A 72089-nucleotide genomic window follows, 5' to 3' on the forward strand; every position below is an offset into this window, starting at 1 on the left:
TCTCTTTATTTGATCTTAATTCTCTTTACTTTTGCTATTTTAGTTTGTTAGTTTAGTTTAAACAAATCAAAGCCCCCAATTTGTGACCGTAGACAGACTAAATGACGAGTAGATGGTGACCGCCTCCTTGTGGATACGATACCCGACTAACCTCAACTGCATTAGTTAGAGCCAGTTAGGTTTATTTTTGATAGGGTTGCGACAGCAGTGTCAGTCATCTCCCACCGCAAGAGTCAAACGCCCTTTTTGACATCTGTAATAGCCCCAGCTGTACACAAGAATGGTCTTCCCAATATAATCGGGGTCCGTGCATCCTCAACTATGTTTAAGACAATAAAATCTACTGGAATAAAGAACTTGCCTAGCTTAACAGGCACGTCTTCTAGGATGCCTAAGGGTCGTCTAACCGATCTATCAGCCATCTGGAGAGTGATATTAGTCATTTTAAGGTGAGTCATATTAAGTTTCTTGCAAACAAAGTAAGACATAACACTGACACGGGCTCCTAGATCACAAAGTGCTTTTTCTATCACTTCATTTACTATTATACAGGTAATAGAAAAACTACCCGGGTCTTTCAATTTGGGTGGAGCCTTATTAAGAATCAAATTACTAGACTCTTCCATGAAAGCAATAGTCTCAAACTCACTAAGCTCTCTCTTACGCGTCAAAATATCTTTCATAAATTTCGCGTAAGAAGGTACCTGGGTAATTATCTCGGTAAAAGGAACGATCATCTGAAGGTTCTTGACCACTTCCACGAACTTACCTAAATGTCGCTCAACCTTATCATACTTCAGTCGTCCCGGATAAGGGATTCTGTTGACAATGAGCGGGTCTGCGACTTTCTCTTTACCTTTGTCTAAACTTGGCATCTCCGCAGCAGAGGAAGATGATCCACCATCGTGTTTAGACCTCAAAACAGCGTCTTCGCCATTGCGTGCGTTCGATCGAGTAACCTTACCACTCGATCAATCACTTTGCTCATGGGATCTAGTCGATCGAGGGGCACAACCTGCTCGATCGAACTCATCATTTTAGGGGGTGTTCGATCGAGCACTTTCAGAGGGAGAACCTGCTCGATCAGATCGCAAGAAGGTGATCGATTTGCTGATTCATTTGCTCGGATGCAAATTGTGTGAATTGATCTTTCAACTTCTGTATAGAATTCTCATTGTCTTGCACATTGTTCTAGAATTGAAGTGCCAAAGATAGCACCAAGGATTTCAACTCTACTATCTCTGTATTTGTAGAAGAATAATTATCTTGCTGCGGTATTGAATTAGTAGGACTAGAAATACTTGATATGGCTACATCTTCATATAATTTGGAGAACGAAATTCCTTGCTTATACTATTGGTAAGCATGGACCCGCTCTACTTCTGCCATACAAGTAATAGGATCATGTCCTTCCGCGCCACATCTACCATAAAACACCTCTTGCTCAATCATAGCATGGACCTACTGTTGATCACCCAAAATTGGCGGACTCTCTAACTTGTCACACCTAGCATTAAGAACTTCTAATTCAGCTACAAGGGATTCACCATCTGTCCCGCTCACTCGCCTACCTCCTCTGGGATTCCGATGCTCAGCTACATGAATGGCCATGTATTCAATAAGATGCCATCCCATATTGTCTTCAATATTTTTCTGAAATCTTCCTTTAGCTGCAACATCCAATACGGCTCTTTGATCGTCATACAATCCATTGTAAAATTGGTTGCAAAGGAACCATTGTTGAAAGCCATGATGAGGTACAGAGCGAACTAGCTTCTTGAACCTAGTCCAAGCTTCACTCAAATCTTCAGTAGCCAATTGTGTGAAATTGGTGATTTGGCCTCTTAATGCGTTGGTGCGCTGTGGAGGAAAGTACCTTTTGTAAAAGGCTAATGCTAGTAAATTCCAGTCAGTCACACCAGCAGCTTCTCTATCCAAATATCTTAACCAATCCCGGGCGTCATCATGTAAAGAAAAAGGCAATACAATTTCTTTGACCCTATCTTGTGTCACCCCAGCAACTAAAGGAATGGCGGAGCAGTAATCGGTGAACAACTCCATATGCTTGCCCGGATCCTCACCAGCTACTCCCTTGAAAAGATTCTTCTCAACTAACTGAATGTAAGATGGATGAATTCCAAAGGTATCAGCATTTGTAGTAGGAAGTAGGAAAACCTTGAGTAAGGAATCTACAGTAGGTTCCGAGTGACTAGCGATGTTGGGCATTTTAGCAAATGAAATTGTAAGAATAGCAGATCTTTCAATGCCCTCTTTTAGGACGGATCACCTGCAAAACAACTATAGCACTAGAGAAAAAAAAATGAGAACTGTCTCAAGGAATAAATTCCTTGAGACTAGAGGCAAACTTAATATAAAGCAAACAAAATAACACCGTCTGTCCGGCAACGGCACCAAATTTGACACGGCTGTCGCAACCCTAGCAAAAATAAAACCAACCGGTCTCTATAAAATATAGTAGAGGTAGTCAGGTATCATATCCACAGGGAGATGGGAATTTTGTATGCTAATTAAGTCTGCCTAGGTAACCGTTTCTTAGGGGTTGATTGTTTGATTCTAAACTACAAAAATCAAGAGAAAAGGAACAATAAAGAAGCAAGCAATAAGTTCTATTGAAATTACCAGAAAGAGAGAAACAGCTAGGACATTCGGTTCACCATGGTTTTCTATAGATCCAATATAGGGTTAAAGGTCGGCATAAACTCGGTCTGCAGGGTAATGAAAAGGTCCTTTCGGTCCGCTTTTCGCCTTAAAACATTACTAACTTAGCTTCCGCCCTCATTATAATGTCCTAGTGTTCACTGTATGTCTTACCCCTCCCAATCTTCCAATCTAGGTCAAGGTGTATCAAATCAACTAGCTAAATGCGTCGACTCAAGCAGCTAATTACTATTAATTGCGGTGATTGACACGTCTGTCGCGTACCTGTCAAAAATAAAACCTAACGGTCTCAACTAAAAATGTAGTAGAGGCAGTCGAGTATCGAATCCTCAGGGAGGTAATGCAACTACAGCTATCTATTTCTAATCCTATGGTAACAATTGGTGTTGATTAAATTTTTGGTTCTAAACTACGGAGTAAAAGGAAGAGAAATAAAGAGAAGAGCAGATAAGCAGGAAAATGATTTAAAACTATCAATAGGAGGGGGACATGTCGGGAACTCGGTTCACTACGGTAGTACAACAACTAACAGTAAATGACTCAGACGAACTAATGCGAGACGGATATTAGAAGGTCCTTTCGATCCACTTCCCACCCTAAAATACCACTAACTTAACTTTCGTCCTCATTAGGGTAGTCTACTGTTTATAGCAGGCCTATTTAGTCCAATCTTTCGATCCAGGATTAATTGTAGCCAGATTAATGGGTGACATAGAAGCGTGCACTCAACTAGGTCGAGAATTACAGTTATATTGCTATAGTGACAGAGTCTCTTATGTCAATTCGTCTAATTCATTCACTGCGTCGTCATTATTCTACCGCAGATCCCCTAATCCCAACATGAAAGGGTTTAGCTACTCATATTATTAATGGAACTAGCAGCAAACAAGATTCCAGCAGAAGACATGACGAAATAACAATAAAATGCAATAATAGAAATTAGGGCAGAAAGAATGATAACAATAACAAGAAAATAATGCAACAAAAGGTTAATTATTATTAAGAGAAGAAGGAGATTACAATCTAAGCGATTCCGGCGTAAAGAACAACCGAGTCCGAGTGAAATAATCCCAAAATGCAAGCAACAGTAGAAGGAGAAAAAGTAACGTAGGAAGGTAGCAGTAGTTCTAATGTGAAAGACAGTAAAAGAGATAGTAAAGGGAATAGTCAGAATGAATGACTAATAACCTAGTAAAACATCGGTTAAATAGCCAAAACCCCTAAGTGTTTATGCGGAAATATAAAACACGGACTGATTAAAGCCCAATATGTCGAAAACCTCTCGATCGAGTAGGCAAAACCACTCGATCGACCAATGTCTCAGCAGAAGTCTCTCGATCGAGCAACAGTCAACTCGATCGAGGACTTGGTCATGTGCATCCTACTCGATCGAGGAAGGAACCTCTCGATCGAGCCTCAGAGAGCCTAGGAACCCTTCGATCGACCACCAAACAGCTCGATAGACCACTTGGATCTTCAATTCAGCTCACGTCTTCACCCAAATGCCTCGTAATGCGTGCCACGATTCTTCCAAGTGCGGTACTCTACTCTGGGACAACTCCGTCTCCTCTAAATGCATGCAAAAAGGACGAAAAGGAGCATGGTTCCACCACTTTCGCGATCATTCCTATAAAAAGGACAAAGTACACCAAAGTAGCCAATTCGGGGCAAAATACTATAAAAATAGTAGAGAAATGCATAGAAATACGTGCTGAAATAGGCCAAAAAGACCATACATTAGGCACGTATCAAATCTCCCCAAACCAAACCTTTACTCGCCCTCGAGTAAACTCAAAACAAAACTAATGGAACGGAAATGATAACTCAGAGCTAGCTTAACTTGTCTACTTGAACCAATTTAATGCAACAGAAATCAATAGTTAAAGCTAGGCAGTCAATATGCAAACGGATTATAAGCTGTTCAGAAATAAAGCTGACCTATCGACCTTGCAAGACCAACAAAACCGGATTCTCACGTGGTCACTCTTCTCTCATGAAGCAAAGGGCAAATGTAATATGTAAAAGAGAGAAGAAAAGATAGTCACTCGCCTAACTGCGACCTACATAGCATGCATGCAACAAAAATGAAAGACAATTCAAGTACTAATGCACATACTCCAACCAAATAATGTCCGTCACAAATGAGGATTTGCAATTAATATGGGAATAGTGAGGTTCGGGTGAGAAAAGGCAAAACAAGTTATGGAAATGTGGAGGTAAAAGCGTCAAGCTAGTTCCTAACAGACCATAATAAACCATCCGGATCTCAAACCGATCGAAAGACTAACACAAAAAGCCCTTCACTTGGCACAAAACTCACTAAATCGAAAGCACAATCTCCTCAAAAATATAGAATAAGAGTGGAGGAGCTAGACGGTCACAAAGTTCCCTTTTTTAAACACCGTCTGAGACAACTAACTGGAACAACCAACCCTCTTGTCGATTGTACGTCTTCAAACATCTTCTCAACTCTGACAAGAGGGTCCAACTTTTCACAATTTTTTCTTTCTTTTCTTTTTCTTCTTTTTGTACGTGAATCTCATCATGTTTTTTTTATTTTGCTTTTTTTTTTCTTTTTTCTTCTTTTCTTTCACGTTTCTCTGTTTTTTTTTCAATACCTTTTTTTTCTTCCTTCCTTAATACAAACACCAACTCCAAACAGGAATTACGGACCAAACTGCAATGGAAAACATACCACAAAAGGACAGACTAACTAGCTTGACTAGGCAGGCTCAGTTTGGAATGTGGCTAATGGGTTAAAAAGGCAAGTTTTGGTCAATGTGGAGCTAAATGGGTGAAAGATGTAAAGAAGAAGGGAAATTGCAAGACCCTCCCTGCATGTGACACCAACCGCAGACCCGAATATGTGCATTTGACGAGAAATTGAATGTCATAAATGTGCAAAAGAGACAAACATGCTATGCAAGGAGTACTACTCTCAAAATTCCTAATGAACTGGTCATGAATGTCACCAGTTATAGCTCTAAAACTCAGAATTTTTAAGTAGTTTGCCAATTTATCAGGTCAAGTCTAAACAGTCAGCTATTATTTGAACAGAAATTCGTAGACTATGCGTATTGACAAAGCTAAAAACCATCAATAAAGTGCAAGGCTCAAGTAGTATGACAAGTTATAGTGCAATTTCATCACGGGAATCTACCGTTCCGATTCAACCTATATGCAAAATTAAACTTGAATATTTTTGAGTTTTTTGAAATTTTCTAATTTTTTTTTTTGGATTTTTGATTATTTGAAAATAAACAACAAATGCAAACTGAAAAATTAAACGTGAATGCAAAACAAATGCAGATGCAGACTCAAAAGGATGCAATACCCTCCCCAAACCACAACGGACAACGCCCTCGTTGTCCTCCAGCATACACCAGCAGAAAAATGGGGGATGGGAGTATACAACCAATAAAATAAAAATAAAGGAGACGAAATAAAAAGAGTAAGAGAACATACAAAACACGAACTTCCCCAAACCAGCCAGAAAACTAGGGAAGTGAGTAGACCAGTAGCTACTCGTCGTCGGCACCGCCGTCTCTCAGGTACTCCGACTCAACAAAAACGGTCTCCCCAAACCAGCAACAAACAAGGGGGAGACTCAGTCGTCATCTCCAGGCTGATCCTCCGGACCGGGTACGAACGGAGGGTCACTCTCCTCCTCTCTGGAAGCTCGCTGTGCCGCCCTGCTCGCTCAGAATCGCACCTCTCGTGCTACATTGTCTCCTCCACCTCCTCCTCTGAGTCAGAAGAAAGTGGAGGGTACCCGTCCGCTGGGTATCGGTAGAAGGAAGGATGCGGCCACCCCTCTGGAATCGGTCGCCGGGCTCGGATATGGAACTCGTAGAGCGGGAATACAGCCAAAGCCATATCCCGTCTCATCTCAGTAATGTACCTGCACATATCCGAAAGCACGGCATCACGACGACCTTGGTCCATGACCTCGGGCGCCTCTAAGACAGGAGGGCAGACAAAATTGGCCGGAAAAACCGAACCAGAAGGAGGTGGAGTGAGTGAAGGTGGAGGTGTAGGCTGTGTGGGTGTAGGCTGAGGCGTGGGTGTAGGCTGAGGCGTGGGTGTCAGTCCAGCCTGGGCCTGGGTCGGAGCCTGAGAGCTAGAGGATGCTCCGGCCTCCCGCTTCCTCTTCCTAGAAGAGGAAGGAGGGGTGAAGGTAAGGTGGTAGGTAGGTGGAGGTGGCCTCGCTCCCTCAGCAGCAGATGAGAGCGGTAAAAGTGGGGGAAGGGTAGAGCACGGCAAGGTAACAGACGTGGAACCATAGATCTTCCACGTCCTCGCACTCCCCTTCGCCTTTGGGAACCAGGTCAAGTCAGCCATGGCATCCAGGTCAAGGTGAGCCATCTCATCAGGTGAAGTGAGTGAAGGGTCAGTGGGGTAAAGGTGGCGGGCTATCCGAGTAACTAGCCCGCCGCAGACAATAGCGGTCTTGACCCGAGTCCCAATTCCGTTCCAATGCTGAGCTACCAGATAGGCAATGTTTAGAACAAACGGGGTAACATAGTCAATGTTGAGGTACCCCGCGAGAATCGCTAGCTCAGTGTTGGTCACGTTATTGGACTCAGGGCGCCCAAAAATAGTCTCTCCTAACAGACGCAAGTAGTAACGGGGCGCAGGTAAGTGAACATGGGCTCCCTTTCGTGAGGGGAAGGGAGTGTGAGTAAGCGCAGCCCAAAGTGGCTGAAGGAGGTCTCGAGGTGGGGCGGTGGGACCGTCACTAACTAGGCCTAAAACTTGGCCAAACTTGGCCAAAGTCCAGTGGTGCGACTCATTGCGGAGTCGAAAGGAAATGCAGGAACTGGAGTGGTCAGCATCATAAGACTCGGTGTCAAAGGAATAGGAGCTAAAGAATTCGTACGTAAGGGTACGAATGGTAGCCTCCTGCATGGTAATCAAACCCGACATACCCGTCCCGTTCAACAAACTACAGACCTCCTCGTAAATGCCTAAGGTCTCTAGGTCAGTCCGCGCAAGGAAACGGGTGGAGGAGAGGGGGCAACGAAGTAAGGCGGCTAACCGTTTCCGGTGAGCCTCGAAGTGAAACGTCACCGTGGGCATCTTCGGTAGAGGTGTGAGAGTGCCCTCTCTCGTAACAACAGACCTCGAAGGGCCGGAAGTGATGGCTAATCGGCTAGCTCGCTGGTGTGGTCTCGGTGGCAGATACCAGTCGCTGGAACGGGGCCCGAATCCGCAGTCCAAAGAGAGAGAAGGGCCTAGGAGTAGTGGTCGGTGAAGCTCGAACCGAGCTCCCCGAGTGAGCCGGCTGCGGCGTACACCGTCCCCGCAGCTGAGACAAGTAGAACTGGTGTGCGGTGGTGACCGAGGCGAGCTAGTGGCAACAAAGGGGACCACCGACTCGCTCACGACGAGCCGGAGGACGATCGGTAGAAGGCAAAGAACTCGCGTCCATCCTGCAAAGTATCAAAGGGCACAAATAAGAGAAGATGCTGCTAACCGTGGCTAAAACAAACGCTAACCAACATGTGACAGCAAAAAGGATGGCCCTATTGGTCGAAACAATCGACGTACAGCAATCAAGACCAAACAATTCCTCAAAAATTTCGAAAAGCAAAGAAGTGAGTGGTGATAATATGATAAAGCAAAGATCGCAAAAGGGCTAATACAAACATGAAAACCGAAATGGTGGCATGTATGACTCTGGGCAGTCGAGAATAATCACTCACAACATGCGAGATTCCTATCAATTCACAAAGATATATAAAGGCGATAGGGGACGGTAACGGCGTCAACAACAAATAAGTTAAGTAAGCATGGATCAAGTTAAGCAAGCAAGGCAACGTAAAACCGACTGACAGTCGACACATTCGACTTACAGGGACCCTAGTCGCGGAAATCGCGCGAAATTCGAATTTTAACATGCAAAAACAGTGAGGAATTGCGAAAATATCATCATCAAGCTAATCAAAGGCAAATAAACACAATTTAATCGAATAAATTCGACTAGACAAGGAATTTTCGAACCCTAATTCAATCACCTCAAAGAAATTTGAATTGAATGAAGAAAATATGCAAAGAGTGTGAAAGAAAACACTTACTTGATGATGAGGATTCTATAGAAGCAATTAAACTTCAAATAATCAAGCAACAAAGGCGGATTTTCGATTGAAAAACCGCAAACCCTAATTCCCTTTGAAAACCGCGAAAACGAACACACAAGAAGGGGAAAATAAGGGGCTATTGAAGAATTAGGTGCTAGTAATAGAATGTAGGTGGTGGATTTGATAATTTTGGGCAAAAATTGGGGATTTGGGGGAAATGGGAATCGCAATTAAGGAGGGTTTAGGGGAAATTAGGGATAAAACAAATAGAAATGAAAAACTGAAATAAGGAGTTAAGTATAGAAAAAACTCCCGTCCACTGTTCATTTCACTCGATCGAGTGATTTTAAGTCACTCGATCGAGGACTTTCGCTGTTCCCCTTGCTCGATCGAGTAAGGAACCTTTCGATCGACCATTTCCCTTGTGGCCTTTCTCGATCGAATAGCTAGCAAGCTCGATCGAACCAACTTCTACTCGATCGAGTACAAAAGGTACTCGATCGAGGATTTCCTCGTGTAGGTTTCTTTGAATTTCGTCCTTTCTTCCTTGAATTGCGTGCATCTTCCCCAAACCTGCGTAAAACATAACCAAACACATCCCAAAATACCAAAGACGCAGAAAACACAGTCCATATTCTCAGTCTAAGCTAAAGAAATGTCTAAACTAATTGTCCTAATTAAAAACGTAAAAAATAAATTCAAAAGAAATTCAAACGAATATCTATTACACTTTGTTACACGGGGCATTTCCCCGTTTAATTCCCATTAGCTTTCAGTAGCCCCTTGGTGGGCTTCTGACTGGAGGACGTCACTTCAGCGATACTGACCGTCCTTTTTGATTTCCAGGAACTTGAATTACTGTTTGCAAGAGGAGGAGGAACATAGTTCCAATCTATGTAGGTTCGAACGGTCTTCGTTCTCGCCCCTCTGTCATCTTCTTTTGCATCCTTTGCTCCAGTTTGATTGATAGTGGCTGCACCACGTCCCTTGACAGCTCCCTTCTTGCCTTCATCTGTACTTACAGTAAGGAAAACAGACGGATTTTCCTCCTTTTTGCTCTCAGTATGAGGCGGAGGGTTAGCAATGACAGCAATATTCTCCAAATTTTCATCTGGAGTGTCAATAATAGGGTCAACAGAAGAGAGGGCATTGCAAGGCTGAGCTTGCATAGGAGCCCTCCGGAACTTGGACCGATGAAAAGTCGCTCCTCATCCCCTACCCGGAAGGTCAAAGTCTTCCCCGACATCTATCACCGCACGGGCAAAGGACAAAAATGGTCTCCCTAAAATGATAGGGGTGTGCACATCTTCGGGGATATCTAAGACGACAAAATCGACTGGAATAAAGAACTTCCCGATCCGAACAGGTACGTCTTCCGCTACACCTAGTGGCCGTGATAAACTACGGTCGGCCATCTAGACAGTCATGTTGGTGCAACTCAGTTTTGTCACACCAAGTCTCTTAGCTAGAGACAAAGGTAAAACACTTACGCTAGCGCCTAAATCGCATAGCGCATTATCAATCAATTGCATACCTATGTGACAAGGGATCGAAAAACTACCCGGGTCTGATTGCTTAAGAGGTAGCTTATTTTGAGATAGGGCTGACCCCATCTCAGTCAAAGCTACGGTCTCATTATCATTAATGGTCCTCTTACGTGCTAAAATCTCTTTCATAAATTTTAAATAAGAGGGTACCTTAGTCGGAATTCGATGAACGGCACGGAAACTTCCAAACTCTTCAAAAGCTCAACAAATTTGCTAAACTGTTGATTAATCTTGGTATTCTGCAGCCGCCTCGGGAAGGGAACAGTAATTGGAATCTCGAGTCCCTTGTTTCTCGCTTCCAAAGTGTCTTCCGGAGCAAGTTCGGTATCCTTTGGACGCTTCTTACCTCTCGAACGAGGCCTTTCTGGTAATTCCTCGCTTAAACGAGCACTAGCAGGCTCTCGAATAAGCTTCCCGTCATCAATATCACTCGATCGAGCAACATGTCCACTCGATCGAGCACCTTCTTCAGCAACCTCAGTCGATCGAGCAACATGTCCACTCGATCGACCATCTTCAGCTTCCAGTTCACTCGATCGAGCAGAGAGGCTACTCGATCGAGGGCTTTCCTCACCAATTCCACTCGATCGACCATCAGTTTTCAGTCGATCGAGTAACTCCTGTGTCGTGAGTCCCTTTTTCTTAACGAACACTTCATCATCGCGATGACTTTCCTCGGTCCGATTTCGTATTTCGGTCCTTCATAAGAGAGACCGCTTCTCAACTCTATCAGATGCACCGTCTCATTTGGGTTCTTGTCATTTTGAGTTGGCAAATGACCGGGCTTCCTCGAAGATTGATTTTCAGCCAGTCTAGCAACTTGAGTCTCAAGTGCCTTGAATGCCGTGTCCTTCTGTTGTAATTGCTTTGCAATGGCCTGCATCATGGACTTTAACTCGCCTATCTCACTCACCCCACTAGATGACGAAGCACCTTGGTTAGGAGGGTTGAAAGACGGAGGCTTCTGATAGCCTTGTTGCTTCTGGTGTGGAGGAATATAGGGCTGCTGCTGCTGATTTGGAGGAGCGGTGGGATTGAGTACGTTGTTCTGATTACTCCACCTCAAATTGGGGTGGATATTCGGCTCCTAATGAGTGTTGTTTTGCCTGTAGTGTTGAAAGGCAGCACATTGCTCATAAGGACTAGGACAATAATCAGCGACATGTCCATCTACCCCGCACCTCGTACAGACGAAAGGACCGTCTGTCATGGCATTAACCTGGTACATCCCTGGCTTGAGAGCTCCCCCTAGTTCATACTTGTCGAACCTAGCAGTAAGGGCCTCTAACGCGGCCACTGAAGAGGATTCAGCAGCTCTCCTTTGGTTTCCTCTTGAATTCCCGTATTCAGCCCTGTGAGTGGCTAAATCATCTATGATTTTCCATCCCTTCGTCGGCCCCAAGTTGTCAGAAAATCGACCGTTGGCTGCAGCATCTAGTATAGCCCTCTGATCATCATATAAACCATTGTAAAAATGGTTGCACAGACTCCATTTTCGAAACCGTGGTGCGGTATGGTTCGCACTAGTTTCTTAAATCGAAGCCATGCCTCGTGGAAGCTCTCGTCGGGCCCCTGTTTGAAACTCGTTATCTGAGCTCTGATGGCTATGGTTCTCGAAGCAGAGAAGTACTTTTTATAAAACGCCAATGCTAGCGAATTCCAATCCGTTATGCCGTGAGCAGCTCAGTCCAAATCCCTGTACCACTCCCTTGCAGCATCGCGGAGTGAGAAGATGAACATAGTTTCTTTGATCGATCACCGTCACGCCACCGGAGGAGGTATGGAGCAAAGATAATCAATGAAGGTCTCCATATCTTTGAGTCTGCGTCTTCGATTGCAGCTCCCCCGAACTGATTTTTCTCAACCATATTGATGTATGCAGGCTTAGGCTCGAACTTCCTGGCATCTCCCGGCAGTTCGAACCCTTTATAGAGATTGTCAGCCGTGGGCTCGGAGTGACTAGCAATGGTTGCTTCCTCAGCCATTTCGGGAAATTCTGGGAAAGTGATAGACTCAAGTGATGAATTAGAAACTGGAGAAGACGGTAGATTGTCTTCGAAAAGCTCGTTCTCGTAAAAGTTACCACGAGAACTAGGCTCTTCCTCTGCCTGTTGCTCTTGGAATAGTCTCCTTTTTACGCGCAGAGATCTCTCAATCTCGGGATCAAAAGGTAGTAGTGGACCACCTTGCGACCTGCGCATAAGACGAAACTACAGACAAGATATGAGAATAGTCTAAGGAACGATGTTCCTTAAACTAAAAGAAGAATTAAAAATAAACAGCTAGTAAATTAAACAATTGCCTCCCCGGCAACGGCGCCAAAATTTGACACGTCTGTCGCGTACCTGTCAAAAATAAAACCTAACGGTCTCAACTAAAAATGTAGTAGAGGCAGCCGAGTATCGAATCCTCAGGGAGGTAATGCAACTACAGCTATCTATTTCTAATCCTATGGTAACAATTGGTGTTGATTAAATTTTTGGTTCTAAACTACGGAGTAAAAGGAAGAGAAATAAAGAGAAGAGCAGATAAGCAGGAAAATGATTTAAAACTATCAATAGGAGGGGGACATGTCGGGAACTCGGTTCACTACGGTAGTACAACAACTAACAGTAAATGACTCAGACGAACTAATGCGAGACGGATATTAGAAGGTCCTTTCGGTCCACTTCCCACCCTAAAATACCACTAACTTAACTTTCGTCCTCATTAGGGTAGTCTATTGTTTATAGCAGGCCTATTTAGTCCAATCTTTCGATCCAGGATTAATTGTAGCCAGATTAATGGGTGACATAGAAGCGTGCACTCAACTAGGTCGAGAATTACAGTTATATTGCTATAGTGACAGAGTCTCTTATGTCAATTCGTCTAATTCATTCACTGCGTCGTCATTATTCTACCGCAGATCCCCTAATCCCAACATGAAAGGGTTTAGCTACTCATATTATTAATGGAACTAGCAGCAAACAAGATTCCAGCAGAAGACATGACGAAATAACAATAAAATGCAATAATAGAAATTAGGGCAGAAAGAATGATAACAATAACAAGAAAATAATGCAACAAAAGGTTAATTATTATTAAGAGAAGAAGGAGATTACAATCTAAGCGATTCCGGCGTAAAGAACAACCGAGTCCGAGTGAAATAATCCCAAAATGCAAGCAACAGTAGAAGGAGAAAAAGTAACGTAGGAAGGTAGCAGTAGTTCTAATGTGAAAGACAGTAAAAGAGATAGTAAAGGGAATAGTCAGAATGAATGACTAATAACCTAGTAAAACATCGGTTAAATAGCCAAAACCCCTAAGTGTTTATGCGGAAATATAAAACACGGACTGATTAAAGCCCAATATGTCGAAAACCTCTCGATCGAGTAGGCAAAACCACTTGATCGACCAATGTCTCAGCAGAAGTCTCTCGATCGAGCAACAGTCAACTCGATCGAGGACTTGGTCATGTGCATCCTACTCGATCGAGGAAGGAACCTCTCGATCGAGCCTCAGAGAGCCTAGGAACCCTTCGATCGACCACCAAACAGCTCGATAGACCACTTGGATCTTCAATTCAGCTCACGTCTTCACTCAAATGCCTCGTAATGCGTGCCACGATTCTTCCAAGTGCGGTACTCTACTCTGGGACAACTCCGTCTCCTCTAAATGCATGCAAAAAGGACGAAAAGGAGCATGGTTCCACCACTTTCGCGATCATTCCTATAAAAAGGACAAAGTACACCAAAGTAGCCAATTCGGGGCAAAATACTATAAAAATAGTAGAGAAATGCATAGAAATACGTGCTGAAATAGGCCAAAAAGACCATACATTAGGCACGTATCAGTGATTAACAATACAAACCTTATTCTAGCCAAGCCTAATCACCTAATCTTAACCTTCCAAATCACCATGGCTCCCCTGAGTCCTAACATTAAGAGATTAGTTATGCATAATGAAAATTGAGAAATTAACAATAACAAATGAAATAATTAACTTGAACATGTTAATAAAGTGATAAATTATGATCCCTAATACTATAAATTGATTACTGAAGAAAAAAAGAACTAAAGTAATATAGGAAAGAGATGACAAAACAAGAACAATTGCAGTCACTAATAATTGAAATCAAGGATGGAAAAATACCCAATACAATGAATTCGAGAAACTAGAGTTTTAGGTCTAAGAAGTCAAGAGCTGAGCGAGAGGTTCTGTCTGCCTCCTCAAAAAATAAGATATCTCCCTAATTTATTCTAAGATAAAATTAAAATACCCAAATAGGTAAATCTTAAAGATTGCATAGAAATATTCTTGAGTCAAAACCTCTCGATCGAGTAAAAGCAAACTACTCGATCGAGCATAGTAAAGGTCAAACACCTCGATCGAGCAAAGAAGGTACTCGATCGAGGAACTCATCATACACCGTTCTCGATCGAGCATAAACATCCTCTCGATTGAGTTTTCTCAGCACAAAAGGGTACTCGATCGACCAGTTTTAGCAGTCAACTTAGTCGATCGAGTTAGCTACCACTGTGTCAGCATGGATGAACTCAAAACACCTTATGAATCCACTTCACGCATCCCTAGGTGGCAAAATCCAGACTGATTCTTCTATCTCCAAAATGCTTGCAAACGGGCAGGTTCAGGCTTGATTTAGCTCACTTCAGGTCCAATCCTGCAAGTAACGCCAAACAAAACAAAGTTGACTAATCGGGGGCATTTGTAGCTGTTGGAGTATGTGTCCTCAACAATAGTGCGGTCACATGTTTAAATCTCATATTAAGAATACGTAAGGGATGATTCATTTATATAGTCAACTGATCAAGATTAATCAGTAATGATTGGCTAACTAGAGTTTGACATTACTGCCGTTTGACGGTGGTGATCAGTTGATCCCTTAAGGTCACACCTAAAGGACAATTACCTTAATAGACAAGTTGATTAATTATATGACGATACAAGTTAATCAATTCCTTAAATTTGAACAATTCATTTGTGAGAGAGAATATTTATATCTTATTGTAATTTGATTAAATAAGATTTATTTTAGTAATTATAATTATATGACCCATTTTATTTATGTGATCAAGAATCACTAGTCAATTTGTTGTATGTAATTAATTAATATATAAAATGATATTTATTTGATAAATATGCATTAAATTAATTAATAACAAGTAACATACTACATGTGACATAATATGTGACAAATGACAAATTGACAAAATAAAATGGTAGTCCATTTTATGTATATCGACCGAAATGAAGGGGTTGTAGTGGATTATGGATGATATTATTTTATGTGATAAAATTAAAATAATCATGCCTATACTAAGTAGCCTTACATACCTACTATATGGAGAAGAACAAAAGTAAAAAGGAGATGTCATGGTTTGGCATTTAGCCTTCAACCCCACTGGTTTCCCCTCCTTATTATTAAGAGAATTTGTTATCTTATTCATCCATTCATTTTTACATGCAATTTTGCTCTTCTCTCCCACTTCTCTCTAAACTAGTTTTAGAAAATCAAACGATTGTTCATCCAAAACTCTAATAACAATATAAGATTACTAGTATAGTAATAAGAATATTATTAGAATCATTTTAAGGATACTAGTGTATTAATCTAGTTAATTAATATATTAGTTTAAGGGATTTGTCTTGGGTGCAATCATAGGAGGATCTCTGCATTTGGGATTTTGGAGTATCATCCATTACATTTAAGCTCAAAACAAATAAGGAAGGTGACCTTATTTGTGCTCAAAGTTTCGAGCCATAGAACAATGTAAGGAACATTGTTTTTCTCATTTAATCACTTATTTAGTTATGCATGCACTAGATCTAAAGAACTTATATTCATATGTTAATTAGTTCACCATTAGAAGAGTCTAATATTAGGTATATGAACCTAACAATTGGTATCAGAGCATAGGATGTTGCATACATAATCGATTTATAATTTTTTCGAGTTTTTAGTAATTTAATTAAAACTAAAAATTTATGATTAATTAGATTAATTCACGAAATATTAATGCATGTTGTATATTATGGTCCTAAAATGTTTTTAGGTCATTTTTATGATTTACGGTATTTTATTGCTTATTTTAATGATTTTTAGTTATTTTATTACATTTTTATGACTAAAATGGAAATTAAAATGCTAAAAATAGTTAAACTAAGTCTCTGATATTAAAATTTTTATATGACCTCACATGAATACTTTATGTATTTTATGTAAGATTTCGTATTAATGTGATTAATATTTCATGATTTATGATTTTGAAGATATAAAAATGAACTACATGGAGGTAAAATGGTTAAATATAGTTAAACTTCGAAACATGCCATAAAATTTTAATATGTTGTCACATGCCTGTTTTACTCACTGTATGTAAAATTTTAGATGAACTTGATTCATTTAGCATGATTTATGAATTTTTAATGTAAAAATGACATAAATAGTGACTATTTTAGCATAAATAGCTAAAACAAATTGCATGGCATGAGAAAATTACTTTAGGTTGAATTTATTTCACACTTATGATATCTAAAGTTGTAAAATTGATTTGATTAATTTTTGTATACTTTAGATGTTTTATTTGATAAAACCGATAAATCGCACTATATTTTCTCGAAATTAATTCGAAAACTTTAACCATGATTTTTGTCATTATGAGTGTCATGGATATATTCCAGAATGTTCAAAAATTTAAAATTCAAATTTTGAAATTATTATAAATTAATTTGGATTTATTTCATAATAGTTATGATTTTTAGGTCAAAATGAGCATAAAACTATATCAAGTTGAATTATTGTCAAAAATTGAGTGATGACTAATTTTTGAGTCCTAAGAGTGTTAGGATAACTACCTTAGCCTAAAATTAGATTTTAGTATTATTTAGTGATTTTAATAAATTAAAATCATGTATTTCCATAAAACCGGGTTATATGATTGATATAAGTTAAATAGGGCGATTTGGCACTTAATTTGGCATGATAGAAACATATTATAATGCTGCATATTTTAATTGTTGAATGTCTTTTTATTTATATAATTTTTGAATTATGTAATTTATCTTAGTATGGCCTTAGTTTTAATCGATATTAGTCGTAATGAAAGGGAATATTGATTCGGTTGTAATTTAATGTGATCTCGTATCACTTTTAGTTTTACTTGTTTTTCATTTTACAAATGTATAATAGGAATAACTTTGTATTTTTATTATTATTTGTAATTCCGGATTTTCTTCAAGACGGTGCCAATCGGAAAGGTGTTCCGACGAAGACGGTGTTCTTGGGAGGCGTGCCACTTGAAGATTCAAGGGACCAAAGGAGTTGGTTTCCGAATATGTAATAGATTATTTGATTTTCTATTTTAGGAAAGGCCATACTAGGAATTTATTATTGCTTTGAATTTCTTTTAATATGTTGCATGCATTGTCAAATCGCCATAACAACACATGCATATCATATCGAGTCATCGACCGTGTCAATTATAATTATCGATAATTCGTTTTTAGTTCACTTAAAATTGATAGATAATAAATTGACAAGACCTTTACTTTTAAAAGATTGAGACTTAGCCTTACCAAATAGTAGGAGCCCATGAGTCTAAATTTCATGTGGAGTACAATACGATTTTTTGGAGTGCTTCTATTGACGTTGGGTAAGTGGGATAATAAGTGGTTATTACACTTCGAAAATTTGGTTGATCTCAACGAAGGTATTTTGCGATCGTAGCCACAAAAGGTTCGGGCTAAAGATAAACTTAACGTAAATTCATCGACCGAGAGTTCTAATTCAAGAATCGGTTAAGAGGGTTAACCCACCGAAATTATATTAGTAAAGATGTAGAGGGCCCGTTGGCTCACATCCAAGTTAATATGAATTTTGGGTCTTAGAATCATTTATTATAGTTGGGTAAAGGTCACTATATAAATGCGAAAACTTGTTTAAAATATTTACAAGTTTTAAGAAGATAAATGTTTATAATTCCTTCATTTCTTTTTTGTAGTCAATTTGATTAGTTTGCAATGTCGACTCCAATCACATCCGCATCAACTAGCATAAACGCTCCACCACTCCCCAATGCTTCTTGGATCCGATCCTTTATGGATCGATGCAAACTTGAAAAGAATGGTTCTAACTTCGCCGATTGGGATGCGCAACTCCGTTTGGCCGCGGAAGGTGATGACAAGCTTCGTTACCTTACCGAAGCCGCTCCCACCGCACCTACTACTAGGTCAACCTCCGCCGCAAGGGAAGCCTATGAGGCCTACCTAAAAGAGTCGGCCGCTATCACGAATGTCTTGATTTTCTCTATGGAGCCCGATCTCCAAAGGAGTGCTATCAAAATGAGCACGGCCTATGAGATCTACACCAAGCTTGTGACCATGTTTTCGCAAGCTCCGAGGATAATCCAATATGAGGCGGCCTCCGCGTTTTTCGAGATCAACATTAAAGAGGGCCAAAAGGTTAGCCCTCATGTGCTCAAATTGATTGAGCTTGTTGAGACTCTTAAGATCCAAGGGGTCAATATTCCCGAGCAACTCGTCATAGACCGAGTTCTACACTCCTTGAACAAGGTGAAGGCATATGTGCAGTTTAAGGTAAACTACAATATGCAAAACATGAAGATTTCTCTCCATGAATTGCACAAATTGCTTGTGCAAGCTGAGAGAGATATGGGTCTTGATGTTAGTTCAACCAAGGATTTGCTTTCTATTAACAACAAAAGCAAAGGAAAGTTCAAAAGGAGTACTAGTAAGGGTAAGAAACCCAACAAGGGCAAAGGGAAATTTACTGGGAATAACTCTTCCAAGCCGAAAAAGTGTGCATCTTCTGAAGATAAGTGCCACTATTGTTGTGGTACGGGCCATTGGAAGCGAAATTGCCCTAAGTATCTTGGAGATGTTAAAGCTGGACGTGTGACTCCAATAGGTAATGAATTCTCCAATCTATTATGTTATTGATTACAAATCTCAACTTTGGTATTTAGATACAATTTGTGATTCTCACGCCTTTAAATGTGATATAGGGCATGTGAGTAAGGACAAGGGAAAGGATAAGCAAACTTGAGGATGATTTTCAACAAGGGATGCTAGTGTAGCCGCCCATGGAAGAAAGCCTATGGAAGCTTGGCTTTTATTTTATTGTCTCTTTTAGTATTGTTGTATTTTGACTTGGTTTTTTTAGAACTTATTTTGATTTCCATGTTGGACATGGAAATTTGTTTCATTTCCCTTTCGTAAACAATGGTTGTATGAATTTTAATGGCTTGGCTTTCAACCCAAGTCATTCGGTTATGGAATTTTTCTTCTTCGTTCTAAAAACTTGTCATTATACATCTTTCATATCATAACATAAATTGTGTTGACTTAATTTAATCATAAAAGAATTACAACGATGGGATCATTGAATTAAGTTCATAAGTCATGAAGTTTTTGTAACTTAATGTTATATCTTATTTGATATAAGATTAAATGATTATAAAGTCAAAAGAGTTAATTGAACTTTAAAAAGGGAAATTTGATAAACCAATTGGCTACACCAATTATAAGACTCCATACGAGCTATAGGAGAGCTTAAAACCTCAAGTTTGTATATAACAAGGACATAAGTCGGTTTGAGTTATCGAACTCAATTTAGGGAATTTGCAATCCAAAACGGACGCGTTATTCAAAACGAATGGTCAACCCAAGAGATACCTAAAATAGAGAGTCTATTTAACAAATGACATGGATCAGATTCGCATATTTCATGAATCAAGCTGCCATGAAAGAGCTGGTCTTTTTATGTGCTAACACGTCAGTCTAGACAAACTTCTATTACTTCACCATATATGTTTGTAACTCACAAAGCTATCTCTTAAGAAGATAGATGTATTTCTAAGAGATAGAGTGGGAGTAGATCGTCACAAACATGTCTTATAGTTAATGTGTTACTTTTTGAAAGTAATGGAACTATAATCTATTGAGATAGAGTGGGAGTAAAGCACACATGTCTTATTATTAATATGTTACTTTTCGAAAGTAATAGTATTATGACCTTGTCCCAAATCGACTTTGTTGCATACAAGACATAGCATTACAATCCAAAATTGTTACTCAAGAGTAGATTTACTTTAAGGCGATGGTCTCTTTAAAGTAAATAGAGCTTTAGAGTACCTAAGTGCATAGATTGACATGAAGATGTTAATCAAGATAAAATCATGTTAGGAATTGACACATTTCATTTTGATGAAAAATGGCAAATGATATTAAAAATTCGCTTTTCTAAAATGAGAATTTAGAGAAGGATGTGTATGGAACACAAAACCTTAGATAAAGATTTGAGAATCCTAACATATTGTGCAAAGCTTTCTTAAGCAATCCTAGAATGGTCTTAAGCAAGCATCAAAGGATTATACTTTTAGTTCATGTGATAATTGAGAATGGTTCATTCACATTGTTGAAGAATCATGGTTATACATGAAGTTAAATGGGAGGTAGAATCATTTTTCCATGTCTTATATGTTGATAACATATTGCTTATTGAGAATAATGTACCAATTCTCTCTTCTATGAAAGAGTGATTGGGAGACTAGGAAAAGGTGTAATGTATTCTAGATTTTCGAATCTATGTATTAAATCTGAGAGAATATTGGCATAGAGTCAAGAGCCTTATGATGATAAGTTTTGTCATATCTATTTAAACATCAACAAGGTTGAGTAGGTTGTTCATGGTGACGAAAGTGGAATTACTATGATAGAGTCATAGTGATTCACTGAACCTAATTAAGTTGTTGATCACATGAAATCGATTTCTAATGTTTCCGCCATTAGAATGATCATGTATGCCATTATATGCACATGCCGTGATGAATCATATGCTTGGAGCATAATAAGTCAATAAAAAGTTAATTCGAATGAATGTTTTTGAAAGCCTTAAAGAACATCCTTTAAGATTCTTGAGAAGAATTGAGGATTCGTTCTTATATTTGGATGATATACTAAGTTGTATGTTGAAGGGTTGCACAAACTCTAGTTTCTAAGTCGATAAGGATTTGTCGAAATCCTAGGCTAATATTATTGACTTAGGCGTATGAGACTAAAAAAAAAAGTAGTTTCGACCATTGCAAGTTCTACAAATAGGAGGGAGAATTTAGAGATAAGAGAAAATCTAGAGAGAAGGAAAGATTTTAACTGATTTCTTCCACCTTCAGCAATGGCGAGGAAGAAGAAACAAACTAACAATCTCAAACAAAATAATAATCATCAAAATAGTAATAGTAATCAAAATATTCACAAAACGTCAGCGATTAAAGCTGCTAATACTAATATGAATAATAACAATAATTCTACGTCAAATTCACCAAAATCGGGAGGGAAACCTACACTCCGGGTTTCGCCTTTGCGATTTGAGGTGGATTTGGAGCCTATTAAGGAAGAAACTGATGGAGGTGAGGATGAGGAATCCATGAGTGTGGAGGACTCTGCTCGACCTCTGTTACAACTCAGTAAGGAGGATGTTGAAGGTGAGATACGGTACTGGTCCACTTCTGTTTTCTGCTATATCTTAAGGGCGAATCCACCCAGTTCTGTGGTTTTAGGGTTTGTCAAACGGGTTTGGCAATCTCATGGAATTGATAAGGTGTCGTTCTTGCCTAATGGAATTTTCATAATGCGTTTTAAAACCAAGGAGCAACAACAGCATGTGCTGAATACTGGACATCTACTTTTTGATAGCAAACCTGTTATCATTAAGGAATGGAGTCCAGATGTAGCCCTTATTAAGCATGATGTGAAACAGGTTCCTGTTTGGATGAAGTTGTACGGCTTGGAGATTAAATTCTGGGGTAAAGAATGCCTGCAGAAATTGAGTGGAGAAGTTGGTAAGTTCATCAAATGTGATGAAGCCACTTCTAAGCGTAGTTTCTTTGGGTATGCTAGAATTCTGGTTGAGGTCCAAATTGGGCAAAATTTCCCTAAGGAATTAAGTTTTGTTGATGAACTGGGATTGTTACATAAGTTGCGGGTAGATTATGACTGGCTGCCTGTTTCTTGTGTGCAATGTAAAGGTATGGGACATGTTGCAGAACATTGCAGAAAGGATGAAGGTAAAAAACTCCAAAGGAAGGTCTGGAAACCTAGAACTCAGACTACGAAACCTGCAGTGCAGAATCCCCCTCTAAACCCGTTGGCACTCCAAGAGCACAGGTGATACCACCTGTGAATGTGAGTAAACCTGTGGTCCAGCCTGTTGTAACTCCAATTGTTACACCTGCTGTACCTGTGCCAAAACAGTTTGAGATGAGCTCATTCCCTAGAAGGATTTTGACTAGGATGATGAGACAGGAAGCACCTGAGAGTAGGTAACCTTCAGTTCCTAGAATGACTTTTTTGGACTCTTTAAATATGACTATATCTAGGAGTGTGAGTGCTGGGAAATGTGGATTGAGAAAGATTCAAGCAGAAAATGGTTAAGTTGGGTTTCTGGAACATAAGGGGAATAAATAGTATGAATAAAAAATTAGAAATAAAGTGATTTCTCAACCAGAATAACATAGGGCTTTTTGGCCTTGTAGAAACAAAAATAAGAGGTAGTAATTGGATACAAGCTAAAAATTAAGTTTGTGATTCTTGGGCTATTTGCACTAATAGTAGTTATCACAAAGGGGGTAGGATATGGTTAATATGGCAGCCTTCTCAGGTTGTGGTTAATGTGCAGACTGTTACAGCTCAATTAATTCATGTTAAGGTTTTTGACAAAATTAGGGGCTGTCAATTCTTGTTCACCCTTGTCTATGACTTTAATAAGGATAAGGAGAGGGAGAGTCTTTGGGAGTCCTTAGTTTCAATTGGGAAAGGGGTTGATAGTAGGTGGATGGTGTGTGGGGACTTCAATAGTCTCATGCATCTGAATGAGAGAATAGGTGGAGCTGAGGTGCAATGGCATGATGTTCTCCCTATGAAGCAGATGGCAGCTAATTGCAATTTAACTGAATTGAAGTCTATTGGAGTTTTTTTACATGGAATAACAAACATGAGAATGGTTCCAAAGTCTATAGTAAAATTGATAGAGTGTTGATAAATGCTGAATGGTTGAATGACTTCCCTGACTGTTATGCCAACTTTCTCCCTGAAGGTCTATTTGATCACTGTCCCTGTGTGATCTCCTTCCAGGAAGAGAGAGATAGGAAGGGCAGACCTTTCAAGTACTTCAATATTGATGCGATCCCGCTAAGTGTTCACAAATTAAGATGTGGTCGTTGGTCACGGTCGAATCAAAACACAATTTATAGCTCCACAAACAACTCTACAATTAGTAAAGAGGCAAGTAAAGGTCGGATCCCAAGGGACGGGAGTTGAAATGAGATTTCTATTGCAACTAGTGGTGTCTAAGGGGGTGTCACAAATTGGGTTGATGTAGAAGGTTACTAAACTAAAATAGCAAATGAAAATAAACAAGCAAGATGAATTAAATGGGTGTAAACAATTGATTAGAGGCACTAGGGTGTCATGAGATCATAGGGGAATCATGGGATATGATCATACAAACATGTTCTCAAATTATAAGCAAGCAATTATTGTTGTGATGGATTGAGTTGGGTTATATCTTACAATCCTAGAAAAGTTTGGGTCCCGAAGCCGAATCGATTAGATTGTACAACACCTACAAGTCGACTTAATCTTCCCTACTCAACAACATGCATGGTCTAATGAGACTCGAGTTGGGTTATATCTTACAAGTCTCATTGAAAAGATAGGAGATGATAGTAAATCCAAGGATTCATAGGCTTAGCATTTCATCAAATATAACATGTGCATGAGTTGAGATCAAAACAAGCAAGCAAATAAAACATGAAAGCATATTAATTTAAGCATGAATCATTCCCCATGTTGGTTTCCCCTAATCACCCATTAACCCTAGCTAAGAGACTACTCACTCATTATCATGTTGATCATGCTAGCAAGGTTGTCAATCATACCAACAATATGAAACATGATGAATAAATGAAAGTAATTAACAATAATTAAAAAGGGATTAAGAGATTATACCTACTAATGATTCCAATAATAAAGCAAAGATAAAAGAAGTACTTGAATGCTTGATTGAGAGGTTGTCAATCTCCCAACAATAACCCAAATAATCTTCAATTACCCAAAATAAAGGATGAACAAAAGAGAGATTAAAGAACTAAAACTTGGATTAAAACTTGATTAATACTTGATTACAATATTAAAGAGAGATTTGATTGATATTAACTACACTAATTATTGATAAGAAGAACATGCTCCTCTAATTAGACTAATGGGGTATTTATAGTGGAAATTAGGGAGGATGCATTAGGGTTAACTAAGGGCTAAACTAGTAATTACACTTTTAAGTTGAGCAAGGAGGAGCCGTATTTTCTACGAGAGAAGGGCTTCTTTCTTCGTAGCTTGGAGAAGACAATCCGTGCTTTGCTAGAATCCGGGCGGAATAGGGTCGGGACGGGCGGATTCGGCTTTGGAATCCGAGCGGATTCGGGGAATCCGGGCGGATTGTGGAGGTGGAAGTCCGAGCGGATTGTGGCAAAGCCGCTCGGATTGTCTTCTTTGGGGACGGACGGATTGGTGACAATCCGCTCGGATTGTCAGTTAGCAAGAAATCTTCTTTTCTTCTTCCCTTTTCTTCATAAATTCCTTGGGGATTTCCTTGGGGACTCAAGGATCCTTTCTCAACATTGCTCTTCTACTATGATATGTACAAAGGCCTTCTAATCTTGTCTCTCCTTGATGTTTGGTCATTGAATTCGATCAATTTAGTCTCGTTTTGCCATGAAAATGCAAGATTCTTACTCCTTTCCTACTAAGGGATCAAAATCTCAAAGAATATGCAAAACAAAGAACTAATAAAGATAAGAAATGACCCAAATAAGCACTAAAAAGCATGGGAACAAGGCTAATTCGGGGGCTAAATATGCGCCAATTATGGTCACATCAAATATCCCCAAACAGAACCTTTGCTCGTCCCGAGTAAAGAGGTGACAAAGACTAGGACCAATACTAACCTATCCTAATAATATAGCCGATATGAGACAATTAGCGGGTCTCACTCCGCCCCCTTCAACTCACAACAAGACAACCATGAGGTAGGATGCCTTCTTGCAAGGCAAGGTGGGTCTTGCCAAAATGGCGACACATCCAAACATTAAGCACACAAAAACACATAATGGATGCATCTACAAAAAGAATAGCCACTCCCTCATCAAGTGGCGGAGGCACTAAAGAGGAATAAATTTAAGAGCATGTAATCCTTCACAAATACTAGTTCAACAAATTACTAAGTCTAAGAGGATGGCACTAAATCACCTCCAAATGGTGTTAAACTAGACTACTTTCGTCCTCAATTTCCAAATGCTTTCGTCAAGAGCGATCGGATGGTGGTTAAATGATGATCCCTATGATGCTAGTAGCATATGACATGACAAGTCTCGAATTCTCTACAAAAGTAAAGGTCATGGATCGTCCCAAGCTCGACCAAGTGGCTTGACAAAAGGCTTTTTGGGAATGAAATGCTCAAATCTTTATTCACAACGGGTGGATATGACTAGTATTCAAAATTGTCCTCATTTCACTTTCACATTTCAAAAATTTAAGATGGGGTTTGTCCCTTCCGGGCTAGTGTCCTTTGCTTTCGCCAATCGCTTATTAGGCAACCGGTTAACCTCTAGACAATAGCTTTTCGGGGTGATAGTCACTCTGTCTCTGGGCGGCCGAATTCACAACCGTATGGGGGCCCAATTCAATGGATCCCGCACCAAAGCACATCGAAGTGGTACGCCTCCATCAAAACAACTTAACTTTCAACTTTCAACAATTCATAACATTTGAGGTTTCCTTGGCATTACATTACTTCCACATGACAAAATTTCTTTGAAATGAGCACTTCAAGCTTATTGATAGAAAATATTTTTGGGTTGCCTTACCACAAGGTCAAACAAGGTCACCTAGACAAGTTAACCAAGTCCACATCGCATCACGGGGTTGGATAGGTGACTCACATGCAAACCCTTGCCTAGGCCTTGGGTCATGAGTCAAAAGACACTAGTATGACACTATCTAGGGTGTTTTACAACCATTCTAGTAGGCAAAGTCTTAAGTTGAACAAGTATTTATAATGGCTTAGTTGCTCTTGTCAAAGTTCCTAAATAGGCATTTTTCAAAACATTTCTAACATGCAACTACATGCCATGATGCAACTAATATAAACATCCTAATGCAAGTGGTTCTATCAACTAATATGACATATAAACTAAATGCAAGTCCTAAATTCACATTGTTATACCGCATCAATCAAAATAAAGCCACATAGTCATTAACATAAAGAGGAAAAAAGGAGATTGGAAAGATCATACCATGCAGTCTTCAATATCCTCATGTCTCGGATGTGGCGTAGTCAATCAATGTGAACAAGGATAGAACAAACACAATATATACAAGACAATATATACAAGACTACAAAAGGAAATAAACATGTTTTTGGGTTTTCAATTTTCAAATTTTTATGATTTTTGAAATTTTTCAAATTTTTTTGGATTTTTGAATAAGAGTTAAATGTTAGAATTCCCATCCCCACACTAATATGGGCATTGTCCTCAATGGCCAAAATGATGGAAATTATGCAAAGATGATGCATGATTTCTATACTAAATGCAATCTATACTAAGCTACACTACATGATGCATGGTTTTTGTTATGACGAAGAGGATAATTTAGATTACCTCCCGTTGTGTATGCATTAACTTCCCCAAACCGAGTAAGACACTATTGCTAATGTCCAAGGATGGGTGTAGTTCATGCACACACTATGCTATGCATGAAACTAATTTGTCTTTTTGGATTTTGAAAATGGGAACAATAAAATGAGAACACCTCAATGGTACCGAGGTGTGAGTCCTCTAATGGGGCTAGGACTACTCCAACAATGATCAAAATGAAATAAAATACAAAGAGAGAAATAGACAAACCATGAGAGTGTAGGAGTCTCCAAGGCTTGCTAATCTTCCATCATGCTATCACCATCACTTCCCTCATGAGAAGTGGTCACATTGCCACTTTCCTTGTCATTTGCTTCTTCACTTTCTTCCTCATCTTCCTTATCATCATCTTCACCATCCTTTTCTCCTTCACTTGCTTCTTCCTCAATATTATCATCAACTTCTTCATCATTTCCAACAACCTCATTGTCACCCATAACGACCCTAGTTGCACCCGGAAATAAGACTTCTCTATCCGCCCAACTAGGCAAAGGACAAGATGGATCAAGTAGTCCTTGCCTAGCTAAATATAGGAGGGGTGGATATTGAGCCAAGTAGGCATTTTTCCGATCTTCATAGGCTTGCTTGTGCATTGCTTGCATGAGAAGAGTCACATAGTCTTTCCCAACTTCAACTCCTTCCGGCTTGAACTCTTCATACTTAAAGGGGTAAGGTGGTATGACAATGGAAGAGGAGGGCATTTCAAGATCACCCTTTTGTTGTTGAATGATATACTCGGCCTATTTGGAAAGGGGAAGTAGATAATTGGTCCGGTGGACGCTTAGACGGCAAATCTTCGAAGGCAAGGTGAACGATCTAGCTTCACTAGTGAGCCATCCATACTTAGTGTCAAGGGGGTTATGGGCAACCCACTTGAACTTGTGAATCATAGTATGCATATCAACAAGATGGCCACCCTCCTTTGCTTTGTACTTGTTATCCTTATTGAAGTTAGGATCAAAGTGCTTAGCTAGGAGTGTGACTAGGCCGCCATTGATAATAACGGTCGTGCCCTTCTTCCCACAATCAATGTTGAGCCATCTATCTACCAAGAGCCTCAAATAATTGTAAGGCTTGGTGTGAACTCTTCCGATATTCAAAGCCGATTCAAGGAGAATAAAATCAAGTCTTGTGAAATAGTTGGTATCTTTCCTAGCAATTATGGTGTTACCCACGACCTTGTGCCATACTCTTATGCCCAGATGGTGGACCAAAAGAGCACGACTCGCATGAAAATCCTCAAATTTCTTCCCGGAGATTGCCTCCCAAAGAGGTTCGGGGTCATACTTTCCATAACTCTTAAAATAACTCGGTTCATCACTAAGACCCGAAATTTCACTCAATTCCCTAAAGGTAATGCGTCTACTAACATTAGCTAGACGAAACTCGAGATTCTCCCTATTCTCAACTTTGGTGACTTTCAAAGAACTTAAAAATTCCAAGGTAAGGGAGGGGTATGTCAATTCCCTTGTTTCAAACAATTTCTTCAACCCCATGGCATTGAAAAAGGCTTTTGTTTGTTCAAGAACACCCAATTTTTTTAAGGTATCTTCACATATGAATTTGGTGGATTGTAATGACTTCATATCAAACTTGACAAAGGTATTTCTATGGGTATCGGAAATAAAAGTTACCTCCGGATAATGCAAAAGTTGATCAATTACCGGAGTAGAAGGTGTTGTTGTTCCCATAGAAGGTTGTTGTTGTTGTTGCACTTCCAAGTTTGGTGTTGCTACCACCATAGCCAATGCTTTCTTTGTTTGAAGAGCCTTTTGCCTTTGTGAGAGTGCCTTAGCCTTTGGTGCCTTTGTTGCCTTTGTTGCTCCCTTAGTCCTTGTCATTGATGAACTAACCAAGAAAAGAATGAAAAATCTTCAATTTGTAGTATGCCCAAATCGATTTGAAGGTGAAAGGCTTTGCCTTTATGAAAACAAAAATCGACTCAAAGGTTGAAGATTTTGTGCTTGGTTTTGATTTTTGTTGAAGAAGGAGTGATTAATTTGTTGTTGGAAGGATGGTTTGATTTGATTTTGGTGAATGTTGTTGAGGGTTTTTGTTTTTTTGATGGAGAGGATGAGGGTTTTGATGTTGTGGGTAGTCTTTATGAATGAATGAATGAAGGTGGGAGGGGTTTTAAAGAGACCGAAATTTTCGAATCTGCAGGGGCAATCCGTGCGGATTCTGCTCTTTCTGAACTTTGCAAAACACGCCTAAAGACGGGCGGATTTGTGACAATCCGCTCGGATTTGCTGAACACGGGACGGGCGGATTTGCTTGAAGACGGACGGATTTCAGTCCAGAAAATTTTGCTTGTTTTCCTCAGCTGCAAAGACGGACGTCTTTCTAACAAGACGGACGGATTCTTCAAGACGGGCGGATTCTTCACAGGACGCCCGGATTCAGTCACAGTCAAGAATTTTTCAAAATTCAGCTCAGTTCAGGACGGGCGTCTTTTCTGCAATACGCTCGTACTCTACAAGACGGGCGGATTCTTGGGAATCCGCTCGTATTCTTCCCCTGTGTACATGGATTCAGTTCCATCCGTGCACACTGCATTTCCCATACCGTTCTTTCATTCTTTCTTCAAGTCTTGTGTTCGTCATTGTGGGGGCACTACTAAGGCATGGATAGCCTAGGCAATTGCCATCCCCACACTAAGCTAAAAGCACTACACATCAATTGAAATCGTTAGTCCCTTCCTCACTTTCTCTCAAACATGACAATTATTTTGATCAAAGTAAATAAAAAAATCCAAAGATGACAAAAATGCAATACAAGAATTGAAATGTAAGTTAGGGAGTTAGAAATATTTACAAGTGGTGGTTTAGGGAGGACTCCACCAAACTCTCATTCTTGATGAGATGTCAAGGGGGCATGTCCAAGGTGTTGTTGATGTTGCTCAACACCTTGAAAAAGTAATCAAAAGCTTGTTCATTATCATGGTAGAGGTCCTCAATAGACCTTGGCCCTTGTTCTTGGTCTTGATCGATGGCATTACCAATGTAGGGATTAAAAATCCCTTCAAATTCGTCGTCCCAAAGACCACAAACTTCATTGAGTTGATCATTGAAAATCTCTTGCTTAGATGGAGACAACTCTCCCAATTTCTTCTCTTGGCCAATGAGGCCATCCTCTTCTTCCTTGGTTGATTTTGATGAGCTTTGCAAGCTCTCCTTGTCATAATTCACTTGCTCTTTGAATAGAGCATCTTCAATTTTCTTCTTCCATTGGAGTTCCGATTTCTTCCTTTCATCCTTTCGGTTATAATGATCAATCATGAAACATGGTTCATGCAAACGAGGAGCTCTCATAGTCTTGTCAAGATTAAAAGTTATGCTTTCATCTCCCACTTCTAGAGTGAGCTCACCATGTTTTACATCAATCACCGCACCGGCAGTGTGTAGGAAAGGTCTTCCTAGGATGATTGGAATGTTGGAATCTTCCTCCATATCAACAATGACAAAGTCCACCGGGATGAAAAACTTCCCAATTCGCACGGGGACATCTTCCCATATCCCTAACGGTGTCTTCGTCGATCTATCGGCCATTTGGAGTGTAATATTGGTGCATTTAAGCTCTCCCATCCCCAACCTTTTACTTACCGAGTACGGCATGACACTCACACTAGCCCCTAGATCACATAAGGCTTTGTTGATCGTTGTGTCGCCAATGGTACACGGTATTGAGAAGCTTCCCGGATCCTTTAACTTTGGAGGTGAACTCCCTTGAAGTATTGCACTACTCACCTTAGTGAAGGCGATAGTCTCAAGCTTCCGGATCGACTTCTTCTTTGTGAGGATATCTTTCATGTATTTCGCATAGGCCGGCACGTGATTGATTAATTCCGTGAAAGGAATTGAGACTTCTAAATTCTTCACAATTTCCATGAACTTTCCAAGTTGATCATCAAATTTGGGCTTGGCTTGACGACTTGGAAAAGGAAGTCTAATCACAATGGGCTCCTTCTCCTTGGCCTTGTCTTCATTTTTCTTTGAACTTTCTTCTTTTGATGATTCTCCATCTTTGGAGTTTTGCACAATTTCTTCCTTTTCACTAGCTTCCACAACTTCATCCTCAACTTGCTTCTTCGGTGCTTCATACCTTGTACCACTTCTCAAATGAATGGCACTAACCGTTTCATGTCTAGAGGGATTACTTTGAGGTGGTAATTGCCCCTTTTGTCTTTGTGAGCTTGAAGATGCTAGTTGAGTCAATTGTGTTTCTAACATCTTGGTGTGAGCTAGAATGTTGTTGATGGTGGTTTCCTTTGCTTGGCTATCTTTTTGCATTTGAGTGAAAAATTCTTGTTGATTCTTTTGCATTTGGAGGACCGCTTTTTGGACATCAAAACCTTGGTCATTTTGGTGATTGTATGGATTTTGGTAACCTTGGTTTTGATTGTAAAAGGGTCTTTGATTTTGGTTTCTCATGGGTGGTGGAGTGTATGTTGTTTGAGGGTTTTGAACATTTTGGCTTTTGTATGAGAGATTTGGATGGAATTTGGTGTTTTCATTGTAAAAGTTGGAATAAGGGGTACCACTCTTGTATGCTTGGAAAGCATTCACTTGTTCATTTGTTCCCCTACATTCACCTTGGTCATGTCCCAAAGTTCCACAATTCTCACATATCCCACTTGGGATTGATGAGGATGCCGTCATGGCATTAACATGATGCTTCGATGATTTTGAGTTTTCCTCAAGTCTAGCCATAGCTTGTTCAAACTTCAAGTTGATTGTGTCAATGTGAGCACTAAGTTGAGCACCCAATTGAGTAACGGAGTCCACTTCATGCTTTCCTCCTCTAGTAGCCTTGCGAGGTCTACTATATTGTGAGTTATGGACCGCCATTTCCTCAATCTTGTTCCATGTTTGATTGTCATCAACTTCGGTGAACATTCCATTTGATCCCATATTGAGAATGTTCCTAGAATCTTCATATAAACCATTCCAAAATTGTTGCACCAAAAACCATTCGCTAAGTCCATGGTGAGGACATGAGCGACAAATTCCCTTGAACCGCTCCCAAGCTTCATACAAAGACTCTTCATCCCTTTGCTTAAAACCCGTAATTTGAGCTCTTAGCATGTTAGTCTTTTCCGGTGGGTAGAATTTTTTTGTAGAAAGCTAGAGCCAACTTCTTCGAAGAATCTATTCCAAGGGTGGCCTTATCAAGGCCCTTCAACCATTGCTTCGCGGTGCCGATTAAGGAAAAAGGAAATAGGACCCATCTAATTTGGTCTTGAGTCACGCCCGTTTGAGAGATAGCATCACAATAGTCGCAAAAGGTTTCCATATGAGAATGAGGGTCCTCACTAGACATCCCCCCGAATTGGCTCCTCTCAACTAATTGGATGAAGGCGGACTTGGCAATAAAATTTCCGGTTAGATGTTGCGGAGTAGGAGTACCATTTGGTAGATTCTCCTCGGTGGGTACGGAGTGTGACGAGAATTTTGGCATTGTAGGTGGATTTTGTGGGGTATTGTGTAATGGGTTCTCTTCTCCTTCTATTGCGAAAGGATTGACAAACTCACTAGTGGGTTGAACAACTTCACTAATACCTCTTAAATTCCTCCTAACAACTCTCCTATTGTTCGTCAAGGTTCTTTCGATTTCACGGTCAAAAGGTAACAAATCACCTTGTAACTTTATAGACATGCAAAATATCAAACAACTCGAAAACAATTAGAACAAACCTTGAGGAGTTTTACTTCCTCAAGGCGAAGAAAGACACAACTAATAACAATAAAGATAAATCTAAATCAAACAAACACCGTCCCCGGCAACGGCGCCATTTTTTGATGCGCTAAGTCCCGCTAAGTGTTCACAAATTAAGATGTGGTCGTTGGTCACGGTCGAATCAAAACACAATTTATAGCTTCACAAACAACTCTACAATTAGTAAAGAGGCAAGTAAAGGTCGGATCCCAAGGAACGGGAGTTGAAATGAGATTTCTATTGCAACTAGTGGTGTCTAAGGGGGTGTCACAAATTGGGTTGATGTAGAAGGTTACTAAACTAAAATAGCAAATGAAAATAAACAAGCAAGATGAATTAAAGGGGTGTAAACAATTGATTAGAGGCACTAGGGTGTCATGGGATCATAGAGGAATCATGGGATATGATCATACAAACATGTTCTCAAATTATAAGCAAGCAATTATTGTTGTGATGGATTGAGTTGGGTTATATCTTACAATCCTAGGAAAGTTTGGGTCCCGGAGCCGAATCGATTAGATTGTACAACACCTACAAGTCGACTTAATCTTCCCTACTCAACAACATGCATGGTCTAATGAGACTCGAGTTGGGTTATATCTTACAAGTCTCATTGAAAAGATAGGAGATGATAGTAAATGCAAGGATTCATAGGCTTAGCATTTCATCAAATATAGCATGTGCATGAGTTGAGATCAAAACAAGCAAGCAAATAAAACATGAAAGCATATTAATTTAAGCATGAATCATTCCCCATGTTTGTTTCCCCTAATCACCCATTAACCCTAGCTAAGAGACTACTCACTCATTATCATGTTGATCATGCTAGCAAGGTTGTCAATCATACCAACAATATGAAACATGATGAATAAATGAAAGTAATTAACAATAATTAAAAAGGGATTAAGAGATTATACCTACTAATGATTCCAATAATAAAGCAAAGATAAAAGAAGTACTTGAATGCTTGATTGAGAGGTTGTCAATCTCCCAACAATAACCCAAATAATCTTCAATTACCCAAAATAAAGGATGAACAAAAGAGAGATTAAAGAACTAAAACTTGGATTAAAACATGATTAATACTTGATTCCAATATTAAAGAGAGATTTGATTGATATTAACTACACTAATTATTGATAAGAAGAACATGCTCCTCTAATTAGACTAATGGGGTATTTATAGTGGAAATTAGGGAGGATGCATTAGGGTTAACTAAGGGCTAAACTAGTAATTACACTTTTTAAGTTGAGCAAGGAGGAGCCGGTATTTTCTGAGAGAAGGGCTTCTTTCTTCGTAGCTTGGAGAAGACAATCCGTGCTGTGCTAGAATCCGGGCGGAATAGGGTCGGGACGGGCGGATTCTGGCTTTGGAATCCGAGCGGATTCAGGGGAATCCGGGCGGATTGTGGAGGTGGAATCCGAGCGGATTGTGGCAAAGCCGCTCGGATTGTCTTCTTTGCGGACGGACGGATTGGTGACAATCCGCTCGGATTGTCGATCAAAGAACAAATCTTCTTTTCTTCTTCCCTTTTCTTCATAAATTCCTTGGGGATTTCCTTGGGGACTCAAGGATCCTTTCTCAACATTGCTCTTCTACTATGATATGTACAAAGGCCTTCTAATCTTGTCTCTCCTTGATGCTTGGTCATTGAATTCGATCAATTTAGTCTCGTTTTGCCATGAAAATGCAAGATTCTTACTCCTTTCCTACCAAGGGATCAAAATCTCAAAGAATATGCAAAACAAAGAACTAAAGATAAGAAATGACCCAAATAAGCACTAAAAAGCATGGGAACAAGGCTAATTCGGGGGCTAAATATGCGCCAATTATGGTCACATCAAATATGTGGTCTCTGGTGGATGATTTTCATAGGGTGGTTGAGACTCATTGGAAGAAACCTGTTAAGGGTAACCCTATGTTTCAGGTCACTCAGAAACTAAAATCCTTGAAATATTGTCTAAAGCAGCTGGATAGGCATAATTTTAGTGACATTGAGAATATCACTCATGTGACTGAAGTTGCTCTTGAGGGGTTCCAGAATCAACTTAGACTTGATCCTCTGAATCAGGAACTTTGTACTGCTGAAAATGCGTGTGCTCAGGAACTTAGGTTGCTAAAGTCTACTTGTGCCCAATACCTTCAGCAAAAATCAAAAGAAAAATGGATGGATGAGGGTGACTCTAACTCTGCATTCTTTCATGCTAGTATTAAGCATAGAAGAATGAAGAATAGAGTTTACCTGATTAAGAATATGCATGGAGTGTTGTGTACCCACCAGACTGAGATTCAGGGTGCTTTTGAAGAGTATTATGTCACTCTTTTAGGCACTTCTAAACCTGTAGTACCTGTAAATATGGATGTTGTCAGACAAGGGGCTTGCCTAACTAGTGAGCATCAAGACATCTTACAAGCTCCAGTCAATGAAGATGAAATTAAGACTACTTTATTCTCCATTCCTGGTAACAAAGCTCCTGGACCAGATGGTTATAGTAGTCAGTTTTTCAAAGATGCCTGGTCCATCATTTGTAAGGATGTTATTGCTGCTGTAAAGAATGTTTGTAGCACTGGGAAACTTCTTAAAGCTTGTAATGCAACTGTCTTCACTTTGATACCTAAGGTGGATGTTCCTGAGCATGTTACTCAATTTCGGCAATTACTTGTTGAAACACTACTTATAAATGTGTTATAAAAGTTATTTGTAACAGATTGAGTACTATTCTGCAAGATATAATTAGCCCATCTCAAAGTGCCTTTATAAAGGGTAGGGACATTGTGGGAAATGTGCTTATTTGTCAGGATTTAATAAGATTGTATAGAAGGAAAGCATGTTCACCAAGGGTAATGATGAAGATTTATCTATAAAAGGCATATGACTCTGTTGAATGGGATTTCCTTAGACAAATGTTGAGTGCTCTCAACTTCCCTAGTCACTGGCTGGAGCTCATTATGCAATGTGTGAGTACTCCCACCTATTTTATGACTTTAAATGGGAATGTTTTTGGGTATTTTCATGGGAAACGAGGACTTAGACAAGGGGATCCTCTTCCCCCCCTTCTCTTCACTATATGCTTGGACTATCTTAAGGATTTTACTGTGGGTCCAGAAGAGGACTGATTTCAGATACCACCCCCTTTGTAAAAGAGTGCAGCTAAGTCATCTCTGTTTTGCAGATGACTTAGTGATGTTCTGCAGAGGTGATGTTCCTTCTGTAATACTGATGCTGAGGGCTTTTAAAACGTTTTCTTTAGCCTCTGGCTTGCTGATGAATCAAGGAAAATCTGAAATATATTGCAATGGGGTTGATAAACATACCATGTCAATGATGGTTAGGATATCTGGCATGTATAGTGGTAAAATCCCTTTCAAATATTTGGGAGTGAATATTTCTCCTAAAAGACTAGGTGTCAATGATTGACAATGCCTCATTGATAAAGTTACTACCAGAATACGAAGTTTGGGGGCAAGAAAGCTATCATATGCTGGTAGAGTGGTGATGATTAAGGCTGTTCTACGTACACTCCACAACTATTGGGCTCAAATTTTCATTCTACCTAAAACTATTCTTGCTAAGATTGAATACTTATGCAGGCAGTTCCTATGACATGGCACTGAAATGAAGGAGAGTCCAGCACTGGTTGCTTGGGAACAAATTTGCAAGCCAAAAAAGAAGGGAGGGCTAGGTTTGAAAAATCTGTACTGGTGGAATATTGCTGCAGTAGCCAAGTATGTTTGGTGGATTGCCAAAAAAACTGATCATCTATGGGTCCGTTGGATTCATGCTGTCTATATGAAATATAGAGACTGGGAGGATTATACACCTGGTAGTGGAGTTAGTTGGGCATGGAGAAAGATTTGCTGGGTTAAAGACCTGATTAAACACAATATGTTCAATGATACTCTGACTGATTATACAATTAAACTAGGATACAGTTGGCTAGTTGATGAGGGGATGGATGTTTCTTGGCATGCTTGGATCTCTAACAGATTGATTGTACCTAAGCATGGATTCATTATCTGGCTAATGGCTCATAAAAGGCTATTAACACAAGATAGATTAGTTAGAATGGGGATTACACATCTGAACTGTTGCTATCTTTGTGGTGATGATGAAGAAAGTTTGGAGCATCTGTTCTTTTAATCCTCATTCAGTAGAAGATGTCTGGCTTTGCTGTCAGACTGGCTTCAAGTGCAGCTTCCTGATAAGGACATACTGTCATGGTGGGTGCAGCAGAGGTGCAGATCTTTACAGCAGAAACACGCTCTTGCTGCTGTACTGGCTGCAGCAGTTTACTTCATTTGGTGGTGCAGGAACAAATGTCGGATTGAAGAATTTGTTCCTTATGCCAACGGTGGTGATGAAGGGATACAAGAAGGAAATTCAGATGAGACTAAGTAGTTGTAGACATTCGACTAAATTCTCAAAAACAAATGAATGGTTTCACAGAATCTGTAGTACTTGATGGTGAGTACTTTAGGCTATGCATGTTTATTTAAGGCAAGCTTGTAAGTGCTAAAATTGTATGGGTGGTTTATGATCATTAATGAAAGCTTACATTTTCCCAAAAAAAAAAAAAAAATTCTACAAACAGAATCTAAGTAAATTGTGATAAGATGGTCAACGTAGGGAATGAGAATAGATTCCTCTACCAAAGACTTTATCACAAGTTATATGATATCAGTGGGAGCATCTTTCAAGTTAAAGATGTTAGAAATCTATATCTCATAATACAACATATTCTTATATGTTACAATTTAATTTAGCCATAAAATTAATTTAGATCTTATGCGTGCAAACATAAATGAATATAGAGAATAAATCGTCATCCTTACATTGAGATTTCGGATCAAAGGGCACAAGTAAGTTCTCCTTCTTACTTGTTCTTGAGCTCTCCTAATATGGATGAACAAAGATTCAAGGATAGAATCTCTCCCAAGGAATTATACCCAAGATAACCTCCTAAAAGACTAATATTATTAATACTAGAACAATATTAATCTTAATAAAATTGACCAAAACTATTGTTTTATCTCTTGTATTTCGGCCAAGAGAGGAAGATATTTGGAATTTTATTTCTCTAATTTTTCTTAGAGAGCTTTTCTATTTCTTACACTAGAAATATTGTATATTGTATGAATCAATAAATTAGAGAGGAAAACACTCTATTAGTCCCTTCAAAAACCGGTGGGAAGGAAGGAAGGGGAGCCAATGCATGAGCAAGTTTTTCTATCCAAGAAAACATAGGCATGCATGGCTATTAGCTAGGTGTAATTATTTTGTTTCCACTCAAATAATTTAACATAAGTTAAACACCATACTCCCTCCATATTTCGGTCCATAATAGATAAAATGGATTCCATTTTATCTTTGTCAATTTATCAATTTGTCAGATGTCACAAGTAATGTAAAATTGTCATGTATTTTTAACGTATTAAAAATCAACGTATTAATAAAATACGTCATGTACAAAATCGACTTAGTACTTCACAATTACTTGTACCAAAACGCTTTACCAATTATAAATTACAACATCTTGTATTTATAATAAATTATTCATTCAGTTTCAATTGTTTCCGTAAACAATAATTTCATTTAAGCAATAAAACAACTTGATTACTTAGACCGTGTCTAATTTAATCAAATTACAATGAGACAAGTAAATATTACTTCCAAAATCGTCCGTCAATTTTATGCAATTTAATTGACTCGTATCGTCATACGACCAATTAAATATTCAATTACGAGTGTTACCCTTTAGGTATAACCTAAGAGGATCAACTGATCACCACCGTCGCACGACAGTAATGTCAAACTCTAGCCAGCGAATCATTACCGATATGTGTGGACCAGTTGACTGTAAAATATTACATCCCACATGTATTCTTAAAATGAGACTTAAACATGTGATCATCATGATCAACAGTTGTGATCGCATTATTGTCGGAGGACACATATTCCAACAATCTCCCACTTGTCCTCAACAAGTGTGCGTCACCAATTCACTTGCCCTATTACTATCTCCCACTCAATGCAAGGTGTCTTTCAGGTCGTACTTGCAAGTGATCATATCGAGAGTGGTTTCCTCGATCTGGAGAACAACTGATTGAACGGAATTATCCACCATGGATACTTTCCGAGCGTGGCCACGCATTTCCAGTTCATTACTCCTCGAGTGGCCCCGAGATATTGTTATAACCCTGACAAGGGGTGGACAATTCCTATTGCACATGTTCCCTTCGACTAGCCACATCCATCATAACCCAAAATATGCCCATTTGACCCCATTTACGAAGGTCGTAGTAACACAAATCAAAGTTAATCTGAAAGTGTGCCATCTTAGGCGAACAATCTTTAGTCAAAAGAAGTGACTCATTAGAATACTATAGTAGCTCTCGCCACAACCAGGCTATATAAATTTGTCAGAACTCTATAAGCGGTCATAAGGCCTGACAAAGTGTTCCTAATAGTCTGCCTATGTGATCGACTAGTCATCTCACATGACTTCATGGCATTTGAACTTGCCATCAATCGCATCACACTCTAGTAACTTCGAGATGTCACCTCATACAAGTGACTATGGGCGAATACTATGTTAATCCGTGTTCACTTTAACGGGGTTCAATTTGTCACTACAACCCGTTTGGATGTAACAACGTATAAAGAAAAGATAAAAGACAAATGCGATTATGAACATGAACAAAAACAACACTTTATTTCATTTCAAAATCTAACACAAACTTGGTACACGTTTAAGTCCCATGGACGCAACATGTCCATCATGCTTAGCTTGTGATAAAGGCTTGGTGAGCGGATCAGCTATGTTATCATCCGTCCCAACCTTACAAATCGCAATCTCCTTTCTTTCAATGAAATCTCTTATTACATCATATTTTCTAAGTACATGTCTAGATCTATTACTAGACTTTGGCACTTTAGCTTGGAAGATTGTCCCACTATTATCACAATAGAGAGCGATGGGATCATTGGCGGTAGGTACTACTCTTAGACCTTCCGTGAATTGCCTGATCCACACAACTTCCTTGGCAGGTTTTGATGCTGCAATGTACTCAGCCTCCTTTGTTGAATCCGCAGTCACAGCTTCCTTGAAGCTTCTCCAGCTAACTGCACCACCATTGAGCATGAAAACGAAACCAGCTTGTGATTTCATGTCATCTCTATCCGTTTGGAAACTTGAGTCCGTGTAACCATTAACACGAAGCTCGGTGTCTCCTCCAAATACTAAGATAGAATCCTTAGTCCTTCTTAAGTACTTAAAGATGTTCTTGACGGCTATCCAGTGACTCTCACCTGGATTTCCTTGATATCTACTCGTCATGCTCAAGGCATACGAGACATCAGGACGTGTGCATATCATGGCGTACATGATTGATCCAACAGCAGAAGCATAAGGGATCATCTTCATGCGTTCAACATCATGTGGTTCGGAGGGAGATTGAGACTTGCTTAATATTGTCCCAGTTACCATAGGTACCAATCCCCTTTTTGATTTGTCCATGCTGAACCGTCGAAGAATCTTATCAACATAAGACTCTTTACTTAGTGCCAATATCCTCTTGGGTCTATCTCTATGGATCCGGATACCTAATATGCGTTGTGCCTCTCCTAAATCCTTCATTTGGAAGTGGTTACCTAACCACTTCGTAATAGAGGACAACATCGGAATATCATTTCCAATGAGTAGTATGTCATCGACATACAAGATTAGGAACACAACATTGCTCCCACTAAATTTCATGTATAAACATGGTTCCTCAACACCTCGAGTGAAACCATTCTCTTTTATCACATGATCGAATCGATGATTCCAACTTCTAGATGCTTGCTTAAGACCATAAATGGATCTCTTAAGTTTGCATACTTTGTTAGGATTTTTAGAATCGATAAAATCTTCGGGTTGTATCATGTACACCTCCTCTTCTAAATGCCCATTTAGAAAAGCGGTCTTGACATCCATTTGCCATATTTCATAATCATGAAATGAGGCAATCGCTAACAAAATTTGTATGGATCTTAGCATGGCTACGGGGGCGAAGGTTTCATCATAATGGAGACCTTGGACTTGGGTAAATCCTTTTGCCACTAGCCTAGCTTTGTAGACATCATCATGTCCTTCTATGCCATTCTGGACTTTTAAAATCCATTTGCATTGAAGAGGTCTTGCCCCTTTAGGCAAATCTACCAAGTTCCAAACTTGGTTTTCATGCATAGTGTTGGGAAATGTGTCCTCAACAATAGTGCGATCACATGATTTAAATATCATTATTAAAATCTCATTTTAAGAATACATGTGGGATGTAATATTTGACAGTCAACTGGTCCACACATATCGGTAATGATTGGCTGACTAGAGTTTGACATTACTGTCGTGCGACGGTGGTGATCAGTTGATCCCCTTAGGTCATACCTATAGGGAAATACTCTTAATTGATTATTTAATTAATCATATACCGATATGAGTTAATTAAATTTGCTTAAAATTGACGGATGATTTTGTGTGTATAATTTACGTATCTTATTGTAAATATGATTAAATAAGACACGGTCTAAGTAATCGAATTATTTTATTACTTGGATGGAATTATTGTTTAAAGAAACAAATGAAACGGAATGAATAAATTATTATAAATGCAGAATGTTGTAGTTTATAATTTGGAAACCTTTTTGGTACAAGTAATTACGAATTACTAGTCGATTTTGTATATGACATATTTTATGAGTATGTTGATTTTTAATATGTTAAAAATACATTACAATTTCATATGTCAAGTAACATGTCACATATGTTACAATTGACAAATGACAAAATGAAATGGACCATCCATTTTATTTTGTATGTACCGAAATTATAAGGAGTTAGTGGAATAAAATTGTGTTAATTGTTTAGTGGTAGACACAATGATAAAAGCTAACTAGTAGGCTTGCATGCCTAGTCTCTTGTGAAGAGCAAAGATGAAAGCTATTGGGCAACCTACCCAAGCCAATTTTCGGCCAACCATACAAGAAAAGAAAAAGAGCTTTTTCTTTTTAATTCATTCATTCATCATTTTACATACAACATTTTTCTAGTGTAAGAAAATGTATAATCTCTACAATATATGAATTTTCTAGAGAAATAAAATCTCACATATACTCCCTCTTGACCGAGTGATTCAAGAGCCAAAAATACAATTTATTTTGTATCATTTTATAGCAAAACCAATATTATTACTAGATCTAAATAATATTAGTTATTATGAGTATTCCTTGGGTATATGCTTTTGGGAGGGATTCTATACTTGAATCTTGTTCATCCACAAGGAAAGCTCAAGAACAAGTGAGTAGGTGAACTCACTTGTGCCCATAAATCCGAAAACATCCAATGTAAGATGTTGATTTCTTCTCCATATTTTATATTGTTTGCATGCATAAAATCCATATTTAATTTTATGACAAATTAAATTAAATCACATATATGAATATGTATGTATATAGATCAACATTTCCTTCAATCGGTATCAAGAGCCACGGTTGTTTGCATGCAAATCGGTTAAAAGTTTTTCCGAGTTATAAGAATAACAAATAAAACTTGTAAAATTTGTGTTATTATGAGATATCACGAATTCAATCCATGCATGTTAATATTTCTGGTCCTAAAATGTTTTAGGATATTTTGGTTAATTTTACGGATTTTTATTGTTCATATTTCATTATAATGACATTTAAATGTGATTTTATGAGTAAAAATGTCATTTTTGGTCTAAAATTAGCTATACTTCGAATTTTCAGTTGGTTTTTAGATATGTTGTTACATATATTATTTTGAGTTAACCTGTAAATTTTCATAATTTTTGGACTTGTTATGCTCGAAAAATGAATTTTTCATTATTAAATTCGGATTTAGGTGAAAAATAGGTTAATATGAGTTAAATTTCGAATCTGGTCATAGAAAATTAATATGTTGTCACATGCAATTTTACAAGATGTGTGTAAAATAATTGGCTATAAAGAAGTCTTTTTGCATGATTTATGGATTTTTGAAGAAAAATAGCATAAATAGTGACATTATTAGTGAAAATTAATAAAACATAATCTATGACTTAGGAAAAACGTCTAATGTTGCATTTTATTATCTTTTTCAGATCTAAAATTGAAAAGTTAGTGAAAATAATTTTTCCATGTTTTTATGATTATTTTATTAAAAATCGATAAACCGCAACATTGTTTTTCCGGTAAATTTTTCGAAATTTTTTAACCTAAGATTTTGAACATTATGAGTGTCATGGAATTTTTCCAGAATGTTCATGAGTTTAAATTTCAAATTTTGAATTTATTTGAAATTTTGTGATTTATTTGAAGTTTAATAGCTTATTTTTGTAATTTTGGTCCATTTATGAACAAATTTGTAAATAAAGGTTAATTATGGTCAAATTATTAGTGAAGACTATATTTTGAGTCCTAAGAGGTTAGGGTAATTAACGTATACATAAATATGAGTTTATGTATTTTTGTGATTATAAAATGTTGAAATCACGCAAATCCGTAAAAACTGAGTAATATACGATATTGGCAATTTAAAGGCGATTTAGCATAAAATTGAGCATGTTCTTACATATTATAATGCTGCATTTTCTTTATGATTGTCATAATTTTAATTTATGTAATTTTTGAATTATGTAATTTTACTTAGTATGGCCTTAGATTTTAATTGGTATTTCCCGAAATGTATGGGAATATCGATTCGGTTGTAATTTTTATTGTGATCTCGTATCACCGTTTTGTAATTTAATAGATTTATTTTATTTTAGTTACAAATGTATAATAGGAAATTATGTAATTTGTTATGTAATTTTATTCATTCCGGAGTTCCCAAAGACGGATTTCTTCAAGAATGGCGATACATAAAGACGGTGTTACCTCGAGATGCGTGCCACAACCGAAGTTCAAGGGACCAATGGAGTTGGTTTCCGAATATGTAATAGTTAAATAGTTTTTCTATTTTAGGAAAGGCCATACTAGGATTTTTATCTTTATGCTTGCATTTTATTTTATGTCACATGCATTGCTAAATCGCCATAACTAAACATGCATTGTCATTTTATCGAGTTCATCGACCGTGTCAATTAGAATTATCGTAGTTCACCGCTTTAGTTCACTTAAAACGTGATAGATAATAAATTGACATGACCTCTCGCTAAAACAATCAATTGAGACATAGCCTTACCAAATAGTAGAAACCATGAAAACCTATTTCGCGAGGGAGTGCACTCGGCTACCCCGGGGTACAAACCTTGTTACGTAGGGGAAGTGGGTGATAAATGTCTAATCCACCGAATTCATGTTGATGAGGGTTTCATCGGCTACCCCGTGCCTAAGTTAATGTGGGTTTGGATAATGGACACATTTATTCGAAATTTGGATTGAACTCAACAAAAGTAATTGATAAGGGTTTCATCGGCTACCCCGTGCCCTTGTTGATGTGTTTTGGGCTATAGATAAATATTAGAGTAATTTTATCGACCGAGAGTTCTAAAAGTAGAATCGATTAAAGAGTTAATCCACCGAGTTATATTGATAAGGGTTTCATCGGCTACCCCGTGCCCAAGTTAATATGAATTTGGATCTTGGAATCATTTATCATAGTTGGGTAGAGGTCACTATGTAAATGCTATACTTGTTTACAAGTATTAATATAACGATGAATGTTTTGTTTTCCACTATTCCGTTATCATATTGTTCTATTTCTTTACCACTATTCATATACGATATCATTTCGTTTTTGATTCAAATCTCCATTAAACCATCGTAACCAAAGACAAAATTTGAATTTTCTTCTTAAGACCTCAACTTAACCATTGCTAAGGATCTCTTGTAAAGAGTATAGATTAAAGTTATTCATTATCAAACAGATTTTTGATTCTTGACTAACACATCTACTTACAATGGATTGTTTTTCATATACTTAATTGAATTAAGTACCTTGAAGCGATAAATTGTTTTGGTGATTAGATTTTCAGAATTCGTAATTAACCAAAATAACGCAACCACTTCAATGAAAGTTTTAAGACTAAAACGAACAAATGAAGAGTAATCTTCATGAATTCAATTTTGCTTCTCAAAGCAAAGACTCATTGAAATGAGTGGGAGCATTCTCTTAAACCGTTAAGATGAGAACGAGGTTCAAGAAGTAAGGATTATAATGGAATTGATACAAGGTAATGTTAAAAGTAAAGTTGTTGAGAATAGCGATACTAAACCTATCAATCCCGACCGATAAAGTTTCCATTGTCTTAAATGTTGGACACAAGAAAGGAAACTACCCCAAATTATTGAAGAATCAACAAATTAGTTGTGGGACATCTAATAGGATCTTCTTCTTTAAATGTTTATATGATTGACATAAATTTTGCTAGTACCACTTCGTCAATATTTGAAACCGGTGGTGGTTTACATCGTTGTACTTGATACATAGAATGATTAGAATATGACGACTAGCATCAATGATGTCGAGAGATAGAGTCATTGTGTACTCAATTTAGTTTTCGGGTTTGGAGTTGTACTTAATTGTGACTATTAAGTACATAAACTCTAAATAAGAATACAAATTTGTTAAGATACAAAAGAGGTTTCACTTTTGTGACCCTATACACCATGATTTGATGTATGGCTAGCCCATCATCAAGGTGATTATATTCTAAACCAAGCTAGAATGATATATCATGAAGATGATGCAAGACTCAAATTGGTAACCCAAGATTAAACCTTAAATTTTGGAATGATGAACGCAAAGAGTTATCGAGTACTCTTAAAACCATTAGATTGTTAATGGTATATGCGTATCTTGTATTCAAAGCAAGATATCTCGTGCCTTTTGGTTGTAAAGGAGATCGAGGTTTTAAATCATTGATCGAAAATAGGTTAATCATTTTCTTTTACCAACGATTTAAGTTGACGCTAATATGTTCACTTAATAAGGTAAATAGAGAAATCTTTGAAGAATTTCAAAGAGTTCAAGGAATTACGATTTAGTCGTGATGGGATTATCAAAGTGAAGACTTTGATATAAGCCAAATGAATTGTGATATAGTATCACAAATTAATCTCTCTTAGCACGCATTATGGAATAATGTGTGGTTGGATAAGAATTCAAACGCTATTCGATATGGTTTGGACTTCAATCAAGTTACTTTGAGTTACTTGATCCTTTTGGGGAATTTATCATTTTTGTCTAAATTATTTTCCACTAAATCATATGAGATATGAAATGGTAATGTACCATGTTTGTAAGTTTTCACAAGAAACAAATGCTCATTTTTCCCCTGCAATTATCACGAGCACGACGGGTTTGCGGCTCATGAATCTGTCTTTCTAAAATACAAGTTTATTTCTAGAAGACAGAGTGGGAGAAATTATTCAAGAGCCACAGAGAATGTTATGTCGCAAGAAACTGGTCTTTCTTGGCTACATGAGACGTTTTGTGTAAGACATTGGTTCTTCAAAACCTAGGAGGTTAAATTCGTCACTTGTTAAAAATGATGAATTCATGCTGCTTTTAAGAAAGTAAAGAGCTTATAACTTACAAAAGAAATTGTTTGATTCAAGTTGATTACTTCTAGAAAGTAATGAACATATGACTTACATAAGAGTGTTTAAGTCACAACTCAATACAAGGCTTAGAGCCACGAAAATTCGAATCAAAAGGGCTTGATTAGTGACAAAGGATTTTGCACTAATAAAGAGAGATTTCAAAGCAAGATTGGTTGCAAAGGGTTTTGCACTAGTTGAAATGCTTAAGTCTATTTGGATCTTCTTAGGAATTGTGTTTCATTATGAGGTTATGAAATACATATCGAGTGAATCTAAAACCCACTTCTTCAATAGAAGGAATGTATTCAATACATATCATGAGTTTAGTAGATTCTTGCAATTCTAAGATAATGTGAAACTTAAGAGAGGATCTTAAGTAGGACATCAATGAGTTGGAATCAACATTTTGATCATGTGATAAAACATTTCTCGATAAGTCGAGAAGTTGTGTTTATACATGGAGTTTAGTGGGAGTTACGGAATTTTTAATTAGTCCGATATGTGGATGACATATTGATCATTGAGAATGATTTAAGACTTTTGGAGTATTATAATACATCTTTAATATCCGGATTTATGAAGATAAATCCACATGATATTAGCGTCAATAAGAAGTCTTACGTTGATAAGATTCATGACTAGTTCAATTAAATTGAACATATTTGATTGATTTCATTCGCTTCCGCCCGAATCAATTAAAAAGAAATGATGTATAACACTTCATATGCTTTGAGTATGATGAATTGTTTTCAAAATCGAATTTAAGTAATCTTTACCAAGTAAGCCATAAAGATTACCCTTAATTGCTTGCAGAAGCATTAAGGCTATGATGCAAAGTGTTTATGATGCAATTTTGTGTAAGGGTGCTACACAAGTGACAATTGACAATTGAGATTGCGCATGGTTTCTGACAAAACCATTATCAAAACACACTAGGATGGTTAAGATACCATTGTGGCAATGTTAATTAAGAAGTAGATTTTCTAGAATCGTTCTAGGCAATAAAGAACAATGAGAGATATTTATAACGGAAATTGAGTACACTTGCGATCATGAGATGTGCAAGAAGGATGAGTCCCGCACACTGTGAAAACAGTGGGAGCTATTCTTAGGCTAGAAGGCCTATGTCTTGATTGGATCTCGACACGTACTCAGAAAGTTTTGTAATGCAAATGTATACATTACAAAGGAAAACGAGTATGTAGTAAGGTTGAGTAAGGTACAAGAAATTGATAAAACCTACTAACCAAAGCCTTCTCAAAGGCTAAACATGATGAGTCATGTCATTTCAATTGAATTGAAATGAACAACTACGTACAAGATCAAATTAGATTATAGAACATGAAATAGTAATCAGGCATTGACTATTCATGTGTGATAATCGCATTTGTCGTTCGAGTTTTATTTTAAAACTCTTTTATTATACTTTGTTACATCCAAACGGGTTGTGGAGACAATTGAACCTCGTTAAAGTGAACACGGATTAACATTCTATTTGCCCATAGTTACTTGTATGAGGTGACGTCTCGAAGTGACTAGAGTGTGATGCGATTGATGGCAAGTTCAAGTGCCATAGAGTCATGAGAGATGACTAGTCGATCACATAGGCAGACTGTTAGGAACATTTTGTCGGGCCTTATGACCGCTTATAGAGTTCTGGCAATTTATATAGCCTGGTCGTGGCGAGAGCTACTATAGTATTCAAATGAGTCGATTCTTTTGACTAAAGACTATTCGCCCAAGATGGCACAGTTTCAGATTAACTTTGATTTGTGTTACTACGACCTTCGTAAATGGGGTCAAATGGGCATATTTTGGGTTATGATGGCTGTGGCTAGTCGAAGGGAATGAGTGCGATAGGAATTGTCCATCCCCTTGTCAGGGTTAAAACAATATCTCAGGGCCACTCGAGGAGTAATGAACTGGAAATGCGTGGCCACGCTCGGAAGGTATCTATGATAGATAAATCCGGTCAAACAGTTATTCTCCAGATCGAGGAAACCACTCTCGATATGATCACTTGCAAGTACGACCTGAAAGACACCTTGCATTGAGTGGGAGATAGTAATAGGACAAGAGAATTGGTGACGCACACTTGTCGAGGACAAGTGGGAGATTGTTGGGAAATGTGTCCTCAACAATAGTGCGATCACATGATTTAAATATCATTATTAAAATCTCATTTTAAGAATACATGTGGGATGTAATATTTTACAGTCAACTGGTCCACACATATCGGTAATGATTGGCTGACTAGAGTTTGACATTACTGTCGTGCGACGGTGGTGATCAGTTGATCCCCTTAGGTCATACCTATAGGGAAATACTCTTAATTGATTATTTAATTAATCATATACCGATATGAGTTAATTAAATTGCTTAAAATTGACGGATGATTTTGTGAGTATAATTTACGTATCTTATTGTAAATATGATTAAATAAGACACGGTCTAAGTAATCGAATTATTTTATTACTTGGATGGAATTATTGTTTAAAGAAACAAATGAAACGGAATGAATAAATTATTATAAATGCAGAATGTTGTAGTTTATAATTTGGAAACCTTTTTGGTACAAGTAATTACGAATTACTAGTCGATTTTGTATATGACATATTTTATGAGTATGTTGATTTTTAATATGTTAAAAATACATTACAATTTCATATGTCAAGTAACATGTCACATATGTTACAATTGACAAATGACAAAATGAAATGGACCATCCATTTTATTTTGTATGTACCGAAATTCTAAGGAGTTAGTGGAATAAAATTGTGTTAATTGTTTAGTGGTAGACACAATGATAAAAGCTAACTAGTAGGCTTGCATGCCTAGTCTCTTGTGAAGAGCAAAGATGAAAGCTATTGGGCAACCTACCCAAGCCAATTTTCGGCCAACCATACAAGAAAAGAAAAAGAGCTTTTTCTTTTTAATTCATTCATTCATCATTTTACATACAACATTTTTCTAGTGTAAGAAAATGTATAATCTCTACAATATATGAATTTTCTAGAGAAATAAAATCTCACATATACTCCCTCTTAACCGAGTGATTCAAGAGCCAAAAATACAATTTATTTTGTATCATTTTATAGCAAAACCAATATTATTACTAGATCTAAATAATATTAGTTATTATGAGTATTCCTTGGGTATATGCTTTTGGGAGGGATTCTATACTTGAATCTTGTTCATCCACAAGGAAAGCTCAAGAACAAGTGAGTAGGTGAACTCACTTGTGCCCATAAATCCGAAAACATCCAATGTAAGATGTTGATTTCTTCTCCATATTTGATATTGTTTGCATGCATAAAATCCATATTTAATTTTATGACAAATTAAATTAAATCACATATATGAATATGTATGTATATAGATCAACATTTCCTTCACATAGAATCCATTTCGGACTTCATGGCTTCAAGCCATAGGGAGGAATTTGGACTAGAGATTGCGGGCTCGTCACTTTCTAAAAGCAACACATCGAGTATTCCATCTTCTTCAATAAGTCCCACATATCGATCGGGATGGCGAATAACACGGCCCGTTCTTCTAAGTGGAGGAGAGACAACCGTGTTAGACGACGAAGGAACATCTTCTTGCGTCTCTATCTCGGTTTGTGGCTCTTGAACTTCATCAAATTCAAAATTTCTCCCACTCTGTCTCTTAGAAATAAATTGACTTTCTAAGAAGACAGCCTCGCAAGACACAAACACTTTGTTCTCTTGAGGTTTGTAGAAATAGTATCCTCGAGAGGTCAAGGGGTAACCTACAAAGATGCATTTTTCGGATTTTGGGGCAAGCTTGTGGTCGGTCTTTGCCTTGACGTAAGCATCACATCCCCAAATCTTCATGTAGGATAGATTAGGAACTCTTCCTTTCCACATCTCAAACGGAGTCTTTTTTGTTGCCTTTGTGGGACTATTATTCAAAGATATAATTGCAGTTTGAATTGCAAATCCCCAAAACGAGTTCGGTACCTCGGTTTGAGTCATCATGGATCGAACCATATCAAGTAAGGTTCGATTTCTTCTTTCGGCAATACCATTGAGTTGTGGTATTCCGGGTGGAGAAAGTTGTGATATAATACCACAACCTTTCAAGTGTGAATCGAATTCAATGCTAAGATATTCTCCACCACGATCGGATCGTAGTGCCTTAATCCTTTTGCTCAATTGGTTCTCTACTTCGTTTTGAAATTCCTTGAATTTCTCAAAACCTTCACTTTTATGCTTCATTAAATAGATATACCCATATATTCTCAAGTCATCGGCGAAGGTTATGAAGTAGTCATAATTTCCTCGAGCGGTGATACTCATTGGTCCACACACATCGGTATGTATGAGTCCCAATAGTTCACTAGCTCGTGTCCCTTTACCACTAAAAGGATTTCGAGTCATTTTGCCAAGAAGGCAATATTTGCATGTTCCATATGATTGAAAATCAAATGGTGTAATCACATTAGTCGAAACTAATCTTTTGATGCGATTCTCGTTTATCTGACCTAATCGACAATGCCAAATGAACGATTCATTTGGGTCACTTGATTTGATTTTCTTTGCTTGAATGTTATAGATATCATTAGTCGGATTCGAGATTTCTAAAATGTAAATGCCATTAATGGAAGAAGCTTGGCCTATAACCAAGTCATTCCTTGAAATAGTACAACGATTGTTCCTAATGACAAAACAAAAACTGTTCATGTCTAACATAGCGATTGAAATAATGTTTTTAGAAAGTGTAGGCACATAAAACAATTATGTAAATACAACTCAAACCCATTAGGCAAAGCTAATACATAAGTTCCCTTGGATTCGGCCGCTACTCAAGCTCCATTTCCAAGGCGTAGATCAAAATCTCCTTTGCTAAGCCTCTTCACGTCTCTTAAACCTTGTAAATGATTACAAAGGTGAGAACCACAACCGGTATCCAGTACCCATGTCGTAGTGGAAGTATAATTTATATCAATAACATAAATTTCCTTAGGAATTTTACCTTTTGGAACGATGATTCCTTCCCTTATATTTCGCAAATATACGGGACAATTCCTAAGCCAATGTCCCATGCTATAGCAATAATGGCACTCATCTTCAACTTGCTTGAAGTTTTTCCCTTTCTTTCCCTTCTTCTTAAACTTTTTGCCCTTATAAGCAAGAGCTTGATTTCTTGAGCTCCCACTAGTTTCGGCATCCTTCTCTTCCAAAGACAAAGATCCTATAGATTATATGAGGTGGTCTTCCTGAGACCGGCTCACAAAAGATCTAGTAGTAGTAGGTGGTCTAGAAGAAGTGATGAAGTTAAGGTTTTCATCCGAACCTATCCCAAAATGAAGTTCTCTAGTAGTGTCGAAATCATTGTTGAAGCAAACGTCGTCAAAAATATTGTGGCAAGACTCAATAGTTATCGGTGTAGTAGCGTTTGATGGATTCATTGTAATGAACTACAAGTATGGAGGAAAAGGAAATATTAACATTTGTCTTTTTAAATCATACTTGTAAATATTTCAACAAGATATGAAAACATTTATATAGTAACCTCTACCCAACTATTATAAATGATTCCGAGATCCAAATTCATATTAACATGGGCACGGGGTAGCCGATGAAACCCTTATCAAAATAACTCGGTGGACCAACTCTTTAATCGATTCTACTTTTAGAACTCTCGGTTGATAAAATTACTCTAATGTTTATCTATAGCCCGGAACACATGCGACTACGGTCACGAATACTTCCGTTGATGTCAATCCAAATTTCAAATAAATGTGTCCATGATCCAAATTCACATTAACTCGGGCACGGGGTAGCCGATGAAACCCTCATCAACATGAATTCGGTGGATAGACATTTATCACCCACTTACCCTACGTAACAAGGTTTGTACCCCGGGGTGGCGGAGTGCACTCCCTCGCGAAATAGGTTTTCATGGTTTCTACTTTTTGGTAAGGCTATGTCTCAATTGTTTATTTTTAGCGAGAGGCCATCTCAATTTATTATCTATCACGTTTTAAGTGAACTAAAGCGGTGAACTACGATAATTGTAATTGATACGGTCGATATACTCGATTAAAATGATAATGCATGTTTTAGTTATGGCGATTTAGCGATGTATGCAACATATAAATAAACTGCAAAGCATAAATAAAATCCTAGTATGGCCTTCCTAGAATAGTAAATCTAATAAACTATTACAAATTCGGAAACCAACTCCTTTGGTCCCTTTAACTTCGGTCTTGGCACGCATATCGAGGTAACACCGTCTTTAATGGATTTCCTTCTTGAGTGGCACCGTCTTCAAGGATCTCCGGAATAAATAAATTACATAACAAATTACATAATTTCCTATTATACATTTGTAATTAAAATAAAATAAATCTATTAAATTACAAAACGGTGATACGAGATCACAATAAATTACAACCGAATCGATATTCCCATACATTTTGGGTAATATCAATTAAAAACTAAGGCCATACTAAGTAAAATTACATAATTCAAAAATTATATAAAATAAAATTATGACAATCATAAATAAAATGCAGCATTATAATATGTATGAACATGCCCAATTTTATGCTAAATCGCCTTTAAGGAGCCAATATCGTATATTAATCGGTTTTTACGGATTTGCGTGATTCAACCTTTTAAAATTACAATAAATTACATAAAATCATATTTATATATTAGTTAATTACCCTAACCATCTTAGGACTCAAAATTAGTCTCCACTAACATATTGACAATAATTAACTTATATTTCTTAATATTGTTCATAGAAGACTTAAAATTACAATATAAAGCCATAAACTTCAAATAAATCATAAAAATTTCAAATAAATTTGAAATTTGAAATTTAAACTCATGAACATTCTGGAAAAAATACCATGAAACTCATAATTTTCAAAAAAAACTTAGGTTAAAATTTCGAAAAATTATCGAGGAAAAACAATGTTGCGGTTTATCGGATTTATCAATTATAACCATAAAAATATGACAAATATTATTTTTATCAAATTTTCAATTTTAGATCTGAAATATGAGATAAAATTCAAAATGTGACGTTTTTCCTTAGTCATGAAGTATGTTTTAGCAATTTATACTAATTAAAGTCACTATTTATGTTATTTTTAATCAAAAATTCATAAATCATGCATAATGACTTCATTATAGCCAATTATTTTACACACATCTTGTAAAATTTCATGTGACAACATACAAAATTTCTATAACCAGATTCGAAATATAACTCATATTAACCTATTTTTCCATTTAAATTCGATTTTATCATGAAAAATCCATATTTCGAGCATAAAAACTCATAAAATTATGAAAATTTACAGGTCATCAAAAGATAATATATGTGAAAACATATCCAAAAACTACTGGAAAAAACGAAGTTTAGCTATTTTTAGTCTAAAAATGACATTTTTATCATAAAATCACATTTTAATGCCATTATAATATAAAATGAACAATAAAAATCCATAAATTAACCAAAATATCCTATATATATTTTAGGACCAGAAACTTTAACATGCATAATAAATTTCGTGATATATCATAATAAACACAAATTTATAAGTTTTGTTTGTTAATCGTATAACTCGGAAAAACTATAACCGATTTGCATGCAAACAACCTAAGGCTCATGATACCGCTTGTTAGAAATCTATATCTCATAACACAACATATTCTTATATGTTACAATTTAATTTAGTCATAAAATTAATTTAGATCTTATGCATGCAAACATAAATGAATATAGAGAAGAAATCGTCATCCTTACATTGAGATTTCGGATCAAAGGGCACAAGTAAGATCTCCTTCTTACTTGTTCTTGAGCTCTCCTACTATGGATGAACAAAGATTCAAGGATAGAATATCTCCCAAGGAATTATACCCAAGATAACCTCCTAAAAGACTAATATTATTAATACTAGAACAATATTAATCTTAATAAAATTGACCCAAAATTATTGTTTTATCTCTTGTATTTTGGCCAAGGGAGGAAGATATTTGGAATTTTATTTCTCTAATTTTTCTTAGAGAGCTTTTCTATTTCTTACACTAGAAATATTGTATATTGTATGAATCAATAAATTAGAGAGGAAAACTCTCTATTAGTCCCTTCAAAAACCGGTGGGAAGGAAGGAAGGGGAGCCAATGCATGGACAATTTTTTCTATCCAAGAAAACATAGGCTTGTATGGCTATTAGCTAAGTGTAATTATTTTGTTTTCACTCAAATAATTTAACATAATTTAAACACCATACTCCCTCCATATTTCGGTCCATAATAGATAAAATGGATTCCATTTTATCTATGTCAATTTATCAATTTGTCACATGTCACAAGTCATGTGAAATTGTCATGTATTTTTGACGTATTAAAAATCAACGTATTAATAAAATACGTCATGTACAAAATCGACTTAGTAATTCACAATTACTTGTACCAAAACGCTTTACCAATTATAAATTACAACATCTTGTATTTATAATAAATTATTTATTCAGTTTCAATTGTTTCCGTAAACAATAATTTCATCTAAGCAATAAAACAATTTGATTACTTAGACCGTGTCTAATTTAATCAAATTACAACGAGACACGTAAATATTACTCCCAAAATCGTCCGTCAATTTTAAGCAATTTAATTGACTCGTATCGTCATACGACCAATTAAATATTCAATTAAGAGTGTTACCCTTTAGGTATGACCTAAGGGGATCAACTGATCACCACCGTCATACGACAGTAATGTCAAACTCTAGTCAGCCAATCATTACCGATATGTGTGGACCAGTTGACTGTAAAATATTACATCCCACATGTATTGTTAAAATGAGACTTAAACATGTGATCATCATGATCAACAATTGTGATCCCATTATTGTCGGAGGACACATATTCCAACAAAAGAGCCCAAGTCTAGTAAGAAGACTAGACATATACTTAGATAAATTCATGTTATTAGAAATGAGTTTGAATAGAAGGAAATAGCAATTAATAAAGTTGGAACATATGGATATATGGTATATCCATTTACCAAGCTTTTATTGCCATTTAACCAGTGTAAAAGGTACACTATAGATTATAAGTATGTAGTAGTATTAGGGTATTGACTATTCATATGTGATAATCGCATTTAACGTTTAAGTTTCTTTATGCAAACTCATTAATTTATTACTTTGTTGTATCCAAATGGGTTGTTGAGACAATATTGAACCCCATTGAAGTGAATTGGATTAACATAGTATTCGCCCCTAGTTACTTAAAGGAGGTGACGTCTCGAAGTGACTAGAGTGTGATGCGATTGATGGCAAGTTCAAGTGACATAGGGTCATATGGGATGACTAGTCGATCACATAGACAGACTATATGGGACACTCTGTCGGGCAGTGACCGCTTATAGAGTTCTGGAAATTCATAAAGCCTGGTCGTGGCGAGAGCTACTATAGTATTTTTATGAGTGAATTCTTTTGACTAAAGACTATTCGCCCAAGTTGGCACAAATTTCTGAATGGCTTTGATTTATACTCTACGACTGTCATAACTGAAGTCAAATGAGTACATTTCGGGTTATGATGTACTGTGGGTATACGAAGGGAATAGTGAGATAGGAATTGTCCACCCTCTTGTCAGGGTTGTTTGAAATCTCAAGGCCATTCGAGGAGTATTGAACTGAAAATGCGTGGCCACGCTCGGAAGGTATCTACAGTAGATAATTCCGGTCAGACATTTATTCTCCAGATCGAGGAAACCACTCAAGATATGATCAAATTTAAGTACGACATGCAAGACACCTTGCATTGAGTGGGAGATTGTAATAGGACAAGAGAATTGGTGACCCACACTTGTCTCGGACAAGTGGGAGATTGTTGGATTATGTGTCCTCAACAATAGTGCAATCACATGTTTAAATCTCATATTAAGAATACGTAAGGGATGATTCATTTATATAGTAAACTGATCAACATTAATCAGTAATGATTGGCTAACTAGAGTTTGACATTACTGTCGTTTGACGGTGGTGATCAGTTGATCCCTTAAGGTCACACCTAAAGGACAATTCCCTTAATAGACAAGTTGATTAATTGTATGACGATACAAGTTAATCAATTCCTTAAATTTGAACAATTCATTTGTGAGGGAGAATATTTATATCTTATTGTAATTTGATTAAATAAGATTTATTTTAGTAATTAAAATATTTTATTACTAGAATTGATTATTGTTTGTGAAACAATTGAGATAAGAATGAATGATTAATTATAATTACAATATGTTGTGAATTATAATTATATGACCCATTTTATTCATGTGATCAAGAATCACTAGTCAATTTGTTGTATGTAATTAATTAATGTATAAAATGATATTTATTTGATAAATATGCATTAAATTAATTAATAACATGTAACATACTACACGTGACATATGTGACAAATGACAAATTGACAAAATAAAATGGTAGTCCATTTTTTACATATGGACTGAAATGAAGGGGTTATAGTGGATTATGGATGATATTTTTTTATGTGACAAAATTAAAATAATCATGCCAATACTGTAACACCTCTATTTATTCAGGAACTTTTAGCTAGACATTCCGAAATAAATAGGACTGTTACCATCTCGGTTTCCCGAGGTAGTGAATAACAAAGTCCAACTCACCAAAGTACTTTAAATTAAAACTTAGAGATTACATGTTCATTACAACTCAACCAACTAAAACTTAATATAAAATAATTACAACTCGCAGCGGAAATAAATAAAGTGATTAAATATTCTACGTGGTCTAGAATTCTAGGTAGATTGTCCAAGTCCTCACGCATTCCTAAAAGCTCCCAAGTCAGCTAATCTTTACTACCTGTCAAATCTGCTCCCCATTAAGATTCACCACAGGTGTTCACGAATACACTGTTAACCACGAGGTTGAGTAGGCATAGCCAAACAACCACAATAAATGGATACAAGAACAATATTAAATGCAAATGCAATGTATGCTCATGATCAATCCTCCGACGCTCCCGTTCATCCCACCAATCCCTGGCCGGGGTAGTCTCATCATCCCAACCGAAGTTGAGGTAGTCTCATCATCCCAGAAACAAGTCCTGCAGAACTAGTTCTGAGGTATCCAATGCAGGTGCTCATGATATGAAAATGCAAATAATTGAGCAACAGAATTTCTTACCTTCTCAAACACGAAGCTAAGGAATCCACTATTCAATATATTCATCTCAGTCACGAGCTGAGGTAGTTAATAATCAAATCATCTCAGTCACGAGCTAAGGTAATCAATAATCAAATCATCTCAATACAACAAACCAACAGTCATATATCATCCATCGCAATTCCTTATAATTCAACCAATACAATCAGATAATATCATTCAAGTAAACATTAATGTGATTGAGTAGCTATCCTACCTGGCAAGCAAATCCAAATCAAGAAGCTCAAAGCGATCCAAATAATAAAGCAATCTAAACCCGATTATAATTTCTTCACAATCGTCACCTAATCAAAATATTATAATTCTTCCATCAATTATTATTTAAATTACATTCATTCTTCAAATTAATTATTTATCATAATTATTAAAGGTTCATGATGCTTAAAAACCCGATATAATTATAACCCGAGTCACCCAAATTGACCAATTAAAACCCGTCACCAAACACACAAACACCACCAAATACACGGTTTAGAAACCGTGACTAACCACCCCCATAAACACCCTCCAACCCGACACCACAGGCCACCACTGTAACACCCCCTCATACCAAGGTGCCTTACCAGGACCACCCTACCATGAAAGTGTGTTACCATATCGGTTGCCCGAGGTTAGTACATATCAAAAGCGTCGGAACTGAACATATTTATTAAAGTACTGTAAAGTATAAAGTTTACAACATCCAAACCCAAATACTGCTTAACAAAGTACAACTCCAAAGTCTAGCAATAAAGGAAATCCAACTAAGACTCATACGGTGATGCTATGACTCGTGATGGCAATTCTCCCAAGACAGTCCCCAAGCTCACACTAGCAATACCTGTCAAGCCTGCTCACCATCCCCGAATGGATCACCGCATATTCCACAAACAACAATGGGGTCAGTATTACTCAAATATTAAGACAAACAAACAGAGAAATCAACTGATCATCACCAATTCCCAATCATCCAATCTCCCAAAGTAACCGACTACACACCGAAGTGTGTAGCCCTGCCAGATTACCCATCGCAACAGGTAACCCTCGCCGCCAGTGGGTGACCGCAGCCGATCCCACCTAGTCCAGCTCCTCAACGAGCGACAACAATCCCTGTCCCTTAATGTGCACATCCCCTCCCGTGGCGGGTTCCACGGAGGGAGAACTAGGGTGTGAAGCCACTCCCGCAAGTGACTCCACCACAATCACAATCACATGACATCACAGTCATCTCAATCCCCTCACACCAACATCGTCACAACATTCTCCATACTCCGATGATCAACAGATAACAATAATCACAACAATATGTCTTACAAAGAACAGTAAACTGAGTTGGGAAACCCTACTTTAGCAATCAACAGTAGAATGAACTCGAACAATCAGAAAGGCTCCTCTACGAAGTCTTCTCCTATACCATAACCATACAACACAATTAAACAATGCACAACCCCCATATTCCCAATTCCGCAAATATAGAGTAACCCCAACGAATATGAATAACATATAATTAGAAATTAGCAACAGTAGGATGAGGGATTATACGCAAGAACTCCGAAGATCTCACACACAACAAAGCTATGGAATGATTAGGGAGTGATTTAGGGAGAGATTAGGGCTAACGTAGAAATGATGAAGTTGAAATGATGTTTTTGAAAACTGACGCGGGATATAAAATAATCTTAAACACTCCCTAATCAAACCGTCAAAATAATACTCGCCAGACCGAATACTCGGTCGAGTAAAGTTATACTCGGCCGAGTATCCACTACTCGGTCGAGTATTCACTATACTCGGCCGAGTATTCATCGGCAGAACCAAAACAACTCACAACAACAGCACTACTCGGCCGAGTAGGCTCTACTCGGTCGTGTAGTCACCAAAGAAAATTCGTAGTGTTACAATCTTCCCCCCTTAAAAAGAACTTCGTCCCGAAGTTCACACTCTACTATTAAACAAAGTACAACACCACGCCACAAGACTATACTAACCACATATAACAACACCAAGGAACTACACAAGTCACCACAAAATCATTACCCTGACTCGAAGCAAAACAACAAAACAAAACAAAAACGACCGCGACCATCTCTTAGCCCCCTAAAAAGACAACGGTTACGTCCCCGTAACCAAACATACCTGATAAAAAAGGTTAGGAAAACGTTCTCGCATAGCTTCCTCGGGTTCCCATGTGGCTTCCTCCACATTATGATTAGACCAAAGGACTTTGAGTAAGGCCGTCTCACCATTCCGGGTCTTACGAACCTTGCGATCAAGAATCTCCTTAGGAGTCTCGGCGTAGGACAAGGATTCATCAAGCTCGATGTTCTCCATTTCAAGGATATGTGACGGGTCGCTCACATACTTCCGAAGTTAGGATACATGAAAAACATTGTGCACTCTATCCAAAGCTGGTGGTAACGCTAACCTGTAGGCTACCTCGCCAACACGGTCCAAAATCTCATAAGGACCTATAAACTTTTGGCTTAGCTTACCCTTTTTCCCAAACCTCATAACACCTCGCATAGGTGACACTTTTAAAAGAACCTTCTCACCTACCGTAAACTCAATGTCCTTGCGGTGCAAGTCGGCGTAGCTCTTCTGAGGATCTTGAGCTGCTCTCATCTTTTGTCGAATTAACTGGACTTGCTCAACCATATCTTGAACCAGCTGTGGCCCTAAAACCACCGCCTCGGAACTATCATCCCAACAAACTGGACTTCGGCATTTCCAGCCATACAAAGCTTCAAAAGGTGCCATCCCCACGCTTGTATGATAACTGTTATTGTATGAAAACTCAATCAGATCAAGCCTGTCTTCCCAACTGCCCCCAAACTCCATAACACATGCCCTCAACATGTCCTCTAAGGTCTTGATGGTCCGTTCTGTCTGACCATCGGTTGCCGGATGAAAGGTTGTACTGATCTTTAAAGTTGTACCCATCAACTCTTGCAGCTCTTGCCAAAACTTGGATATGAACCTCGCATCACGATCAGAAACGATATCTTTAGGTATACCATGTAACCGAACCACATGCCTCCTGTAACCCAATGCCAGCTGCATCTTAGACCAAGTATCTTTCATGGGAACGAAATGGGCTGACTTGGTTAACCGATCAACAATCACCCAAATCATGTTGTTACCTTGTTATGACCTAGGTAACCCCACAATGAAGTCCATGGAGATCGACTCCCACTTCCACTCTGGTACATCCAAAGACTGAATCTTACCTTGTGGTCTCCTTTGTTCACCCTTGACCTTTTGACAAGTCAAACATCTGGCTACAAACTCAGCTACATCTCTCTTCATGTTTGGCCACCAAAAAGTCTTCTTAAGGTCTCTATACAACTTGTCACCACCCGGGTGAACTGGATAGGGAGTGCAATGAGCCTCCGTCAAGATCACTCTCTGCAAATCTGCATCCTCAGGAACACACCATCTGCCATCAAAACGAACACTCCCATCTGGATGAATAGAAAACCTGGAAACCGTTCCACTCTCTACCCTTGACTTCCACTCCTGAATCTTAGGATCAAGCTCTTGCTTAATCTTAATGTTCTCATACAACTCTGGCTCGATCGTCAAATCTCCGATGGTGTCCCCCTCTCGAATCATAAAGATCCCCAAACTAGACATCTCATCCCTCAACTTCAGCAAGGACATATCTGTACATAGCGAGTGGACGCTCTTCCTACTTAGTGCATCTGCAACAACATTAGCCTTACCCTCGTGATAGATGATCTCCATATCATAATCTCCAATCAGCTCCATCCACCGTCTCTATCGCATGTTAAGCTCCTTCTGAGTGTAGATATACTTTAGACTCTTATGATCAGAGAACACCTTAAAAGTTGCTCCATAAAGGTAGTGTCTCCAAATCTTAAGAGCAAACACAACTGCACCCAGCTCCAGATCATGTGTAGGGTAGTTCTCCTCATATTGCTTCAGCTGCCTCGAAGCATACGCTATGACTTTCCCTTCCTGCATCAAAACACAACCAAGACCATTCTTTGAAGCGTCGGTATATACCTCAAAGTTCTCACAACCCTCTGGCAATGCTAGGATAGGAGCTGTGGTTAAGCGTTCCTTTAAGGTCTGAAACGCCGTCTCACAACTCTCATCCCAGACAAATCTGATTTCCTTCCTCATCAAGGATGTCATAGGCCGCGCTATGGTAGAGAAATCTTTCACAAATCTCCTGTACTAGCCGGCAAGGCCTAAGAAACTCCGAATCTCAGCAACATTCTTCGGCGATTCCCACTTGGTAACGGCCTCAATCTTACTAGGGTCCACAGCGACCACCTTCTTAGATATTACATGGCCCAGAAAAGCCACTTCCTCTAACCAGAACTCGCATTTGGATAGCTTGGCATAAAGCTGATTTTCTCTCAAGGTCTGCAGGACTATCCTCAAATGCTCCTCATGCTCTTCCTTAGTCTTAGAATAGACTAAGATATCGTCGATGAAAACAACCACAAACCAATCCAAGAACGGTGTAAAGATCCGATTCATCAAATCCATAAAAGCTGTTGGCGCATTGGTCAACCCAAAAGGCATCACCACGTACTCGTAATGACCATATCGAGATCGGAACGCTGTTTTAGGAATATCCTCATCTGCTATCCTCAGCTGGTGGTATCCCGACCTCAGATAAATCTTGGAAAACACACCTGCTCCACTTAGCTGATCAAACAAGTCATCAATCCTCGGCAACGGATACTTGTTCTTCACTGTGACACGATTGAGCTCTCTGTAATCAATGCACGGTCTCATACCCATCTTTCTTCTTTACAAAAAGAACTGGAGCTCCCCACGGTGACACACTAGGCCTGATGTAACCCTTGCCTAGCAGCTCATGTATCTGCTTTTTCAACTCCGCCAACTCTTTAGGTGCCATACGGTAGGGTGCTTTAGATATAGGACCCGTTCCCGGCTTAAGCTCCACGCTGAAATCAACATCCCTCTTGGGAGGCAAACTCGATATCTCCTCAGGAAAAACATCTTCGAACTCTCTCACCACAGATATCTCAGAAGCTGTCGGTGGCTCTACACGGTGATCTCTCACATGACAAAGAATCAAAGGACACTTTTTCCTCAAACATGACTTTAAAGTCATCACAGCTATAAACCTACACTTAGGCTTTACCACAAACCCTCTATAGGACACCCTAACACCCTTGGGACCCTTTAAGGACACCCTCTTTTGCCGACAATCTATCCTGGCATCATACTTACCCAGCCAATCCATCCCGACAATCACCTCGAACCCATCCATAGGAAACTCTAACAGTTCTACTGGTAAATCTACCCCTCCAACTACCATGGATACTCCCTTATACAGCTTGAGACACGACACAGACTCCCCTAAAGGTATGAATACATCATCCTTTACAACCTCAAACTTTCCCAAACCCATAGACACAACATGACGGTACATTATGAACAAGAAAGGTACCGGTAACTACATGAGCATAATCCTGTGCTTCCTGCTTATCCATCATGAAAAGCTTTCCACGGTTTTTTTGTCCTCCACCCTGAACTGAAGCATTGGAGGTACTTGGCTTGGCTGCCGAATCCTGAGTGCTGCTATTGTTCTGGCGCTGATAAGATCCACCACCACCGCGCTTGTAACCGCCCTGGTTGCCCTGTCCACCTCTGTTGCCCCATGAACCTCCCGGTCGGTTACTAGCAAAACTCTGAGTCGGCCCCTGAGAAAAATTCCCCGACCGAGCCCCCAACCGGTCTTCGGGCTTGTAGCTCGTGCATTCCCGTCTTTTGTGGCCTATTCCACCACAGTTGAAGCATGTAAGGTTAGAGTTGTCACTTACACTCCGACCCCCATTCTTTCCCCAGCCACGAGATCCTCCCGAAAAACCAGCTCCCCCAGAAAAAGCCTTAGCATGGCTAAAGTTCCCTTTCTTGTTGGCCGACTGATTGTTGTTTCCACCATCAGCCTTCCTCTTTTCAGCAGCAGTCCTCTCATCGATCTCTCTTGAGAGATCTACCATTCTCTCAGCTTGACCCGCTCTTAGGTACACTTCCTTGAGGTCAGTAGTAACCCCAGCTGGCATACGACTCACTATCTTAGCAGATAATCCCCTCTCAAAACAGAGAGCCAACCCTCTCTGTCCTAGCTGCATGTCTTCAACATAACGAGATAGCTCCAAAAATCGATGATAGTAGTCAATGACCGTCATCTCCTCAGTCATGGTGAAGGAATCAAAGTCGGATCTCATCTTGTGTCGGATATGCTCCGGTACAAAACCGCTCTCTCTCTCATAGCACTCTTCAACCTGACAAGGAATAGCTCCTTCCGCCTGGTAAAAAGCTCTAGCATCCTCCTTGACATTTTGCCACCAAACTGCAGCCTCACCTCTTAGGTAGTACAATACCTGCTCAACAATCATGTCCTCGGGGCACTTAACCATTTCCATGAGAGCTTCAATCTCACGGTGCCACTTCTCGAGTAGCTTTGGTTCACCTACCCCGTCATATGTGGGAGGGTTGAAGCGAGCAATGATGATGCTGAGCTGAGTTGCATCCATCGACTTCTCGTTCCCTTTTCCCACATTTTTGAGAGCTTCAAGGAGAGCCTCTTGTTGCTCAATCATGCGAGCAACCTCATCAAGAGTCATCTCCGAAGCTTGGATCTGCGCGGGAGTTCTTTTGGGCGGCATACTGAACTGACAAGAAACACGGAAACGTAAACACAAAAGCCTACAACTCAAAACGTAATAACTTTCCGCCAAAAGAACACTCGGCCGAGTATACAACCATACTCGGTCGAGTAATGACTACTCGGTCGAGTATCTTAGATACTCGGTCGAGTATTCGACTCCAGAAGCGAACGTCAAAAACTCAAAAACAACACTCGGTCGAGTAAAACAACACTCGGCCGAGTAGCCACTAATCGGTCGAGTATACTTCTTACTCGGTCCAGTTATCACATACAGTAGCTACTGGTAATCACTGCCAAACAATACTCGGTCGAGTGCTTGGTTACTCGGCCGAGTGCTCCTTACTCGGTCGAGTACCTGCCCTGCTCGGCCGAGTCACAGAATAGACGGGTATACAGTATAAAGTTCTCTATCATGCTCACTATTCCCGCAACAAACACATAACATCAAGGACTTTAATGCCAATTAAAAAAAATCACATCAGCCTATAATTCAAATATCAAGAACTTTAATGCCACGTTATAATCATATGAGCATACAAATCATGCATACGCTAACTTCAACATGACAAACATTCACACACTCGTCACATCCTCCATTTTTCCATCACCACATTTACAACTCTCAACACACACCTTCCACTATCAACTATTACCAACATGCATCTTCACATACATATGCATACAAAACCTAACTCTCATCACACTTCCCCATGTTACCGGATCGAGTTAGTGAGGGCCAATTTGCGACTCCGGGACGTCTTTCGAGTCTTTGCGGTAGCTCCAAACAACTCTCCCCGGGTTTTATTTATTTAGACTCCCTAGGTTCATTAAATTCATTTGTTTAGGTGCCGGAATCTTCGACTCTGATACCACTTTATAACACCCCCTCATACCAAGGTGCCTTACCAGGACCACCCTACCATGAAAGTGTGTTACCATCTCGGTTGCCCGAGGTTAGTACATATATAAAGTGTCGGAACTGAACACATTTATTAAAGTACTATAAAGTATAAAGTTTACAACATCCAAACCCAAATACTGCTTAACAAAGTACAACTCCAAAGTCTAGCAATAAAGGAAATCCAACTAAGACTCATACGGTGATGCTATGACTCGTGATGGCAATTCTCCCAAGACAGTCCCCAAGCTCACACTAGCAATACCTGTCAAGCCTGCTCACCATCCCCGAATGGATCACCGCATATTCCACAAACAACAATGGGGTCAGTATTACTCAAATATTAAGACAAACAAACAGAGAAATCAACTGATCATCACCAATTCCCAATCATCCAATCTCCCACAGTAACCGACTACACACCGAAGTGTGTAGCCCTGCCAGATTACCCATCGCAACAGGTAACCCTCGCCGCCAGTGGGTGACCGCAGCCGATCCCACCTAGTCCAGCTCCTCAACCAGCGACAACAATCCCTGTCCCTTAATGTGCACATCTCCTCCCGTGGCGGGTTCCACGGAGGGCGAACTAGGGTGTGAAGCCACTCCCGCAAGTGACTCCACCACAATCACAATCACATGACATCACAACTATCTCAATCCCCTCACACCAACATCGTCACAACAATTTCCATACTCTGATGATCAACATATAACAATAATCACAACAACATGTCTTACAAAGAACAGTAAACTGAGTAGGGAAACCCTACCTTAGCAATCAACAGTAGAATGAACTCGAACAATCAGAAAGACTCCTCTACGAAGTATTCTCCTATACCATAACCATACAACACAATTACACAGTGCACAACCCCCATATTCCCAATTCCGCAAATATACAGTAACCCCAACGAATATGAATAACATATAATTAGAACTTACCAACAGTAGGATGAGGGATTATACGCAAGAACTCCGAAGATCTCACAGACAACAAAGCTATGGAATGATTAGGCAGTGATTTAGGGAGAGATTATGGCTAACGTAGAAATGATGAAGTTGAAATGATGTTTTTGAAAACTGACGCGGGATATAAAATAATCTTAAACACTCCCTAATCAAACCGTCAAAATAATACTCGCCAGACCGAATACTCGGTCGAGTAAAGTTATACTCGGCAGAGTATCCGCTACTCGGTCGAGTATTCACTATACTCGGCCGAGTATTCATCGGCAGAACCAAAACAACTCACAACAACAGCACTACTCGGCTGAGTAGGCTCTACTCGGTCGAGTAGTCACCAAAGAAAATCCGTAGTGTTACAACCACGACCACCACCCAGCCTGCCTACCTCCTCCCTACACCACGGCCCATCCAAACACCCACTCACCACCCATCAAACCACCACCAGCCGACCAGAAACGCTCGCCTTAACTCCACTCGACACCTACAACACTCACCTGACACACCCACAAAACCCGTCACTAAAGACCACTTAAAACCTCTTATTCTGCCGCCTACAACCACCACCGAACTCCCAATCCACCCTCGACAGAAGCCACCCAAAAACACCCCAATTCAGACCACCTACAACCCCCCCAAAAACAGTCCCCCCAGAACACGGGTTAATCCCCTGTTTTTGCGAAATTCTGGCCACCACCAACACCAGCTGCCACCTGCCGCCACACCAACACCTCCACAGTGGTTGACTACCTCCCCCCATCACAACCCTACCCTTCCCAGGTCAAGACTCGACCATTAGAGGGTTCAATTACTCCCTACAAACACCCACGACTTAAACCCGCAACCCCCTGACCAGCCACCTTTAAGCATACCAAAAACCATCCTAGCAAGGTCAACGACGATCCAATAAGGTCAGGTCAGCATCTCGGTAGTCCGAGGTTGCTCTAGGTCCAAATTTTGAGTCCTATGGTGGTCTATAGAGGTCAGACGGTCGTCTTAAAGTTGCTTGCACAATTAAGTATAAAACCGATTTAGGATGAGCAATTACCTCGAGTCGATTAATTGGTTTTTGTTAATTTCTTCTTCTTCCGTCTCCTAAATCTCCTCCTCTTAATTTGTTATTAATTTCTCAGATTTAAGGTGGTATTTATAGTGTAGGATTAGAGAGAATGCGAGGTCAATTAGGAAACTATTATAATTTACCTTATTCTAATTAGTATAGGAATTGCCATTACTATTATATTATTATTATTATTATCATATATTAATAATCTTACCATAATTAGGATTTCCTCATATAATATTTACTAATTATTATTGTCATAACTTTATTATTATTATTATTATTATTACCTTTATATATTATTATTTCCATATTATATTATTATTAATTCCCGAAAAAATTCCCGATAACACTAATACTAGATGAACCATACAATTCGGCCCAACAAACAATGGCACACGGCCCAATGCTACATATTAGCTAAACCCAATTCCCAACTTGTACACTCAGTTTATTATTTAATTAATTTATTATTAGAAATGTCATTTAATCAATTGTTAAATTACATAAATTATTCTCATAAATTATTATCGAATTACGAGGTATTACAGTCTTCCCCCCTTAAAATGAACTTCGTCCCGAAGTTCGCCCACAACTTCTACCACAATTCTTATAAACATCCTCACAACTAAGCACCATCCAACACAATTATCCACAATCATCCATTTACGATTATCAACCACACCAATCTTATCACAAAGTATCACAACAATAACTCAAAACATTCGTAGTATTACATTCCTCCCCCCTAAAAATAAACTTCGTCCTCGAAGTTTAGAATATCAGCAATAAGAATAATCAAATCATTATTGTAATGTCATAAAACATAAAACACACGTTGTAATATAAAACAATTATTGTTTCCAACACGAATTAATGGTTAAATGAATAACAAAACCTTTGATTTACTTCCAAATAGCAAAACCTATATTCGAACTAATTTCTATTTAAACTTCAACTTCCTTACTTAACTATTTGCGAATACACTGCCAAGATAAATAATAATCTATAACAAAAATACGCATAATTGTTTAGTTAATCTTTTCTTAATAATGATATCTAACCTAAACATGGATGCAATTATTGTAATCATATATATAGGCTTAGGGAAACACATTCCGCATATCACTAGACATGGTAATCTACTTCACACAATTCATAATATTATAATATCAAGAAACAAAAACTTTCATTTGTTCAAGACTAAGGAAATCATGCTATAACTAAAAATCATAAATAATTAATAACATAATTAATTCTTGGAAACTTATACTTTTTAGAAAATAAAGAGATTTGGTAAATCATGAGCGAAAGAATCAAGTCAAAAACTCATAAGGTCAACTTAAAATGTATTTTACAAATTGTTTGGCCGAAACAGAAATTTAACAGCAACTTGTCAGAAACTTAGGCCAAATTGTAAAAATCACTATTAATTGTCAAAAATTTAAATTGTGACGTGGCTTAACAATTTGAAAACTTACATGAGTCTATTAAACAGTGGAGTTGGAATTATAACAAATCATTAAGTAGTTTTTAAATGGCAATTTTTCAAAAACATGGGACGAAATTATAACTAACTGTACAGGAATATTCTGACCAATGTGCACTAAAATATTTAATTCTCCTAAACCGTATATTGTTTGAATATGAGACCAGTGGCATATGAAAGCTAACTTACAAGATATCACACGTAAAAATCTCATGTAAGAATTTTAAACAGGAAGTAAATGGCAGCCAAAACAATCAAGGGTAAAAATCTTGTAAAATCAACCAAAATCACATTCTTCACAATTCCACACAATAATTAATACTTTACATGTTTAATCATATTCACACCTTCCACATACATGCCAACATACTTTTCTCATATCAACATGCTTACAACAATGCTTAAAAGAAATCATATCACATCCCTCCTCCGTAAAACAAGGTTACACCCCCCGTAATCGCAATCATCAATGAAAACAACATCCGAACAAGGCAACAAAACTTCTAAGACAAAATAAAAAATATTCGTTTTAAATTACCCCACACTGTAATATCTCTCAAGATAACCGGTTCAAAACTGGAAGGGCCAAGTACGAATTAAGGCGCGCTTCTTAACCGCACTAAGATGGGTTCCTAACAGTTTCTACTCGGGGTTCATTTTATTTAGACACATCCTATGTTCATTATTGTTCATTGGTTTGGCCCGAGGATCGTTTTGCTCTGATACCACTCTGTAACACCCCCATTTATTCAGGAGCCTTTATCTAGACATTCTCAAATAAATAGGACTGTTACCATCTCGGTTTCCCGAGGTAGTTAATAACAAAGTCCAACTCACCAAAGTACTTTAAATCAAAACATAGCGATTACATGTTCATTACAAATTAACCAACTAAAACTTAATATAAAATAATTACAACTCGCAGCGGAAATAAATAAAGTGATTAAATAATCTATGTGGTCTAGACTTCTAGGTAGATTGGCCAAGTCCTCACGCATTCCCAAAAGCTCTCAAGTCAGCTAATCTTTAGTACCTATCAAATCTGCTCCCCATTAAGATTCACCACAGGTGTTCACGAATACACTGTTAACCACGAGGTTGAGTAGGAATAGCCAAACTACCACAATAAATGGATACAAGAACAATATTAAATGCAAATACAATGTATGCTCATGATCAATCCTCCGACGCTCCCGTTCATCCCACCAATCGCTGGCCGGGGTAGTCTCATCATCCCAACCAAAGTTGCGGTAGTCTCATCATCCCAGAAACAAGTCCTGCAGAACCAGTTCTGAGGTATCCAATGGAAGTGCTCATGATATGAAAATGAAAACAATTGAGTAACACAATTTCTTACCATCTTAGACACGAAGCTAAGGAATCCATTATTCCATATAATCAACCCAGTCACGAGCTGAGTTAGTCAATAATCAAATCATCTCAGTCACGAGCTAAGGTAGTCAATAATCAAATCATCTCAATACAACAAACCAACAGTCATATATCATCCATCACAATTCCAAATAATTCAACCAATACAATCAGATAATATCATTCAAGTAAACATTAAAGTGAGTGAGTATCTATCCTACTTGGCAAGCAAATTCAAATCAAGCAGCTCAAAGCGATCCAAATAATAAAGCAATCCAAACCCGATTATAATTTCTTCACAATCGTCACCTAATCAAAATATTATAATTCTTCCATCAATTATTATTTAAATTACATTCATTCATCAAATTAATCATTTATCATAATTATTAAAGGTTCATGATGCTTAAAAACCCGACTTAATTATAACCCGAGGCACCCAAATTAACCAATTAAAACCCGTCACCAAACACACAAACACCACCAAATACACGGTTTAGAAACCGTGACTAACCACCCCTATAAACACCCTCTAACCCGACACCACAGGCCACCACGACCACCACCCAGCCTGCCTACCTCCTCCTTACACCACGGCCCATCCAAACACCCATTCATCACCCATCAAACCACCACCAGCCGACCAGGAACGCACGCCTTAACTCTACTCGACACCAACAACACTCACCAGACACACCCACAAAACCCGTCCCTAAAGACCACCTAAAACCTCCTAACCTGCCGCCTACAACCACCACCGAACTCCCCAATCCACCCTCGACAGAATCCATCCAAAAACACCCTAACTCAGACCACCTACAACCACCAAAAACCCCCCAAAAACAGTCCCCCCAGAACACGGGTTAATCCCCTGTTTTTGCGAAATTCTGGCCACCACCAACACCAGCCGCTACCTGCCGCCACGCCAACACCTCCACTGTGGTTGACTACCTCCCCCCATCATAACCCTACCCTGCCCAGGTCAAGACTCGACCATTAGAGGGTTCAATTACTCGCTACAACCACCCACGACTTAAACCCGCAACCCCCTGACTAGCCACCTTTAACCATACCAAAAACCATCCTAGCAAGGTCAACAACGGTCCAATAAGGTCAGGTCAGCATCTCAGCAGTTCGAGGTTGCTCTAGGTCCAAATTTCGAGTCCTATGGTGGTCTATAGAGGTCATACGGTCGTCTTAAAGTTGCTTGCACAATTAAGTAAAAAACCGATTTAAGATGAGCAATTACCTCGAGTCGATTAATTGGTTTTTGTTAATTTCTTCTTCTTCCGTCTCCTAAATCTCCTCCTCTTAATTTGTTATTAATTTCTCAGATTTAATGTGGTATTTATAGTGTAGGATTAGAGAGAATACGAGGTCAATTAGGAAACTATTATAATTTACCTTATTCCAATTAGTATAGGAATTGCCATTACTATTATATTATTATTATTATTATCATATATTAATAATCTTACCATAATTAGGATTTCCTCATATAATATTTACTAATTTATTATTGTCATAACTTTATTATTATTATTATTAGAATTTTTATTACCTTTATATATTATTATTTCCATAATATATTATTATTAATTCCCGATACAATTCCCGATAACACTCATACTAGATGAACCATACAATTCGGCACAACTAACAATGGCACACGGCCCAATGCTAAATATTAGCTAAACCTAATTCCCGACTTGTACACTTAGTTTATAATTTAATTAATTTTTTTATTAGAAATGTCATTTAATCAATTGTTAAATTACATAAATTATTCTCATAAATTATTATCGAATTACGGGGTATTACTGTCTTCCCCCCTTAAAATGAACTTCATCCCAAAGTTCGCCCACAACTTCTACCACAACACTTATAAACATCCTCACAACTAAGCACCATCCAACACAATCATCCACAATCATCCATTTACGATTATCAACCACACCAATCTTATCACAAAGTATCACAACAATAACTCAAAACATTCGTAGTATTACATTCCTCCTCCCTAAAAATAAACTTCGT

General features: G+C 38.3%; 1 protein-coding gene and 1 non-coding gene across 2 annotated transcripts; both read left to right on the forward strand.

The window, feature by feature from the left end:
* Positions 1 to 32053: 32053 nt before the first annotated feature.
* On the forward strand, positions 32054 to 32160 carry LOC141616503 (small nucleolar RNA R71). The gene has a single exon (XR_012530849.1). It is a non-coding gene; the product is annotated as a small nucleolar RNA R71 (small nucleolar RNA).
* A 2477-nt stretch (positions 32161 to 34637) lies between these two features.
* On the forward strand, positions 34638 to 36209 carry LOC141613345 (uncharacterized). The gene is made up of 3 exons (XM_074432078.1): positions 34638 to 35443; positions 35500 to 35632; positions 35898 to 36209. The coding sequence occupies exons 1-3, from the start codon at positions 34638 to 34640 to the stop codon at positions 36207 to 36209; spliced, it is 1251 nt and encodes a 416-aa protein (XP_074288179.1).
* The last annotated feature ends 35880 nt before the right edge of the window (positions 36210 to 72089 follow it).

This window comes from Silene latifolia, chromosome 11, assembly GCF_048544455.1.
Source record: "Silene latifolia isolate original U9 population chromosome 11, ASM4854445v1, whole genome shotgun sequence".
NCBI lineage: Eukaryota > Viridiplantae > Streptophyta > Magnoliopsida > Caryophyllales > Caryophyllaceae > Silene > Silene latifolia.

Coding starts and splice junctions, on each gene's coding strand:
- LOC141613345 (XM_074432078.1), top strand. CDS start 34,638: ATGTGGTCTCTGGTGGATGATTTTCATAGGGTGGTTGAGACTCATTGG. Junction 35,444..35,499: donor GAGCATGTTACTCAATTTCG/GCAATTACTTGT, acceptor TATTTGTAACAG/ATTGAGTACTATTCTGCAAG. Junction 35,633..35,897: donor GGAAAGCATGTTCACCAAGG/GTAATGATGAAG, acceptor CTGTGGGTCCAG/AAGAGGACTGATTTCAGATA.